This window comes from Haliotis rubra, unplaced genomic scaffold (genome assembly GCF_003918875.1).
Source record: "Haliotis rubra isolate DU_JTF1 unplaced genomic scaffold, ASM391887v1 Scf4, whole genome shotgun sequence".
In the NCBI taxonomy this organism is placed as follows: Eukaryota; Metazoa; Mollusca; class Gastropoda; order Lepetellida; family Haliotidae; genus Haliotis; species Haliotis rubra.
The window spans coordinates 6,964,730-7,036,818 of NW_025767079.1; the positions used below are offsets into that span (position 1 = coordinate 6,964,730).

Sequence of the window (72,089 nt, forward strand, 5' to 3'; positions counted from 1 at the left end):
TGCTTTTTGGAGGATATATTTATGCCATTATGATATACATGCTGATTTTACAAGATTAGCAAAAGTGTGTGTGTGTGTGCGTGCGTGTAGACACATATGTGTACGTATATACCTGATACGTAGGTACATACTCGGTATTTAGACTGTGTTAAAAAGCTGACTTTATTACACTGCTTCTACTTCCCCATTGTGTATATGCCGGTATTGCATTACTTTGTCTTGTACTTACATTGTGTATGTGGGTAGTTTACACTGATGTATCTATTACCTACAAAGTAACTATGACTGTATTGTTTTGTCTAGTACACACAAAGAGTCTGTGGCCATATTACATTATTTTGTCCAATTCGTACGAAGTGTATATGGATATGTTACATTGTTTTGTCCAATTCGTACGAAGTGTATACGGCTATATTACATTATTTTGTCCAATTCGTACGAAGTGTATATGGCTATGTTACATTATTTTGTCCAATTCGTACGAAGTGTATATGGCTATGTTACATTGTTTTGTCCAATTCGTACGAAGTGTATATGGCTATGTTACATTGTTTTGTCCAATTCGTACGAAGTGTATATGGCTATGTTACATTGTTTTGTCCAATTCGTACGAAGTGTATATGGCTATGTTACATTGTTTTGTCCAATTCGTACGAAGTGTATATGGCTATGTTACATTGTTTTGTCCAATTCGTACGAAGTGTATATGGCTATGTTACATTGTTTTGTCCAATTCGTACGAAGTGTATACGGCTATATTACATTGTTTTGTCCAATTCGTACGAAGTGTATATGGCTATGTTACATTGTTTTGTCCAATTCGTACGAAGTGTATATAGCTATGTTACATTGTTTTGTCCAATTCGTACGAAGTGTATACGGCTATATTACATTATTTTGTCCAATTCGTACGAAGTGTATATGGCTATGTTACATTGTTTTGTCCAATTCGTACGAAGTGTATACGGCTATGTTACATTGTTTTGTCCAATTCGTACGAAGTGTATATAGCTATGTTACATTGTTTTGTCCAATTCGTACGAAGTGTCTATGATTGTATTACATTGTTTTATCGAGTACACACAAAGAGTCTGTGGCCATATTAAATTATTTTGTCCAATTCGTACGAAGTGTATACGGCTATGTTACATTATTTTGTCCAATTCGCACGAAGTGTCTATGATTATATTACATTGTTTTATCGAGTACACACAAAGAGTCTATGGCCATATTACATTATTTTGTCCAATTCGTACGAAGTGTATACGGCTATATTACATTATTTTGTCCAATTCGTACGAAGTGTCTACGATTGTATTACATTGTTTTATCGAGAACACACACAGAGTCTATTGCCATATTACATTATTTTGTCCAATTCGTACGAAGTGTATACGGCTATATTACATTGTTTTGTCCAATTCGTAAGAGTGTTACATTGTTTTCTCTGGTACGTACAAAGTGTCTGTGACTGTATGGCACTGTTTTGTCTGACACGTACAAACTGTCCATGACTGCATTACTTTGTTTTGTCTATTACGTAAGCTGTATCGATGACTGTATTGTATTGTTTTGTCTAGAACGTAAGCTGTATCGATGACTGTATTGCATTGTTTTGTCTAATACGTAAGCTGTATCGATGACTGTATTGCATTGTTTTGTCTAGTACGTAAGCTGTATCGATGACTGTATTGCATTGTTTTCCCTATAACGCACAAAATGTTCATGACTGCATTCCATTACTTGTACGTACCTTGCGAATGTGAATATATTACATTATGTTATCCAGTATGTTCGTTGCCTTGTCTAGTGCGCCATTTCTATGTATATTACGCACATGTAACTTCAACGTAATTGTAACTTTATCAAGAATGAACATTTTGAATGCCAGTATAGCAGAACATTACCGTTTTCTCGAACACCTTGTATCTCCACTGATTTGCAGTGATCCAATCGGCACTATTTTGCCTTTTTTTCAAAAGTCTAGACTCCCTCAAAACAATCACTATATGTTATATATGGTTACATCGAATATTGATTTCACCACTAATCTGGGGGAACCAACTGCAAACCTCATGCAGATGAATTGCACGAGGTTCATGCATCAACTTGCTGAAAACCATGCGCAAATATGGTGCATGTGTACAGCTGCGTTTGGTGTAATGTTTTGTTACGAATTCGCCATTTTTCACTGATTTTTATCATTTATTGAACTCATGACAATAATCTTTTTAACGTTACGAATTTGTTTTACAATACATCAGTTCATGTGTAAACAATACCTTTAAACAATATGGAATGTTTTACAAAATTTAGCTTAGAACAGTTGACTGAAGTAAGTGGCTATATTATAACAAGTGAGTCTAAACTTTTGGAAGGAAGTATATTTCTGTTGGTAATCAAGACCGACACTTCATCCTTACCCATGGGTGGGTGCATTCTGTCAAAAGGTTAAGTCAAAGGGTGTTTATTGTACAAAAGGTCTCCGACCTATATACACTGGAGTTATAATATACATTATACATATGTTGCAATAAGTAGTAATTCGTGATCCAAACAGCGAATCGTGTCACGGGCAATACATTACCTTACAAGGAGTGGAATACGATGGATCTCTAAAACGTTATGTGAAATTGTTACGTTTAATAAGAGCATAATTTATACAGTACGACAACTTTATTATTACATGCTGGTAAGTTGATGAAATAAAGTAGTTTAAAAGCTAATGAAGGTGGTTTACACAGACAATATTCAGCTACAGTGGGTATATATTTCGTACGCAAATCTTTATAAAAGGACATACCAAAATTAATTTTATTTTCCACATCTATATTACACAGAGGGCACATTCTCTTGCATCGTTCAATATAAAACGTCTTCCTTCGTTTACCATTATGTTGATCAAGCCTAACCTAAAAAGTAATAGGTGGATATCTTAATTTCGTTGATGTTAAAATCGATAGATATTTCTCTGGCTGGAGTAATGAGTCATACCGTGAACTATTATCAATTACTGAATGCCATTCTTGATTGAACATATTAAGACTTCTTTCACGAAACTGAGTTAAAAACAAACTTGCATCAGGACGAACGGATTGCACTGTGTAAGTTTTTCTCATAAAGGGCGGATCAGGTTGTTTCAAAACGAATACTGGTTTACCGCAGTTCTGATCTATAGTAGAGGTTGCCGTAAACATTTGCAAATTTTCAAACTGCTCCACTTGTACATGTCTGCACTTTCGGGTTTTCATGGCCAAGCAGTATCTGTTGAATGGATTAGATTATGCTTGAGTGAGTGAGAGGTGCTTTTGGAATTCCGAGTTATCTAACACACTGAAATCAAGGGAAATAACCCAGGGATGTACACGGAATTTTCATCACTGTTGGTATATATGGTTTGTTTGTTGTTGGTCTGTCATTCATATCCGGGAAAATACCCCAAAACAAACCATGCAAGTCTACAATATATGGCAATTCCAGACTACCACATTTTCTGAAAATGAAGAACGTCTCATGGCTCCTTTTTATTATATCTTTTGAATATAATTTAGGTCATTTGTTCATATTGAGATGTTAGTGTAGTTTGTTATTTATCGTTGCACTCAGCAATATTCCAGCTATATGAAGGCTGTCTGTAAATAATCGAGTCTGGATCGGACAATCCAGTGATTGACATCATGACAGTCTACGCAATTGGGATACGATGACATGACCACCCAAACCGTTAGTCGCCTCTTACGACAAGCATGGGTTGCTGAAGACCAACTCTAACCCGGATCTTCACGGATATCACATAACTATATAAGCATATATAACTGCATACACATAACTGTAAGTCAGCGAGCCTGACCATCTGATTACCACAAGAATGAGTTTTCATCACAGCTTACCCGTGACGATCCGGGTTAGAATAATGATCTTCAGTTACCCATGCTTGTCGTAAGAGGCAACTAACGGGATCGAGTGGTCAGGCTCGCTGATTTGGTTGAGACATGTCATCGGTTCCCAATTGCGGTTCCCAGATCGATGCTCATGCTGTTGATCACTGGATTGTCTGGTCCAGACTCGCTTATTTACAGACCGCCGCCATATAGCTGAAATATTGCTGAGTGCGGCGTAAAACCAAATCTTACTCACTCATTTCATCACAGCTTATCCACTCAGTATTGTTTGTACTGCACACAGAGGCACCAACTCAAACGTCATCACTTTGACCCGTCGATAACAGACTATGGAACTCTACAATACAGACGCATCCACATTTTTCTTTCTAATGTATATTGTCTATCACCTCTGGTAATTTGGTAGGAAAATTCCGTCTACGTAACAACTTCTTGTTTAGGGGTAGCCCAGTGCTTAAAGCGTTCGACCGTCACGCCAAAACCCCGGGTTTTATTCCCTTCAGGGGTACAATGTGCGAGGTCCATTTCTGGTGTCCCCCGCCACCACATTGCTGGAATATTGTTTTAAGTGGCGAGTGAGTTATAATCACTCACTCACTCACTCGAGGCCAGCTTGTGTGCTAACGTTCAATAACGAAATTATCGGGTCATAATAAAGCCACTGAGTATTGCACATTGCACACTGAATATTGCTGAAAGTGGCGTATAATCATACTCACTCACTCATTCACTCACTCAAGGCCAGCTTGTGTCCTAACGTTGGGAAACGTAATTATCGGATCATATCAAAGCCACTGAGCTTTTTCACATTGGTTTGTGATCCGGGAATAATATACTTCGAACTTCAACAGTATAGATGGACATCCCGCTACTTATCCGTCTACATCCCTCTTCCTGTCATTATGCTTGCAAGTTAAGTTGCTTCTACATACCAGACATCGGCCCGAGAAGATCCGGGTTAGAACTTACCTTCAGCAACCCATGCTTGTCGTACGAGTGGACTAACGGGATCGGGTGGTCAGGCTCGCTGGCTTAGTTCACACATGTCATCGTATCCCAATTGCGTAGATCGATGCTCATGCTGTTGATCACTGGGTTGTCTGGTCCAGGCTCGATTATTTACAGACCGCCGCCATATAGCTGGAATATATCGATCGCTGTGTTAAACAGCAAACAAACAAAATGAATCATACCAGACACCACGCCATTGCAGTAATATAATTAAACACCAATGAATCCAAATGACACTCGGCAAAGCCAACAAACTGTTATACCGCCAGTGTGTTTACAGACGTGTCACAGCTGAGGACTTCCAGTTCTCGTGATTGTGAGCCAGAATAGCTGTCACAATCAATATAAATATGGACTTTGCATTAACACTTACTGTCAGGATTGCTCGGGTGCAACATATGTTCAGATTGTGATAAGAGAAGGTTCGGCTGAAGGATTGGCGGAAAGCAATTTTTGAGGTTGGTTGGTATTTCTTTATATTTTGGAATTGAAAACAGAGATAGCTAAATTTCATGCATTTTGTTTTTATGTATAGCTGTTTAAACAATATTTACCTTCCCAGATAAGAAAAGTTTTCCCAATATGTTATCTATTTATGCATGCAGGTAAAAATGTGACGTTAAATTTGTCATGAGGTGTTTGCCAAAGTGAAATGCACTCTGAATGCAAACATGAATTGCCTAAATGATGACCGATCCTGTTGCCAAACTATGTGCAGGGTAAACAAATTACGTATACAGAGCTTTGAATTTACACATTTACGAAGGCGGTAATGACGATAAGGATGGATGGCTTAGGTGCTGCTGGTGAGATAACTAATGTTTATCAATGATGCAAACCATTTTTCTGGCGATCTAAAATATTAAAAATATGGTTTTCTCTTTAAAATGACATGCGGTGATATAACATACGTACAGTTTAAAATTCTCTAAATAATTGCGACAAAACGCATTCCATAATCGTACAAATATAGGAGTTCCCAGTAAGAATCTGAGTATCTTAAGCTTGGGTTTATGAGTATCAAATAATGATCAGTGTCAAATAGTGATGATTGCAGTATGTCCGAGAAAGAGACCGTTACATATGGACACCGCGTCTCGTCGCCTGACACTGGGACTCAGCAGAGACCATATAATATCTGGTCTCTAGACTCAGCCAGTGTTTGATCTTCATAATGAAGTCACTGAGAACGATTGCTCTAACGGTGACACCGACCAACCCAAAGTAAAGAAGCCGACATGGGTTATGCGCAGGCATATCCTAAGGCCTCGGTGATCAGGCCAATATAAATATCACTACGCGTGTATGGCGAAATCACTTCCGGCGATGGTATGTCTTGAAAACAAAGGGTTGTGATTTCCCTTCACGGATATGAAATTCGGGTGTGACCAAAGTCATCTAAAACGACATCATCTCCATTACTTCCGACACGAAGGCGTGCCACCTTCCTTCGATGGTTGGTTCGTAAATGATGGTTTTGCATTGTCATCGCCACACCCGTGGTATACACTAGTGCTGGGAATTGGTTGAAATCTCATGATGATTGGTTCAATGCCAACGACCAATCATCGATAAACATTGGTTAGCGTCATTTTTAGATTTTCCTATTTAGGTTGTAGTTGCAGATAAGTATAAAGAAAAATATTTGGTTCTCTGTTGTTTTTTTGCTTATTCAGAAACTGCACAAATTACATTTGCAAATTTCATATCCAGTGGAAAATGATTCAGTTCCAGTGTAACATAAACTTCCAAGATTCTTCAAGAAATATTCAGTCAAGACTTTTCAGAAAGTGAGGTGAGCTTTCTAAGAATTAAACACGTTTTCCGGCCTTGACAACGTCCTAGATATGTTCCATCATCAAGTATTTCAAACTCTATTACAGTGGTTCCAAAATCGTTTGTGTTCGATTATGAGAAAATGTGATCGATTGCTTGGTCGTTTGGCCACTGCGACCAGTCTTCGATTTTTTCAATTAATCGGAACACCACTAGTATACATTCGTGGAAACACCAGAGGCCAGCATCATCTGGCTTTGAAAACAGGGTTGGCTGTTGAAGTTTTAAAGCAATAAATGCGATATACGGTCATAGTTGCTGGTAAAAGGTACCAGTAGCAATACACCTCAGTAGCAACTCTGGGACTACTGTTTCTTAGTGACTCTTAAGTTATGTGTATGTAGTTATATATATGCTTATATAGTTATGTGATATCCGCGAAGATCCGGATTACAACTGATCTTCAGTAACCCATGCTTGTCGGAAGAGGCGACAAAGAGATCGGGTGGTCAGACTCGCTGACTTGTTTGACACATCTCATCGTATCCCAGTTGCGTAGATCGATGCTCATATTGTAGATCACTAGATTCTGGTCCAGACTCAATTATTTACAGACCGCCGCCATATAGCTGGAATATTGCTGAGTGCGTCGTTAAACAACAAACCAACCAATCTGTTGCAAGTAAATTGGATGTTATTACATGCCAGTTGTAATAACATCTAAATAACCGTCTATTTGACGTAAATACCTTACATGGGCTATCACAATATTAACATACCTGTTTCTTATATTATCTGTACAGATATATGCCACAGCATAACATGGCTGTTGACAAGGCATGGTGTATGAGAACCTGAGAAAACGTTACTTCTTCCACATGATTGAATCCCCGTGCAGGATACATCTCATGGAACCATATTGAATAGTTACCATGCGATAATGCACAGTGAACAGAGGAAATATACCTATTTTCATGTTACATAACACAAGGCATTCATACTGAAAGAGGCGGTATGCGGGAATGAGGCTTCTAAGTATCCTCTGTTTAGAGCTTCTTCGGCCCTCACACATGTCATCAAGTTGCGTTATCCCATTGTTAAGCTAAGGCGTCATTATGTAACTGAATACTAGTCGAACCCTCCCCTCTCTCTCTCTCTCTCTCTCTCTCTCTCTCTCTCTCTCTCTCTCTCTCTCTGTATTCATTCTGTTTGTTATTAATTCCTTCCTTTTCAAATCTGAAATAAATTTATGAACATTATCTTAACGGTGCTCATTACCACCAGTGATACTGTCTTGTATAAAGATACTGTAAATCTCCAACTACTATCTTACTACGTAACGTGTGACACATAATTAACCTCTCTCTCTCTCTCTCTCTCTCTCTCTCTATCCTTCCACACGGATTGCAACCTCACAAACACACGCAAAGTTCAGTCAGCTGTTACGTGAAAAATACTAGTACACATCATATGAACATACTAACGGGAAGTATTCAAAAGAGGTGTGAAGGAAAGCCCAATGTAATGCAGGCCTTAGACATGTTCCACTTTAATTACGGGGGTAGTGGGGTACCTGATGGTTAAGGTATTCCCTCGTCATGCCAAAGACCCAGGTTCGATTCTCCTCATGGGTACAGTGTGTAAAAACCCATTTCTGGTGTTCCCCGCCGTGATATTGCTGTAATATTGCTAGAAGCGGCGTAAAACCATACTCACTCACATTCATGACGAGTATGGTTATAGCGCTCAAACAATCGGGAGATCCGAGATTTCAACCTTCGATCATAGATTCCTGGCGTGCCAAGGGCGGTAACTCTACACAAATAATTGCGGCAACTTAGACAACTAGCCCCCGTGTCCTCGTTAAGGTTAACGTGACGGTACATTTCTGCAATCTTGTCTAAATGTTTCATGTCGAGTGTATGCCAGTATGTTTTGTTATACAAAACAGCCCCCATAATTTCAATTCAACCACGGCACGATGTCATATACTCTTTGAGGGCATATATAAAAGCAAGACAAAAATGAAAGGTTTTGTAATTAATGGCCATAACGCTATTTTCGTACAAAGAAGCTATATACTGCCAGTGACATGTTTCAATATTTCAGCATATTTGCTTTCAAACCAACATTCCAACCGCAATCTGATCCGATCCCCATCGACCAATGAACCCATAAATCGTCAAACCCGCATATTTCTTATTTCATAAGAGGCCCTTCTCCTTCTCAATCATTGGCTATCTGTATTAATGCACCGTGTGTGTGTACACGGCCCTGTTTAGGCAGGGTGCGATATCGCAACGGTTTCCTCGCATGGCATTGATGTATTGCAATCTCTGCTACAACAGACTTGTTAAACAAAAGCAGCATTTTGAAACGCCCGATTAGCAAGAGCGTCTCTTCTTAAGTCTCCATTTTTATTACGTGTTTACCTGCCGTGTTTAATATATTACACAACAGGTAAAAGAAGCTACAAACGGTTGTTTGGGCTGTATTCGAGGTGTGTAGAATTTAAAACGAAGTTGGGTGGAATTGCAAACGAGTTAGAAAACTGTTCCTCTCCAAATGCATGCTGTCATGTAAAAGTGCATAGTCAAAGAAATCGATGCAAAGAGTTTAAGATTGACATATGGCTTTGTACTTGATTATTAGAAGCTTGAAACAGGAATACTCTACTTTTTAACTAAGATTAGAATAAACAACAAAACATCTATACAGACAAGCACAGGTGAACATTTCAACATCAGGTGCAATTTTTCACACTTTAAAAAGACAATATCACGTTCAGCATCTCTCCTGGAGCAGTGGTTAAGGTTGCCCTGGGTGGTCCGTTTGTCTCAGGCGCCAGAGTTTGCTGTACATGGTTGCGACCCTTTGGCGTGACGTAAACATCTGATCGGTGGTTCGAATCCCGATTTTCCCTGATTTACAAACAAACCAACAAATAGACAAGCGCATCTCCCAACTGATATTGAAAGCAAGGTCCCTCGAACCTCAGATTGAACGGACGAGCTCACTAGCCGATCAACTTCAGACAGTACATGAACAAGGAATTAAGAATACTCTCTATCACTCAAGGTCGTAAACTGCATTCACTAAACAGCAATCAGATAATGAAACCATGAGTTTTGTTCATTGTATATATCTAGCGGTTGTATTTCCATTGAAAATACTTGAAGTCACTGAAAGAACATAGAATTGTAAGGAATCCAAATGTCAAAAAGACAGAATTGAAAGGAATCGAAATGTCAAAAAGACAGAATTGAAAGGAATCCAGATGTCAAAAAGACAGAATTGAAAGGAATCCAAATGTCAAAAAGACAGAATTGAAAGGAATCCAGATGTCAAAAAGACAGAATTGAAAGGAATCCAGATGTCAAAAAGACAGAATTGAAAGGAATCGAAATGACAAAAAGACAGAATTGAAAGGAATCCAGATGTCAAAAAGACAGAATTGAAAGGAATCCAGATGTCAAAAAGACAGAATTGAAAGGAATCCAGATGTCAAAAAGACAGAATTGAAAGGAATCGAAATGTCAAAAAGACAGAATTGAAAGGAATCCAGATGTCAAAAAGACAGAATTGAAAGGAATCTAGATGTCAAAAGACAGAATTGAAAGGAATCTAGATGTCAAAAAGACAGAATTGAAAGGAATCCAGATGTCAAAAAGACAGAATTGAAAGGAATCCAGATGTCAAAAAGACAGAATTGAAAGGAATCCAGATGTCAAAAAGACAGAATTGAAAGGAATCCAGATGTCAAAAAGACAGAATTGAAGGGAATCCAGATGTCAAAAAGACAGAATTGAAAGGAATCTAGATGTCAAAAGCCTAAAATTATATGGAATCCAACTGTCAAAGGATAGAATTGAAAGGAATGGAAATGTCAAAAAGATGGAATTGTTAAAGACTCGAGATGTCGTCTGACTGATAAACGAATACTTTAACATTCCCGATGTCTATTGTTGGGTCAATTTGAATACTATTTCAGTAAACTTCAGAGGATAGCCTAACTTGGTTACGGTCATTTACCGCCTTAAAGCAAGACATACAGCACTTCCCAACGGTCCAGATTTCCAAAAAAAAATCTTATTGTGTATTTATTTATTTAGACCACTTCATTAGCATATACCAATATTTCTTGTCAAGAGAACATGGGAAACTAATGAAATATTTCATTTCACAATCTTTAATCTTCATTTTACAATCAGAAAGAATATTTTGAGCAATTATTACCTCTTAACTATATGACTGCACAGTGTAACGAAGAATGCTCACCTCACTTATGTAAATACAGATTACTTCATTAAAGAGCTCTTCATAATGCTTCAGCCAAAGGACTCTCCCAACAGTAGGAGCACTTGGACACACAGAATAAATATAACGGTTCTTTTACGGATGTCGTTCACGGGAACCAATTCGCTTTCAGCACACTTCACACGCGATGACGGGTAACCAGGGACTAAATTAGCCTGTCTGTTTTAGTTCAAACATCGGGCTAGTTCTCACGACCGCACACTAAATACCTGCTTCTATATGACCATATCATGTTGTTATCAAGCGAGAACCAACAACGCTGCAATCTGAGTGACATTCTTGTGAACGACATCGTCTAATGGAGGTCGATGTGCGTTTAAACATTTGCGTATTGCCTTTAATCTACGTGAATGGTTTGTGTAAAACTGGTCGAAAGATGCTAAATCGAAAAAAGAGACTCTCCATGACACGGATTGCGCAACTGAATGATAAAGTCATCTTTATTGCGTATGTTATCCTGTCGTAAAGAGGTTGTTGAAACATGCCCACATACCTCTTCAGTAATAAACTTGGCAGATAAGTTAAATATGTTCACCAAGCTCTTGAATTATTGTGGTTAATGGATAAAAACGTTAAGTAGAAAATCATTCGTTACCTGCAAACCTGATCTAATCGACTAGAGAATTCAACAAAGTTGGGTTTTTCGAATTTGTTCCTTTCTCACTAAATTCTTAAATAAATAAACCTTTATAATCTCAGTCAAGCTGTTGTGCACGGTGCCAAATGTATACTATTTGTAGGTTAATGTGTTTCAAACAGGTTAATATCGAACGTGCACTGCTTGAGGAAATGACGTTTAAGAAAAACAACGCGCACATCATCTGCTCACTGTTTAGAGGTAATCTGAGGGCAGAATTAAAAACAGCGGAAAATAAGTTATCGATCACGATCAGCCGAAAATGGCTACAGCATACAACGAGTGTTTAATGTAAGGAAGGTAACGGATACAGGATATACGTCCCACGCCGATGGTACTACCAAGCACCTTGTAGCTGATGTATCTTGTTGTAAAGGTGCATTTAGTAATAGAAAAACCCAGATGACAGATTTGGGCAGCAATATGGCCACCATCCCATTTAAAAAGACCTGTCACAGTTAAAGAAGTTGATGAACCTTTGCGTCGGGCCTCTGTGCGAGGGTGACCATTGACAGTGTATTGACACGACCATTACCTAAAATGTACCACCCAAGATTTGTCAATATTATGCTGTGTTATATAAAGGGTATTACTTTCATAATTAAAATTATTTCAGTGTTTGTATAGGAATTAATAGATTTGAATGTATTTAGTGACAAACACATCTTTATTAGTACGAATCTTTGTTTATATCAAGATTAATCATATCAATGAAAAATGACTTAATGTACACATAAATTGATCCCTCAATAGTTCGAGTCTCATTTACACCTTCAAAAACATAGTGTGTATGTTTTAATTTTCAATACCGTAGAACATAGTTCACATTATACGAAAAAAGAATATAAACTTTAATTTTCTACCCTGTGACACTATTGTAATGTTCTTGTTGGACATGAAGATCTGAAAATGAACATTATCTTCCAGATCACGGAGTAAGCGCACACTGACGCCGCTGGATTGATATAGTGGCCGCCTTCTCCAGCTCCACAGTGCACTTTACCTGAAAACCCATTCCACAGACATTTTCTACAGAGATCCCCAGGAATCGACACTCCCATATCATTTTACCGCGCGCTGCTCAATCAATCCTTAATTCACTTTGGACAGATTCTATAGCGTGGGACAATAATCACGTGATTACAAACACCTTGGAAACGTGGTTCGCTTCAATCTGACGTCACACGTTTCTCGGACTCGCGCTCTCATAGTTTTGGAATACTTAAATGTTGACTGCTGTATCCTTGGTGCCTCGAAAGTTGGTAAATTCTTCTTGGTACCGGATTTCTGAATAAAGATATGAAGATGAAGGAGAGGATGAGACGGGATTAAGTTTATGACTGAAAACTAAGCATGGTGTTTTGAAGACGGATACCGTTTGGATGGCAATGTAAGGTACGTTTATTATCTAAACGTTTTTCTTGGAGAATACCCCGAATGTAATAGAATCACGTTATGCCATGGCCATTATGCTAAACTGTTAGTGATCATCTCAGACACTATCAGTGTTAGTCTATTCCATATCACTCTGGTTCATGTTTATACATTTTTTTTGCAATACAAAACAACCGCGGTAATGCTTTTTGCAAAATTTGCACAAACAAAATGCGTCATCACCATGATTGTCCATGAACAATATTTCAATATGATTGATTTGTTTGTTGTTTAACGCCACACTCAGCAATATTCCAGCTATATGGCGGCAATCTGTAAATAATCGAGTCTGGCCCACGAAATCCTTTCAATATGAACTCCATATTTCGTTTACACATGTACATTCCACAACTCAGTGTTTGGTGTAGGTGAAAAAAACAGAAGTTAGATTTTGCCATTCGAGGATTTGTATTTGAAGTAAAGTTTGATGTACATAATTAATATCTTAGATATATTATATGAACAGTATATAAATATATACGTATACATACATACATACATACATACATACATACATACATACATACATACATACATACATACATACATACATACATACATACATACATACATACATACACATAGACCCATGAAGGTCCGTGTTAGAATGAGCCTTCAGTAACCCATGCTTGTCGTAAGAGGCGACTAACGGGATCGGGTGGTCAGGCTCGCTGACTTGGTTGACACATGTCATCGATTCCCAATTGCGCAGATCGATGCGCATGCTGTTGATCACTGGATTGTCTGGTCCAGACTCGATTATTTACAGACCGCCGCCATATAGCTGGAATATTGCTGAGTGCGGCGTAAAACTAAACTCACTCACTCACTCATCCATAGTATATTATCATCATTACAGAAAACAAACATGAAGATCAGGGTTAAAGTTGATCTTCAGCATCCTCTGCTCGTCGCAAGATGCGTCTAACAGGGTCGGTCGGTCAGGTTCTATGATGAGTAGGATGCACATCATTAACACTCATGATGTCAATCTCTGGATTGTCAGGTCCAAACACGATTGTTTACAGACTGCTGTTACATACTTGGAATAATGATGAATGCGGTGTTAAACAACAAACAATACATGTTGTCCAAATTTCCTGACATGTCTCAAATTTGCTGCTCTCATTGCTTTCGTTATTGACATTAATTCTCTGAAACCATTTAATCCCTCGCTAACCAAAAAAGTGATGACATGCATGTAAAAAAGGGATCATCATTTGAAAAAACATTCTATCATTAGGTTCTCATTAGTGGGTGGGTGTGACGGAGGCACTGAGTCACATACCTCGGTGTGATAATTACCATAGCAACCAGATATACAAACAGGTAATTTAGTCACCCAAGCAACGCGTCCCAGAGGATCTTAACGTGTGAAAAACAGAGAGAAGTAAAGTATCTTTTTATATATATTTTTTTCTAATGTGCAATTGACATCGGATTGCTCAGGGAACATATTGACGATATTATCAGGGATCGTGGTTGATCAACTTCTTCTGTGAGACAGGTAAACGCCATCACCGATCTTATTTGCATACATTCAAATTTTTGTTGTGTTGTTATATTATCACCATGAAATAATTGGTTGCGTTTCGTTTGTTTGCTTGCTTGTTGTTTAACGCCACGCTAAACGGCATCGCTCTGTACGTAATCGAGTCTGGACCAGACAACCAGTGATCAACAGCATGAACATCGATCTACGCAACTGGGAAACGATGGCATGTGTCAATCAAGTCAGCGAACGTGACTTCCCGATCCCGTTAGTCGCCTCTGACGACAAGCATGGGTTACTGAAGATCAATTCTAGCCCGGATCTTCACGAGCGTCCTTTCTTACTTATGCAATGTGATGTAAATCATCCGTGCACTGTTGGGTTTCATTGGGGCTTCCTGGCAGAAGTATGTGGAGAAGATGTTTTATATTCACTCCGACAGTGTTCTCCTAAATGGTATGAAGTGGTGCTCTGATTTATATTGCTGTGGTGTTTTCAGGTTGTGTAATGAATGTTCTGTGTGTGTACAAGAAATGGATTCTAAGTTACGGCGCTAACATCCGGGGTACATTTCAACGTATTCCTGATTTCAGCGAGATGCTCAGCTGATTCATCAGCAAAGACTATTGAAAAATGTTTTTGAAGGGTTCCATCCTTCTTATTTGGGTCCGCTATTAATACCAATTCTTGCTGTGTATTTCTTGGGGTGCATGGCAAACAATGATTGTTGGAATTCGTTTTTAGGGAGAATTCCCTACTCCCCCAGGAGAATGAAACACGAACTCATGAATGAATAACTAATAGTTTTCCCACGTATTTTGGGCGGAGGGGTAGCCTAGTGGATAAAGCGTTCGCTCGTTACGCCGCTGACCAGGTTCTATTCCCCAATGGGAAAAATATGTGAAGACCTTTCCAGAACCACTGTGATATTGATGGAATATTACTAAAACCACATTCATTCATATTTTGGACCCTTGAAGATCCGGGTTAGGGTTGGTCTTTGGCAACCCATGCTTGTCGTAAGAGGCGACTAACTTGATCGGGTGGTCAGGCTCGCTGACGTGGTTGACACATGTCATCGTATCCCAATTACGTAGATCGATGCTGCTGTTGTACTAGATTGTCTGGTCCAGATTCGATTATCTACAGACCGCCGCCATACAGCTGGAATATTGCTGAGTGCCGCGTAAAACTAAACTCACTCACTCACTCATCCATAGTATATTATCATCATTACAGAAACAAACATGAAGATCAGGGTTAAAGTTGATCTTCAGCATCCTCTGCTCGTCGCAAAGATGCGTCTAACAGGGTCGGTCGGTCAGGTTCTATGATGAGTAGGATGCACATCATTAACACTCATGATGTCAATCTCTGGATTGTCAGGTCCAAACACGATTGTTTACAGACTGCTGTTACATACTTGGAATAATGATGAATGCGGTGTTAAACAACAAACAATACATGTTGTCCAAATTTCCTGACATGTCTCAAATTTGCTGCTCTCATTGCTTTCGTTATTGACATTAATTCTCTGAAACCATTTAATCCCTCGCTAACCAAAAAAGTGATGACATGCATGTAAAAAAGGGATCATCATTTGAAAAAACATTCTATCATTAGGTTCTCATTAGTGGGTGGGTGTGACGGAGGCACTGAGTCACATACCTCGGTGTGATAATTACCATAGCAACCAGATATACAAACAGGTAATTTAGTCACCCAAGCAACGCGTCCCAGAGGATCTTAACGTGTGAAAAACAGAGAGAAGTAAAGTATCTTTTTATATATATTTTTTTCTAATGTGCAATTGACATCGGATTGCTCAGGGAACATATTGACGATATTATCAGGGATCGTGGTTGATCAACTTCTTCTGTGAGACAGGTAAACGCCATCACCGATCTTATTTGCATACATTCAAATTTTTGTTGTGTTGTTATATTATCACCATGAAATAATTGGTTGCGTTTCGTTTGTTTGCTTGCTTGTTGTTTAACGCCACGCTAAACGGCATCGCTCTGTACGTAATCGAGTCTGGACCAGACAACCAGTGATCAACAGCATGAACATCGATCTACGCAACTGGGAAACGATGGCATGTGTCAATCAAGTCAGCGAACGTGACTTCCCGATCCCGTTAGTCGCCTCTGACGACAAGCATGGGTTACTGAAGATCAATTCTAGCCCGGATCTTCACGAGCGTCCTTTCTTACTTATGCAATGTGATGTAAATCATCCGTGCACTGTTGGGTTTCATTGGGGCTTCCTGGCAGAAGTATGTGGAGAAGATGTTTTATATTCACTCCGACAGTGTTCTCCTAAATGGTATGAAGTGGTGCTCTGATTTATATTGCTGTGGTGTTTTCAGGTTGTGTAATGAATGTTCTGTGTGTGTACAAGAAATGGATTCTGGGTTACGGCGCTAACATCCGGGGTACATTTCAACGTATTCCTGATTTCAGCGAGATGCTCAGCTGATTCATCAGCAAAGACTATTGAAAAATGTTTTTGAAGGGTTCCATCCTTCTTATTTGGGTCCGCTATTAATACCAATTCTTGCTGTGTATTTCTTGGGGTGCATGGCAAACAATGATTGTTGGAATTCGTTTTTAGGGAGAATTCCCTACTCCCCCAGGAGAATGAAACACGAACTCATGAATGAATAACTAATAGTTTTCCCACGTATTTTGGGCGGAGGGGTAGCCTAGTGGATAAAGCGTTCGCTCGTTACGCCGCTGACCAGGTTCTATTCCCCAATGGGAAAAATATGTGAAGACCTTTCCAGAACCACTGTGATATTGATGGAATATTACTAAAACCACATTCATTCATATTTTGGACCCTTGAAGATCCGGGTTAGGGTTGGTCTTTGGCAACCCATGCTTGTCGTAAGAGGCGACTAACTTGATCGGGTGGTCAGGCTCGCTGCCGTGGTTCACACATATCATCGTATCCCAATTACGTAGATCGATGCTCATGTACTAGATTGTCTGGTCCAGATTCGATTATCTACAGACCGCAGCCATACAGCTGGAATATTGCTGAGTGCCGCGTAAAACTGCAAAGAAACACTAATATTTTGAGTTGAACTCCAGTGACAAAAGCAAAACACGTCACACATTTTGCATAATCTATTTGAGAAAGTACTGTCTTTATGACAATACAAAGTAGCTGTAATGTCGTGACTTAAAATCAGCCAATATCTCAATTATCAGGAAATGATAATTTCGAACGCCGAAGGAGATGCTGTCGCATGTTTGTTCTCCATAAACCAAGCATTGTTCAGAGGAATTTACCACATAAAGAACCCTCCGATTGACAGCCTTATACCTAAGGGGGGCGGTGGGGTAGCCTAGTGGTTAAAACGTTCGCTCGTCACGCCGGGTTCGAATCTCAAAATGGGTACAATGTGTAAAGCCCATTTCTTTGACGTCAGATATTTCGCCTATTTTGGGAGATATATTTTTCGGCTGAAACGAATTCGAGGGTGGTTGGTCCGTAGTACCCCGTGCGTGTAATGATGACAAGCTAGTTATTGCGTGTGCCCTGTGTTTGTAATGAGGATCGTGTGTAATGAAGATTTACCTTGCCCGATTATTCACAGGCCGCTGTGAGATTGCTGGAATGGTGTTGACTGCGGCATAAAACGACATTCACTCACCCCATTAGCAAATTCCAGAAGGAGAGACGTATTCAGTTGTCCATTGCTTTACATCCTGAATATATTTGAAAGTGACACGTGTAGTTTATGAGTCCCTGCGCTATTCCGTTTCGTTGAACTTGTTTTGCCAGTTGCACTTGCCGTAAGTCTCCAGAACCTGGCATCTAGTAATCTCATATCTTGCTCTGTCACCGAGGAGAAGGTTATATACCTCATTCCATTTATATAATTATTCAATCTAAATCCACACGTATACCTATAGACAACACGTCTTCTACATTAAACGTGTTGTACAGAAGTCCGTAATAACACATGTCCGGAATAACGACTATAACGAATATTGAGTGATACCACATTGTAAAACTGTAGCGTTTAAGGATTGCGTACTAACGATGCTCGGGGTAAAAGGTTTCCTGATCCTATTTCTGAGTGAGTGAGTCAGTGAGTGACTTAGAGAGTGAATGAGTCAGAGAGTTAGTGAGTCTATGAGTGAGTGAGTGAGTGAGTTGGGTGATAACCAGCGTTCGAAATTAACGTCGGTCTTTAGGCCCGAAGCCGACTGAAAATCACTCGAACCCACAGCTTTTGTTTTCTGCAGGTCCTTATGGACGACAGCTTTTTCATCCCCCAAAACTGAGAGTATTATTTTTCAGAAAATATAATTCAGTAATTTCTAATTTAAATTTCTAAATTAACCCAGGTTGTTAGTTGTCACATTTTTTGTTTGCTGGGAATTACTTATATTGAAGCTAAAATATAGGGCCTACATATTCTGATCAGGACCCACAACTTTTTTATGGATCTGGGTCCTTAGGACCTGCAGCTTTTCAGGGTTAAGGGCAAACACTGGTTATAATGCCGCTTGGAACGGTATTTTTACTGTTAAGTTACTATGTGTCTTGGTGTGAGGGGTAAGCCCGAATTTAGGTCTTAGATGTTTAAAACTTGAAATGCAAGAGATCGACTCTGATGCTGATAAACTTAGAAATATAATTAAAGCGAACCAAGACTCGTTCCCGCGATCATAAGGGAGGCAACTCTACACAGCTGTTAACGGCGCCATTGACGACTGAGCCACCCGTCCTGGTTTGAATTGGGTTCCCTCCTCACAGATGTTCAAGGTGTAGACAAGGTGACGTGGTTGATTGTACCCGAGAACGCTGCTCGCTGTATCATCACTGGATTGTGTGCTTCGCCGTCATATATCTTGAATATAACTTAATTATAACTGAAACAGCTAACAAACGAACATTCATTCGGAGTTTGATATCCTGGGCGTTTAAAACAATTTGCCTTGTTTAGTTCATTCATTAGAAATGAGTGAGTTTAGTTTTACGCCGCTTTCAGCAATACTCCAGCAATATCACTGCGGGGGACACCAGAAATGGGCTTCACACATTGTACCCATGTGGGGAATCGAACCCGGGTCTTCGGCGTGACGAGCAAACGCTTTAACCACTGGGCTACACCACCGCCCCGCATTAGAAATGAATGTTACACAGAGAAGACAAAGCATAGTATATCCCCATAATATTACCATTTTCAATGCCAAGAAAAAGTAATTCATTGCCGAGCGTGAAAGAGGAAGTTCCACTCGATGAAGACATCTGTCAGTGAACCATCTAGTTTAAGCCCCGATCCGAAATAGCAGTCCTGGAAGACTCATAAATTAGGAGCCAAGGTGTAATAATTGTATCAAGTTACGTACCAGCTTCTGATACGCTGGTGATAAACCACGTGTGATTAATACAGAGAGGAAGCACGTGCAAATTCCCGCCCTCAAGTAGTATTTTTTGCAGAGCGTAGGCAGCTAGATATTTTTTGTATGCTGAATTCTTTTCTCCATGTTATGGATGTCTGTGCAGCCATATGTTCACACTTAAAGCTGCTAGAAGGGTGGCATTAATATTCTTTATTTTTGTGACTAAATGTCGTTTTTAAGCTTTAAAATCAGCTTGAAAGCGTCGAAGTAAGAACGCCCAAACGTTGCTGTAAACCTTATAACCATCAAATAGATATTAAAAGGTGATATTTTCTTTCTTATTTAATGTTTCGCAAATTTCCGGCTTTATGCAAATGGTGAGGTTTCCTGTTTGCTGGATCTATAAAAAAGAGTAGGTTTATCGCTATTATGAATATGGCTATGTCCAGCTTAGGTGTGTTTGGTTATACGCCGTGTTCAGAAGCAGTTACGCACTATCGTGTTGCGCCCCCAAAATTGGTTTTATACATTTTATCGATCTGGGAAGTCGAACCCGGGCTTCGGTAAGACGAGCGAACAGCTTCACCTCTTGGCCAACCGACCGCTCCTAATTCAGATTTCATGTACCCGTGAAGATCCGGGTTAGAATTGGTTTTCAGTAACCCAAGAGGCAAGTAACGGGATCGGGTGGTCAGGCTTGCTGACAAATGTCATCGCATCACTATAGCGTACATCGATGCTCATGATGTTGATCACTGGATTTCCTGGCCCAGACCCTATTATTCACAGACCGCCGCCATACAGCTGGAATATTCCTGAGTGCGGCGTTAAACAACAAACTAACTAATAACTTGCCTCTGTATGCTTAGAGCATTCCACGACTGTGGTTGACACATGTCATCGATTCCCAATTGTGCAGATCGATGCTCATGCTGTTGATCACTGGATTGTCTTGTCCAGACTCGATTATTTACAGATCGCCGCCATATAGCTGGAACATTCCTGAGTGCGGCATTAAACAACGAACCAACCGACCAATACGATTTGAATGCCACGCCTTTCGACATATCATAGACACAAACCTCTAAAGGAACACTAATTCAAACAAACACTCCAGAGATATTAACACTCAATATTCTGCTTCATATCCGTTACCTACTGCCAATCTCTACATGAATCGTGACTTTTGACCCTCAGAATAAATCTCCCAGTACTCACTTGAGAACCTATGAAAACGTATTGACCTATTCGTTTCCCCATTACCAGCAGGGAGAACACGTCTAACCCACTTACTGCACATAAGTATAATTCAAAATGGTTTTCCGAAAGATACAGCTCCGAACAGCATCCCTTGAGAGGGCAGCTGGCACCAGGTCTCAGTAAGATGTAAACACAATGTTATTGCTACTCTAGTTCTTCTGTTCTTCTGGTCTATCTTTCGCCACAGTTGTTTAATGGTCGGCTTAGAAACATGGGCCTCTGTTTCAATTACGCCCACAGTGCTGTGGTCCCAGATGAAAGATGGTGTGCAGAGGTTCTGAGACGGCAGATTCAGTTAATAATCTGAATTCCTTGCAGACAGCAGACTACAGAATCTTAGTAAGCTGGTCTTGTTATGGCTGTCTGGATTTGATCGGGATGGGAGGTGTTCCGATCATTCTCCTGTCACAACTCAGGTGCCATGGATACGGGCTTTGTTTTTAACGTCAACTAGAGATGTGTTTATTTGTGTTTACAGGTTGGTCTGTCGGTGTTGAAAATGTTGGTTGTTGAAATGATGATGAACAGGAAATAATTCTGTTGACGTCAGTGAGTGAGTGATCATGAGTTAGTCAGTGAGTCACAGAGAATGGGCATTGAATGAATGAATGAATGAATGAATGAATGAACGAACGAACGAAAAAATGAACGAACGAACGAATGAATGAACGAATGAATGAATGAATGAATGATTGGTTTGGATGGCAGTGTGAGTAGATGAGTGAGAGAAGAATAGGCGGATGGCTGGTTTAGTGGATGGGTAAGTGATTGTGTAAGTGGATGGGTAAGTGATTGTGTAAGTGGATGGGTAAATGGTTGGGTAAGTGACTATGTAAGTGTTTGGGTGTGTGACTATGTAAGTGTTTGGGTAAGTGTTTGGGTGTGTGACTATGTAAGTGTTTGGGTAAGTGTTTGGGTGTGACTGTGTAAGTGTTTGGGTGTGTGACTGTAAGTGTTTGGGTAAGTGACTGTGTAAGTGTTTGGGTGTGTGACTGCGTAAGTGTTTGGGTAAGTGACTGTGTAAGTGTTTGGGTGTGTGACTGTGTAAGTGTTTGGGTGTGTGACTATGTAAGTGTTTGGGTAAGTGACTGTGTAAGTGTTTGGGTGTGTGACTGTGTAAGTGTTTGGGTGTGACTGTGTAAGTGTTCGGGTGTGTGACTATGTAAGTGTTTGGGTAAGTGACTGTGTAAGTGGTCGGGTGAATAAGTGAGAAAGTGAATGAGTGGATGATTGAATGGCAAGGTGAGTGAAGAATAGGTTGGTTCATTGGTTAGGTGGGTCGATCGGTAAGTGAGAGAGTAAGTAAATGAGAGGATGGTTGGTAAGGTGGTTGATTGACTGAGATAATCAGTGAGTTTGGCTGTGGGGGGATGGGTGTTAGGGTGGGTAAGTGAGTGTGTGCGTTGGTCATGTGTGCAGCGTTTTTCGTTGACGTTTCCCACATTAATATATACTGCTTAGGACTATACTTGGTACGAATCTGTGTTTTGTATCCAAGTCAGAGGAACAATGCATTGTCATTAATCTTTGGGTGCTTCCCGGGTTGATTAAGAACACCATGGCGTTTATAATAGATTATTGATTATTATAGATTGTATACTCCCCAGGGAGTTGAGATTGAAAATACCACGTGCCGTTGGGATTGACATCCAGTGATCGAGGGAAAAACAAAGCATCTGGGCTGGGTATCGGCGCTATACTAATGTTAGCATCATAAAAAAAATATAATAATAATAATCACTCGCAATCGCCTAAATGTGATTCTTAAGGAAAATATCAATGTGAAATGTCGACTTTCCAATGAATTCACGGAGACTGTCCAACTCCTTGTCAGTGGATGCCCTTCCTTGTCACAAACATCATATCTTAAACGACATGATGGCATGGCTCGTTGCTTTTACTACCGTCTCCGACATGCCTGTGGCTTTGACTCCGAGGTCCATCCATGGTACGACCCTGAACATGTCCAGGGCGTCATGGAAAATGATGCTTTCAAACTTCTCTGGAATAGGCCCATATACGGCCCAGAAGAATTCCAGCCAACAAACCTGATCTTGTCCTTTTTGATAAAGCCAATGAATTTATTTATATCATTGAATTTTCTGTCCCTTTTGACACCAATGTGATTGGCAAGATTCAGGAAAAGCATGATAAATATGCGGACCTCGCCTTTGAAATGTCTCGCTTGCATCCCAAGTACATTGTCGCCAGGCTCCCCATTGTTCTCGGTGCCCTTGGTTTGGTACCTCCTGATCTCTTGGCGCAGATCAGGAGAGTGCCCGGGTTCTCCACCGGGAGTACAGCCCTTCTGACACTCTGGGTAATGCAAAAGGCTGCAGTGTTGGGGAGCCTTCATATTCCCCGGAAAGTTCTTGGTGGGTTCGACTAGGCAGCGTTTCCTGGGAGAAGTCCCATTCGCTGTCTGGGCTGCGTGTAGAGGGGGCAAGGGCCCTGAGCTGATGATGAGCCTTACCAGCCTGACTGTGCCAGGATCACCCGAACCTTCTCTGCTGCATACTATCTTTAATCTGTAAAACATAATTATAATAATTATACAGTTACTTGGGAAGCAAGATGAAGCCAACAACATATGCATACAAATGATCTTTGATTCTACCCCACATTAAATAACACTGGCATTTTTCATATTGCACTTGATGAAGTACTGGTCAAAATTCTACCCTCGATCTTTTTTAAAAAACTGACATAAATGCCATGTACTGTATGTATTTAATGTAACCTGTATTGCACCCCAAAATATTGAATTATTGCCTGGTATTGCCTCGTACGCAGAACATAATTCAATGTTATTGCCCAACTCCCAAAAACGAACATAATCCTGACAAACTGTCTATAACTAAATATTGAAGTATAAAACACTCCCGATAAATTGACATTTACAGACGCCTGCAAAGTAATATGAAATCTCATCAGTACATTAATCTCATTTTGAGGCATATTCTGATTTCGTGATGTCATTGCGTTTGCCTTTTAAGTGGATCTTTCCATAGCAGTTACTCCAAAGATCAAATCAATCCACATTAAACGTTGTGCCCGCCCACCGATATCAGCAGTGTAGCGATCCCATTTTATCTGATGCAACGTTGAACTGTAGACCCGCCGCTGCCGGTTTTCAACGTTGCTAATGGATATGCAGACGAGGGTATTGCTGTTACCATGTTTCAGTGGGGGATGTACCTGGTGACTTCATATTATTATATCACGGTGTTGGTTCCAGAAAAGGCGCTTGCATCAGATTAGATACGTTCAGACTTCTTTTCCACAGCTTTCTAATTGGTTGCACTGAGTATTATATAAGATGACATGGTAATTCTGAGACGGTGCTCGAGCCATCAGTTCTGCAAGCGCCTGTGTCTCCCTCTGTAACGACGAACGCCGTCAGAGGCGCCACCGTCATTATGCGGGTAATTATTCACCTCTTGAGAAAAAAACATACTCCGGTCTATGACCACCTCCCAGTGGAATTTGAGTGCATAAAGACAAGGTTTCTATTCTTCATATTTTGACAGCGAGAACCCTCTCTACATTTTAATGACTCGGACCCTTGCGAAGTTTCACTGTTTCTGTAAGACATGATCGTTGTCCACTTTTTAGTTCGTTATATCATCATCATCATCATCATCATCATCATCATCATCATCATCATCATCCACCATCATCGTCATCATCGTCATCATCATCATCATCATCATAATCATTATCATCATCATCATCATCGTTACCATTATCATCGTCGTCACCATCATCATCATCGTCGTCGCCATCATTATCATCAGATTTAAATATAGTCTGTCTTCCCTGAACCACAATATTTTCCCTACTGCCCAGACCTCCCTGCAATGCTAAAGCCCTAAATGAAGCAAGTCTAGATTTCACCAGGTTCTCCCAACTCACCGGTTCTCCTTTTCAATTTAAATGGGTCTATTTGTTACCATCAAAGTTATATGTATTCAAGGACTAAGCGTTAGTCTTATTCAAATGCAGCAAAGAAGGTTCGGGTGACCCTGATACAGCCAGGCGGTGCCGAGATCCATAATTAATAAGCATTATTGGTAGTAGTAGTTGAGAGAAAAGCAATGGTGTCAATGCGTAATTTTTGCATTCGTTGTAGAATAACTGTCATTCCAGGATATAGTGAAGAATGTTTGTAGAAGATGTAACTACCACACAAGATAACAGTAAACTATGGTGCAGTCATTTTAGTTTTTACGAGCCAAGAATTTATCGCTTTGTGGAATGCTGGTATTAGGCCTCATAGTTCACCTTCCATTGGCCGTTGACAATATATCTAACTTTCTACTTGACCATATAGGTACAGTTATTTTTGTCTCTGTCTAAGGATAGGCTATGAAAGTCTGTGAATATATTTATAAGTTTGATAGAAAGTTCAATAAACAGAAAAGGAGTCCGAGTATAATGGGAGATCCTGAACCTGAGGAAATCTAAACTTGCTTCATTTAGGGCTTTACAGATCTTTTAAGATCTGGGTTTGCATTGGTCTTCAGTAACCCATGCTCATCGTAAGAGTCTCAACTAACGGGATCGGGTGGTCAGACACGCTGACTTAGTTGACACATGTCATCATGTCCCAATTGTGTAGATCGATGCTCATGATGTTGATCACTGGATTGTCTGGTTGACTCGATTATTTACAGACCATCGTCATATAGCTGGAATACTGCTTAGACTGGCGTTAAACAAAAAGCAAACAAACAAAGTTTAGCACGACAGAAAGGGCTAGGGGGGAGGGAATATAATGTGGTTCAGGGAATGTGAGAAGGACAAGCGATGCATGTATATATTCGTATATTAGTCTGACTGATGGGTCTTATCCGAAAGAATTTATTTTGTTCCTTGTGATAATATCGATATCTACATGCACCATGCAGTTTATGGCACAGTGACACTGCCGTTGTTTGTATAACCGATAACGAAATGGATTACCCTAATCACTATTCTGTTTTCAAAATATTTTTTATAGAGCCATAATATAACACAACTTGACAGGCCTATCTATGTGATGTTTGTATTTAATGTACGTATGCCGTCTGGTATATATTTTGAAAATTGGAAGTGCACGAGCAGAACAATTTTAAGATGTTTAATCAGTCAATCTCGTTTCTGATTCTCGTTGGAATTCGTCTTGTTTATCGTGCTTGGAAGTTAAGCATGAAACGGCAGATAGGTTGTCTCTTTGAACCGAAAACTGAATATTTCACTATTTAAAATATGCTGAAAACGGATTTCGGAAATGCATGATGTGTTTATTATATGTTAACTTATTTATAATATATTCAGAAGAATCGTCGGAATGGCAATATATGAATACTGTATGTGAAATCTACTTTCGTATGATATAAGACCTTGACAAGCATATAGAGTACAATCATGTTATGTGAAGAAAGTTTTTTAAGCTAGTTATATTATTTTATGTCATGTCATGTCATGTCATATTATATGAAAAGCGTATAGCCGTGCCAATAGTTTAAACATTTCTTCAGCTGTTTAGCTTTGGAATGAAAGACAGGGCGCAGTCAGATTATTACCGCATGGTATCAGCACTGTTGTTGTGAGGATCTGGAAGGCACTGGCACCGGAACTTGGATGTCATGACTCATCAATTATTGCGCTATCTCAGTTCAGATATGATGTGTCGACGTATTAGGTGCTTCTGACACTCAACCAATTCCAATGCATTTGCAATGTCTTCAGCAAATTTGTTGTAAATGATCAAACCAAATGACTATTTGAAATATATTGTATCAATAATTTTCATCTGTTTACATCAGCATTGACCATCGCTAAAACAATACTATCATAACATTTCAGATAACTATGGAGGTAGCCTTCAGGTTCCGGTGTTGCCCTTCACGGTTAAGTTGGGGTTCGATTCAACTTCGCTATGATGGTTAATACCAATTCTTGTGTCGGTATTGTTTCTTTGCATCAACAGAGTATTGTAAACGATGATATAAACCGAATACATTCAGGAACTATCATTTCCATTCATGCTTGTGTGGCTAGGTGCAGCCTCATTCATGTGAATCTTTATTGCACATTATATTGGTGCTGTTCCTCTAGACAAGTGGGTCAGTTTCATTATAACCATCTTAATGGGGAACTGTCAGAACATTACTCCGTTCTCTAAACATGAAATAATTACTGCACACTTTTGTGTTTTTTACACAGTTCGTGAGTCTAATATACAATAGAAGAGTACAGAGTGTATCGCGTACAAAACCTATGCCCTACACGTGCTGTGTGTCTGAAACAAATTATCTGATCTGATAAATTTAGATGTTATCCTCCTGACAGCTTCATTAGCCCTGCTTTGCATCATGTGTGTGGATCATGCTGTACAACAAGTAATGGCTTTACAACACATTAAAAAGATTAGAGAATCTAAGTGGAATTAAAGTCTAGGCAGACATCATATACTGAATGATCTGTGGTTAGCGTGAAGATTTTCCTTCCAGAAAAACCTGATGGAAGCAAGATCAGTATCAGTGGGTGATGGACAATCCAGATTCAAATGTGATTGGTTCCTTGTTAAAACATACTGTGTGGCCTAGAGGGCCCTGGAACCACTCATTATGTGTTTGTGTCAATCCCAGTAGACCCACAGAGGTATCACTGGCCACACGGGTTGGTGTGTTGAGTGGTCTCTCTTGAAGGCAGATGATCTGTAACAATCAATACTCATGTTCAGTTGTATCGTGACATATGGCAACATAATCAAATCTTTGATGGGCAACATAATGTTTATTACAACAAATATATATTTATGATGGTGCGAATTCATATATATGCATGTGACCTTGACAACCAGTAGTTTTCATATTATTATTTTTGGAAAGGCCAATTGAACTTTTTAGACTTTTAGCCCGACTTAGAGTGTTTTTTCTCGGGATGTCCATATAGGTTTTGTATTCATTTTCTATTTATATGAGTGAGTAGTCATGGCTATATATGACGCCATGCCACTGTAGTTTGAAGTTATTTGCCCTTATAGAGGATAGAGCGGAAGCTTGATGTTGAAAATAACACCGGCGGAAACGATAACCAAACATATTCCCCCGCCAACAGCTGTCAGTATCGTGTCTGGGCATGTATAACGAAGATCCCTTCTCCAGTATTCAGTAGATGTGCATAAAATATCCGTTTAATTGGTATGTTTCAGCCTCAAAACACATTCTAAGGCTTTGTTGAAGTTTAGCGTCAATTTGAAAGAAGCCGAGAAATATAGCCAATGATAAACGTCAAAGCTTGTTGCATTTTATGTATTTATTGTTTAGGAAATGAGAGGGACCGGAGGGCGTCTAAGTTCGTACTGCAGGGCTGAGCTTCTTGGGCTCGCTAGAGACTTGTGATTATGAGTTCGAATCCCGATCAGCAGCGATTATGTTTCTAGGTTCGTCGGCACCATACCAGTCTCCCTGGGTTTGTCCAAGGCCTGCACCGCTTTGGTCTTTCGTTCCACCTAACGCTGGTGACATCACTCACTCACTCACTCAAGGTTAGGGCTTTCGAGGCCCAAACATATGTTTCACCGTTTGATTTTCAAATTACTTGGTTATGTAAAGGTTCGTAGGTCGTAATATAGATATACACACGTGTGTGCGTGCGTGCGTGCGTGCGTGCGTGCGTGCGTGCGTGCACCATATTAGCAAATGTGATTTGTATAACATTTGTCACCTAAAAGTACGTCGGATGATACGATTAAATGACTTGAATAAAGATTGATACTTCTCTTCCCACAACGAACGAGCATGATGTTCTCAAAATTGAAATTCATGAACAGATGTGATGATCCTGAAAATTCCACATTTGCTACCGATACATCCGTGAAGCAAGTAATTGATCATAAACGTTAATAACATAAGTAAATAATGTGATCAATTGCATTGCCACTCTTTTCTCAAGGCAGGGAAGTAACCTCTCGCGTGTTTGCGTGCAGTACGATTACCAAAATATTCTTTGAATGCTTCAGCCGATTGAAATACGAACTCAGCCCAAGAGCAGCCGAACCTTGGCTGGAAACAAGGGGTGCACTTTATTTTCGAGTAAGGCCGTTGAGCAGAGGCACCAGAGTCTTTATTTCATGTTGGAAGAGATAAAGATATGTGGATGGAATCGTATCAGCTATAATACAGGGCCTAGATTTTCGAAGCTCTCTTAGCGCTAAGATAGTCGTAAGTTAATGTTAATGTATGGCACTTACGACTATCTTATTGCTAAGAGAACTTCGAAAATCTAGGCCCTGGCTCCATTTCACAGAGCGATCGTAGCAGGTGATCGTAACTCCCATTCTTTAACATAGACTCACGACAGTCGTAGCGCTACGATCGCTTTGTGAAACGGGCCTCAGGAAAGTGCCGTTATAAAGAAACACAAATTTCAGTTCGTTATACCTATCTCGTTATACGTAGTTTGCTATACGTAGTTCGTTACGCGTTGTTCGTTATACGTAGTTCCACTACGACAAGTAGCCGGGAGTTCGTTATATCCGTTATTCATTATTGGTGTGTTCGTTAAAAACGTAATTTGCTGTGTGTTCCAATATCGTATCGATGTTTTAGTTTGTTTGTTTTCTAAATCAGCAGCCTCTGTAAATTTAATTTCTGCTGCTGAAGCAATTTGTCATATATCAAGAAGGAGAATTAATTAATAAATGTTGGGCGCAAAATCATAGGTGTGTTATGTCATCCAGGTTGTTCAAATGAAGTACTTGCAAAACTCAGCACCTCATAAATATGCATCATATATTATCAAAAATGGGGGATATTCATTTTTGAAATGTGTCACTACAATTGATATTTTATATCTTGCACAAACTTCGCCTTGTGAAAGGAATACTGATTTTCTATATCCAGATACAAATACATGTATACAGGTTCCCAGATATTATCAGGAATGGAATCCCCCTACTTTGTCTCACCGTATGTGTAATGCGAAGCGCTTAAATGGCACAGAAGTCGGTGCTCAATGAGGTGTTTATGCATATGATTCTTGTCCAATGAAATCAGAAGATCTAAAATTTTTGATCTAAACATGAAAACATCACGTTAACATGGATGATATGCATTGGTACAAACGCTATAATGATACAGGGATATGGGAGACTCATTCTGAAGCACCCGTGAAGATCCGGGCTAGAATTGATCTTCAGTAACCCATGCTTATCGTAAGAGGCGACTAACGGGATCGGCAGGTCAGGCTCGCTGACTTGGCTGACACATGTCATCGTATCCCAAGTGCGTAGATCGATGCTCATGCACTAGATTGATCACTAGATTGTCTGGTCCAGACTCTATTATTTATAGACCGCCGCCATAGCTGGAATATTGCTGAGTGCAGGGGTAAAACTAAACTCACTCACTCATTCTGAAGCTTTAGTGAAAGTCGGGGTTGTCTTAAGTGATGCTTGTTCTTGGTAGAGAGCTGATGAGGAGACATTTTCCTTGTCTTTGAATCCCTCCAGTAATACCATACCTCCTCGATAAGAGGAGCATTAAGTATGATAATTGGACGAAATGGAATCTGGTCTTTCAGAAGCGGTTACGGAATTACCATGGGTAATGGCTCATCCCCGTCTTTAGAGTTTAACAAGCAGGTTATGCGCAATCGCCCATCCTATCTGGGTGTGTTTTAGCAATAATATTTTCGTCCGTGTACTAACATTTGGGATTATTTTCCGAGGGCGAAAGTAAAGGACAAATTAATGTTTTTCTTCCGAGAAGTAAATATGTATAGTTATTTTAGGAAGGAAAGCGCGATCATTATCTCTGCCAAACAAAACATATTCTGACGACGAGAACATCTTTAAGTGATTTTTGTTTTAGATGAATATGTTTAGAGACAGCTATTGAGCGCCTCTTTAAAAGATAAGGTTTCTGTCGCTTGTGCCGTCCGGCTGGATATTGCTGGGTAAGTGTGTCAACCCGAGCACATGTTGCGTGTGTCAACTCGTGGACCCGATTCGTCAACACGAGCACATGTTGCGTGTGTCAACTCGTGGATCTGATACATCAACCCGAGCACATGTTGTGTGTGTGTCAACTCGTGGACCTAATTCGTCAACACGAGCACATGTTGCGTGTGTCAACTCGTGGACCTGATTCGTCAACACGAGCACATGTTGCGTGTGTCAACTCGTGGACCTGATTTGTCAACACGAGCACATGTTGCGTGTGTCAATTCGTGGATCTGATTCGTCAACACGAGCACATGTTGCGTGTGTCAACTCGTGGACCTAATTCGTCAACACGAGCACATGTTGCGTGTGTCAATTCGTGGATCTGATTCGTCAACACGAGCACATGTTGCGTGTGTCAACTCGTGGACCTGATTCGTCAACACGAGCACATGTTGCGTGTGACAACTCGAGGACCTGATTCGTCAACACGAGCACATGTCGCGTGTGTCAACTCGAGGACCTGATACATCAGCACGAGCTAGAGGTCATTTGCTGAGGACCTGAGGTCTTGAGTTTGTCGTAACGGGATTGGATAATGTTTGTCATGACATATCGAATTCGTTGATCGATGCTTATGACATCAATCAGTGTATTATCGACTTTTTCAGAATACAAATCACATGATTTTGGTTCTAATTGCATTACCTTGCTATACCCAGTCTTGGTAACGTTTAAAGTACTTTTGCACCACTGTATTGAATACAGTGCACGGAATGAACTTACAAGACGCATGCTGTGACATCAGGGTTAACATGAATCGATATCTATTTCACAAGTCTATTTGATGTTATCTTGTGTACAGTCGAGCCACCTTCATGCAACTGCGCCTGGCACTAAGCTTTCAGATTTTGTCGACAAACAGTTCCTCTGTAATTTCAATTAATTTTCTTGTACAAATACGCCTGTTGCTGTCATCATCCGAATTTGATTGCTCGTACCTTGGAGAAAAAACTACCAACGCGCGCAAAATATCGCATAGCTGAGTTTCACAGAAACGAACACAGTAACTGATGTTTTTATAATGAATTATTCCAACACTTTTATTCTGAACGAATTACCTTATTCGGTGTTATGGTTTGTTGCACCATTATGTTTTGAACCCCTTCCTATAGCACAAGAAAACAAAAAACAGGTGCATCTCGTTGATGTCAACATAAAAACATAAATAAAAATAATTTCAAAATTATTGTCTTCATAATCGTCCTCAGACCCTGATATGGAATGATGGTAAAATATGAAGCGAGACTCAGACTTTTGTGTCGTTTTAAAAACCATTTTCACAAAAAAAGCATAGAATAAAGAGTGAAATCGTTATGAGAAAGTGATATACTACAACAACTTCAGTTAGACAAAACAGTTATGTTCCTTTGAATATGATGTCGATGTGATCATGTCCATCATCTCAAACGAACCACATTATTCAGCAAGTTGATATTAAATGGAGAAGTATTGTAATATTCACAACACACGGTCCTCACAGACTGACTGAAGCTTCAACACCAGTGCTATGTCACGGTGACGACAAACGCCATACGGCAGCTGTTAACTGACGACTGACCAGTACAACGTGTTGATCACATTTCCATGTGTCAGTTTTTCTTGGGTTTGAGGTCTGTTCCCTGCCTTCGTTGTTTTTACAAAACATCGTTGACGTTTGTTTAAAGTGAATGTGTAAGGTTTACGCCGCTTTCAGAAATATTCCAGCAAAATCACCATGGTAGACACCACAAATAGGATTCACACGTTATACCCATGTGAAGAATCGAACCTAGGTTTTAAACATGACAAGGTGAACGCTTTGTCCACTTGGCTACCCCACCCCCGGTAAAGGTTTAAGACTGCATCACTTAAGATTGTCCTCACACAAGCCCTGTTAAAAATTAATAACAGATGTGTTGAAAATACGATTGTCTTGAATTGAAAGCTCATTCTATGCCTCCTTTAATCGTCGTTTTTCGGTTGCGTCGAATCTCGGATAACTCGAATAATATAGAGAGGTCTCTTTAACTTCGACACAACTATTTCAAAGAAATGTTAAACCCGCTCTCGATTTCAGTTTTCAAGGGTTTAAGTGGAAGTTCGTTTTATTTCAAGGTACCACATCTGCGATGCACCATTCCTTATGCAGTTTACAAACTAACACGACAGGTATGCAATGCAGGTGTTTTTCTGCCTACCGCCGAGGGCAGTTTATTTTGGACCTGTTTTAACGCCGCTGCAATCATAAATTATCTCTTGACATCACTTTCAGACTGAAGGTGGGTCACGTTTTTTTCAAATTCTTTTATTAAACTAGATTATGAGGAAATGTATTGAATACCTGTCTATCAGCCTGAGATAAGCACCTGTCCATGATCGAGTCTCGTTAACGAAGTTCAGAAAAGACTTCGTGCGATACATCTACAGCTATCAGTCTCTACATCTCTGGGGATTCTGCAGTTGCTTATGAAAACAAGGTTTTATTTTGTCTAGGATTGTCTGGAGATCACAAGCATATTGCTGATTAAACAAAGATTCACCTGTTTAGTGCAGTCTCGAGTGGTACAAGACTATCTCAAAACTGATCAAAGGAACTGCTACAAGGTTCGTTTTTGTCTTGGTTCGAGGAAATGCTCCCGGTTCATCACCACCATCATCATCATCATCATCATCATCATCATCATCAACAACAACAATAGATGCTGTGCTGTGCTGTGTGATCAAAATTGCAAACTAGACTAATTAGAATATAAAATATATAAAATACTGCTTGTTATTAATTCCTTCCTTTTCAAGTCTGAAATCTAATTTATGAACATTATTTTAACTGTGTTCATTGCCACATGTGATACTGTTTTGTATGATGATTCTGTATGTCTGTATCTACTGACTTACCTACTACTTAACGTGTGACACATAAATAAACTCTCTCTCTCTCTCCCCTCCCGCTCTCTCTCCACTCTCTCCCCCCCTCCCCCTCTCTCTCTCTCTCCCCTCCCCTCTCACTCCCTCTCTCTCTCCCCAATCTCCCACTCCCTCCGTCTCTCTCTCTGCAGCTTTTTCTCTCTGTCATGTGCTAGACAGCCTGTAGCATGGATAATTGTCTCGTTCAACAGGCAAACAAGAGAATCTCAACACATATTACGTCATAAACAGTACATGATACCTCTGAGACTACCCGCGTTTTGGTATTATTCGGTGTTAATATTTCTATTCATATAAGTTGATATTTCTATTCATATAAGTTAATATTTCTATCTATATAAGTTGATATTTCTATTCATATAAGTTAATATTTCTATTCATATAAGTTAATATTTCTATTTATATAAGTTGATATTTCTATTCGTTTTACCGAGTTTTTTCATTTGTCGGTTGGTATGAGGTGAGGTTGGTTGAAATGAAATGGGGGTACACTGCACTTACATAACGACCTGCGTGTGTTTCTGGTCGGTTCATGTACGTGACGGGGGAGTGCATGCAGTTCGTGTTCGTTTCAAGTTAATAACAATTATTGTATACAAGAAAACTCGTCATTTGGGGAGGGGGGAGCTTTGTGTACTAGGATACATGTTCGTTTCAAGTTAATAACAATTATTGTATAGAATAAACAGTCGTTATTTGGGGAGAGGGCGTGGGGAGCTTCGTGTACTACACATGCCAGCTCTTATACTCTTATACAGTGTTTAAATATGCAGCATATGGTTCTTAGATCCTCGGTAGTATGTATTTTGCCTCTTCACTGAAATACTTGTCATGAACCCTCATGACAGACAACGTATGTGAATCATATCAAATCACAAAAAAAGTCCTCTTCAGTGCCATGAAAAAGATAATGCACTCATAGAGACCGACCATTTGATATACTGGTTTATGTGAATGTTGTTAAATTAGTATTTTCCGAAAATGCTAAAATGAAAACTTAAAAAATTGGCATCATGGGAAATGTGTCGTAGGTCCAAAATAAGTTGCTAAGGAAAGCTGGTGACATTTACTTCAGCGACAACAATTGTACTCCTTCGGTCAGTGCTTCCCCTTACCAACCTCTGTATCCGTTGACTTTTCATGTGGTACCATGTTGTAAAGTTCTGAAGTAAAGTGGCGTTGGGATAGCCTAGTGGTTAACGCGTTTGCTCATCACGCCGAAGACCCGTGTTCGATTCCCCACATGGGTACAATGTTTGAAGCCCAATTCTGGTGTCCCCCCGCCGTGATGTTGCTGGAGTGTTGCTAAAAGTAGAGTAAAACTAAACTCATGCACCCTGATGTAAGGTAAACATTTCAGCAGAGTACCAAAGAAACCAAAAAGGTGATTTTGATTGCTCTTTTCTTCTCTTCTGACTGACTGACTGAGTTTGGTTTTACGCCGTTTTTAGCAATATTCCAGTAACATCACGGCGGGGAACACCAGAAATGGGCTTCACACATTGTACCCATGTGGGGATTCGAACCCGGGTTTTCGGCGTGACGAGCCAACGCTTTAACCATTAGGCTACCCCACCGCCCCTCTTCTCTTCTGAGGGCGGTAGGGTAGCCTTGTGGTTAAAGCGTTCACTCATCCCCGGGCTCGGTTCCCAACACGGGTGCAATGTGTGAAGCCCATTTCTGGTGTCCCCGCCGTGATATTGCTGGAATATTGCTAAAAGCGGCATAAAACCATACTCACTCACTCTTCTCTTCTGACGCATTTATACGTTACACAATTGGGGTAGAGACGTGGGGATTAAAATGAACCGGGCGCAGCGCACCGTTTCTTAAAAGTATTCTTTCGTCAGTTCCCTTAAACGAAAATGGTTATAAATTCCGAAATGGTTATAATTTGCAAATTCCATTCTTGGTGTGCGTTGGGACGTCAAGTCCCACTCCCTCACTAACCAACCTACTCCCCCGCCAATTGACGTCATAATACCAGAAATATGGAATTGGACTGCACGCTTATCATGTAGAAGGGACATAGCTGCATCAATGGGCGGTGTAATTGTATGCCTCAAGTAGCTCGTCTTGCACCATATCCGACATGAGTTGCACGCATGTTTACCGTTAAAGAGTGTTGGTTGAAGTAGAGGGATTTAAACAAAACGTCACGTAGTTAATCAAATCTCGAGGCCACATACAGGTACTCCATCACTCCCAAAACGCTCAAATGATCTTCTTGTTCTCTGTTCAAGTCAGCTCAAATACGTACATTACGTCAACTTTGATGGATCGAGACGGATTACATACATTCTTGAACGTGTATAAATTACCCGTGTTCTTCATTTAACTCATTCCCCGGTCGCTCCGATCATCCGATGATGTTGTTGCGTGACAGCATCCTTTGCATCTGTTGCTTCATTATATTGATCAGGCTCCTCATATATCATTCTGGCGTCTTCTTGTATCACTCTATAAGTCTTCATTGCCATCGTGTTTGTGCCATATCGTTTCTGGATGTGAACACTACATTGCAGTTTCTTACAGGCGTATGTTGCCGAAATGCTACATGAATTTATTTTAAAACCTGCGGTTTGATTTACGGCTACACTGGAATGTATGGAACGAAGACTCAGAATGTGAAGGATGGGGATCTGTCTGGGGCAGGTTTCCACGAATCCAGATAGGTATGCCATAGCAACATATCTGAAATCACATCACGATAGCGGGGCTGAAATTCCTTGTGGAATGTACCCGTGAAGATGCGGGTTAGAATTGGTCTTCAGTAACCAGGGACGTAGCTTCCATTATAAAAGAGCCCCGGCTTACACATGATTTTTGCTAAAAAGGTTGTGTAAAACCCTCAATACTATCTAAATATAAAGATTTGCAACCAATCTGGCTTACACAAAGAATTGGCTTGCTACGCGCCTGGTAACCCATACTTGTCATAAGAGGCGACTAACGGGATCAGGTGATCAGACTCACTGACTTGGTTGACACATGTCATCGTGTCCCAATTGCGTAGATCGTTGTTCATGCTGTTGATCACCGGATTGTCTGGTCCAGACTCGATAATTTATAGACCGCGCCTTATAGCTGGAATATTGGTGAGTGCGGCGTTGATCAACATCCAAACCAAACCCTTGCGGAATGAGGGGCATTTTTGGCCCGCTTATATGAAATTTGCGGTCATACTGTAGCCGGTTAAACTAATGGATAGTCTTCAGTCATTGGTTGGAATCGAACCCGTGCTTTCTGCTTACGAGAGAATCCTTTTACCAATCGGCTACCAACCACGTGTGATCCTTTACAGAACAAGTACTTGAAATTTAGTTTCAAAATCCGACCATTTCGTTACATTTGAAGATATGTGGAAGGATATGATGTGTCTTCTGTGCTGTACAGAAGATGTGCTTTCTATGCACTTTATTATAGCTAAACTGGGAGATTATTAAAAGTAAAAGATAATTAAATGATAATATTTTAATAGATAACATGACCGTAAAAAATCCTGGTAAGAATCGATCTTCAGCAATCCTTGCTTGTCATGAGAGGCGACTAACGGGATCAACTGGTGAGGCCCGATGGTTGACAAATTACGTCGTATCCCAGTTGCTCGTGGTCGTGGCTTCTCTGAGCAATAGCCCACCCCCGTCCAGACTCGATTATGTACAGATCGCCGTGTGCTCTTTTAAACAGATTCACTATGCATGTAATATCTATCTCCCATGATTACCGGAGTCTTAATGGCTGACGCCCATTCTATTATTTTCAATGCGGCCCGTAAACGTAATGTAAGGCCCATTTCTTATATTCACCACTCAAAATGTTGAACCTTTGGCATTGTATCTCGTATTGACAGTGTTAGCCGCCATTCACGGGATATTACGATATTTTCCGAAAGAAAAGATCAAAGGGGAATACCTACGTTTTCGGCCGCCTTTTTTTTGTGCCTAACTGTGGTATTCGTAACGATTCGGACCAAATCATGCATGTATAAGACCTGCATGCAATATAATTAGGTGTGCGGTAAGATACAATCATTTTCTTGATGTATAATATAGGGGTCCATCACAAGGAGATTCACACATTCCCCTTCTTTTCCAATACCAATGGAATCTCTTTTCCTCCACCCGTTGTACCTTCTTTATAACTGGTTTGGGGCTTAGTCTCTTCTACACTATCGACCCACATTTCTTGGTGATCAATCTCTTGTTATGGGGCCGTACTGACACAATCCGGAGATTAGTTCCACTTTATAGCGCCAGGTAGTGTCAGTTTGACCTCAGCGTGCTTTACACTCCAGGCTAGACAGGCTCCAGTTGAAATTTCCGCCTTAAACGTATTAATCTGAGACTTTCAAGAGTGCATGGTCGACGCTTAGGCAATCCTTAGATATGTGGGTAGTTAACACTACGATCCTTCTTCCTAAATAGAAATAAGACTGGAAGCGTGCAGCTATTAAGCGGATATGTTGCATACCGTTGTAAATAGATAATGGGATGATTTAATTTAAGGGGAGGACACCTGGACTGTTTTATTATATGATTCTTTCAATTTCTCATTGTGTAGTTTCAACTGACTAATTACACTGTAATGAAGGAAAATGGGTATGGTGCATCTTCCCACACTGGAAACACTGCTGGTAGAACCATATCTTCATGGTTTTATAAATCTATTTACTGCACTTTTCAGCACATTCTGTCATTCCCCACTTGTTTATCGAGTTAGGAAAATAATTATGATAGTCATCATAATCCGTAACAGAACTGTGTATAATAGAATTATCACAGATTATTACGATTTTATAATTTAAGAGTATTAACTCCCGTATTAAACATATCTTTTTAAGTAAAATTGTTCTATTTGTTTCGAGTGATATATTTCCAATTGACTGACTGTCATTCTAATATGTTCCTGGAAATCTGCCTCAACGTGTGTATGAGTGAGTGAGTGAGTTTAGTTTTACACCGCTTTTAGCAATACTCCAGCAATGTCACGTGGGGAAACACTAGAAATGGGCTCAACGTGTGTATAAGTATTGGGTGCACACTGACTGACTCAAGTAAACACATATTTAAGATGTTTTGACAAGGAGCAGCATTCGGATAAAAAAGTGACACATTAAGCACATATGTTGTGAACAGTTATCTCTTTACCTTAAATACAAGATTTTATTTTTACGAAAAGTCAATGACATCCAAGATTTCTGACACTTTTCAACCAAAAGCAAATATGCCAAAATCTGGCACGTACACACTTCTTCTCTGTATTTCACGATTAATTCAAAATTTGTGCAATAGCAAGTGCGGGTAATAGCTTGAAGGAACGCGATAGTGTGTGGAGGCTTGACAGGAGGTGATAGGAGAAGCATAGCAGATATGAACAGTTTTCTTATTGTACTGGTGGTTTAATGTCTCTCAAATAAATAACACTTCTAAGGGAACAATATATGGTCTCTGGGAGGGGGTCTGCTGTGTTCAGACCTTTTTCTGTAATTCAATATTACCAAATTCTTGCGTGGAAAACTCGGGTGCATAAATTAGACACTTTTATCAGAAGCATATCGTATTTGTCGAAGGGGAAACGTCAGAGTTCTCTTTTTACCACCTGAAAACTGGTAGTATTTATGTCTGTGAGGGCAGTGTGGTGTGTACAGAGACCACACTGGTATATATTGAGAGCAATGGGGTATGGGAGGAACCAGTCAGCACATGATACAGGCGTTGGATCGGGAAGGGGATTTACAGGGAATAAGAACTTCATTGATATCTAATATCGCATTAGTGGCGTGTTTGTCTAAGGCTGCCAAACTGCAAGGTAAACTGATTTTTTGCTGACTGTAAACTGAGGCCAAATACTGTATTCATTCTCTAAAGGAGCATGGTAAGTACAGGTAAACAAACACCCTTTCCACCAGATCTCAAACACCAGACAAACACTTCCCTCAGATACCCCCACTTCAGGCAAACCCTTCACTCAGATGCAAAACACCAAACAAGCTCTTCCCTCAGATACCCCCACTTCAGGCAAACCCTTCACTCAGATGCAAAACACCAAACAAGCTCTTCCCTCAGATACCCCCACTTCAGGCAAACCCTTCACTCAGATGCAAAACTCCAAACAAGCTCTTCCCTCAGATACCCCCACTTCAGGCAAACCCTTCACTCAGATGCAAAACACCAAACAAGCTCTTCCCTCAGATACCCCACTTCAGGCAAACCCTTCACTCAGATGCAAAACACCAAACAAGCTCTTCCCTCAGATACCCCTTCACTCAGATGCAAAACACCAAACAAGCTCAGGCAAAACCCTTCACTCAGATGCAAAACTCCAAACAAGCTTTCCCTCAGATACCCCCACTTCAGGGCAAACCCTTCACTCAGATGCTCTTTCCCTCAGATACTCCAAAGGCAAACAAAACTCCCTCAGATACCCCACTTCAGGCAAACCCTTCACTCAGATGCAAAACTCCAAACAAGCTCTTCCCTCAGATACCCCACTTCAGGCAAACCTTCACTCAGATGCAAAACCCAAACAAGCTCTTCCCTCAGATACCCCACTTCAGGCAACCCTTCACTCAGATGCAAAACACCAAACAAGCTCTTCCCTCAGATACCCCACTTCAGGCAAACCCTTTACTCAGATGCAAAACTCCAAACAAGCTCTTCCCTCAGATACCCCCACTTCAGGCAAACCCTTCACTCAGATGCAAAACTCCAAACAAGCTCTTCCCTCAGATACCCCCACTTCAGGCAAACCCTTCACTCAGATGCAAAACACCAAACAAGCTCTTCCCTCAGATACCCCCACTTCAGGCAAACCCTTTACTCAGATGCAAAACTCCAAACAAGCTCTTCCCTCAGATACCCCCACTTCAGGCAAACCCTTCACTCAAATGCAAAACACCAAACAAGCTCTTCCCTCAGATACCCCCACTTCAGGCAAACCCTTCACTCAGATGCAAAACACCAAACAAGCTCTTCCCTCAGATACCCCCACTTCAGGCAAACCCTTCACTCAGCTGCAAAACTCCAAACAAGCTCTTCCCCCAGATACCCCCACTTCAGGCAAACCCTTCACTCAGATGCAAAACACCAAACAAGCTCAAACGTACCCCTGTCACATATCCTAAACAAACTCTTCCATCCCAGACACTCCTCCCCTAGATCCCGAACAACAAACTCTTCCCCGATACACCCACGCTCCAAGTTTACTCTTCCCAATAGTACACACTAACTCTCACGTTGGATCTTTGCACCGCAGTAGGCAACGTTTCCGATGGCAGCGCTACTTCATAAAACCGCAGACATGTTCAATATAATTGCCCCATTACAAGATAATTAAAACAGACTAATAACCGCATGTTTCCTAATGATCAGAACGACTGGAAGGATTTTAAAGGAGAATTCAACAATCTGTGTATTCAGCTGATGTGCTGTAAGATGAAAAAGAAACTGTAATATTTTTAATATGTACTCCGATATTTACAACGTTGGCATCCGGCCTCACTTAAGCAAGGCGGTTGTAGTTATAATTCCATAGCTTAACGTTTAATTAGCAAGTTATGGCATTTGCATATTTAACGTTTTTCTCCAGTAACATGAAATGTATTCTGACACTAATTAGCTGATGAGATATAGTGGAAAGCGACTGAGTCCTATCCACCTACACAAAAATCAACACGATTTAACGTGATGAAATATCAATCTGAGATAATCAAATAAAGCATTATTTAGTTCCATGTCCAGAGTTTCACGATTCCACTGTACTAATTCCCCCTGATATTGCTGGAATAAAATCCATATTCACTCACTCACTCACTCAATCACTCAATCAGAACCCATACACCCACTGACCCTCTCACTCACTCAATCACTTAAGACCATAGACAGACATACAGTCATATTTATTCAATAATGTGGGCCTAACGGCCTATAATACAATTGAAAGATACAATATTTTACAATGCCGCGTGCTATTTTCATGTATAATGTTTAAACAGATGTTTCCAAAACAGAGCAACTGATTTAACAACATTAGAATCTTTAGAGTGTAATACTTTTATCACGCTTTGTTCACATTGAGGCATGGTATTCAGCTGTGGCAAGTATTTTTGCCGAATTTCATTATATTTTGTACATTGCATAAAAACATGGTATTCATCTTCAATCGCTCCAAGATTTATACAGATACAACTAGTTATACCACTGTCTTTATGTCTCCTGTAAGTAACAATTCTAAAATTATGTAGGGATAAAATATAACATTCAGGCTCCAAAACTGCTTTCAGCTTACAGTAGTGCGTTAAATAATGCGAGTTGCAAATAGAATCATGCCAGGTTTGTTTGTACATGTCAATTAATCTTTCTCTAAACTTCAGTATAAACAAATTTGCATCACCAACATTTTGTAATATCCACAAATGAGAAACCTGTTCTAAACAAGATTGTTCTAATGTTGGACACCCAATTACATTTTCGATTTTCGTCTAAACTTTTAAGTAATACAACACATTGATATGGATACAGATTTACATTCATTTGCAACAACTTAATCCAATACTTAATACATCGTATTTGAGTTAATATCAACATATCATACCTACCAGTCTTACCAAGTATAGCCTTGTTGGGGGCAAACTGTCCCACCCTTAAATATCGTTTAAAGTATGTAGTTTGCACTTGCTCTATTAATAATAATAATAAGTCATCTTCTATAGCGCACAGTTTCCAAACACCAAGTGATTGCTCGCGGCGCTTAATCAGAATCTGATTCTTATTACCCCGGATAACCCAAGCTGCCTGTTAGGCGCTAGAAGGTTATAGTCACATTACTTTATCCCACCGGGTACCCATTTTCTGCTGGGTGAACAGAGGCAATTTGAACAAACTCCCTTGCCTAAGGTGAGACCACATGCATCACATGTGCTTCGTTGTGGGGCAGGACTGAAGTCCTAGAAACTCTCAAGAGTCAGGCTGCCAAACACGGTCACCCATTCAAGGATTGTCCGAGCTCGACATGATGATGATAATTATTGCCCCAAATTTCACTGGCGTACAATAAAAAACAGGAGCAATTTTCTTATCATACTCACTCACTCACTATCCTAAGTGATGGCATTTTGAAATCGATCAACGCAATTGGGATACGATGACCTGAATCAAACGAGGCACCCGATCCCTCATGTGGGTTGCTGAAGATCAATTGTAACCCGGATATTCACAGGTACTACCCGTTGTATGTGGAGGTCAGTCTCACACTGTCCAATTAAACAAGTATGTTTTGTTTGTTTGTTTGTTTTACTTGTTCAGCAATATTCAATCGGTCTGTAAATAATCGAATCTGAACCAGACAACCTAGTGATTAACATCATAAACATCGATCTACGAATCTGGGATCATCCACCAAGTCAGCCTGTTAGTCCCCTCTTCGGAAAACAAATATGAACACCCTTGGATATTTATTTGTCGAAAACATATCTGTATCGAAAATGCAATTCTTTGCGAGACATGCAATAAAACGCTAACTTTTTATGAAGGTAATTCCTGTTTACTCACTCCCACAAAAACAATGGCGCGTTTCATCGGCTTTATTTTACAGCTTCCGAACTCAAATATCATCTATATTTGTATATTATCTTGGTTTTATTGACGGAAGCACTAGGGATTCCTCGTGATGCCAAACTGCAGCGCACGTTGTTACTTACTGATTGTTTAAACATCTGGCACTTACATCAACTCACTTGTTCTGCTCACATGTTTTTGAAGTTGGACAAGTCCCAGATACTCGAGAGTCTGTTGGTTACATAGAACAATCCAGAACGAGGGATCGGGACCAAAACGCAAATAATGAAAGTGGCATGATGTGTAGGCAAGGCACTCCAACCACTGAGAACATCACCTGTCTGTATCGCGGGGGTTCTCAGATAAATCTTAAACTTTGGTCTACCGTCAGAAACACTTTAACCCTCCCTTATGTTACTTACACGCAAATGTAGCTCTTTGGTTGTTTGCTAAAAAATATGATATATTGTAAAGTGAACTGACCTAATAATGAGACATGAGAAATGAACTAAACTGAAAAACTGAATTATCTAAACATGTATGTCTTTGCTTATGAATTATTTTATATATACTCATGCCAAAAATGGTTGTCACCCCCTTCAATTTTTTTTATTGGAGAGAGGGTGGGGTTGGGGTGGGGGGTGACAACCATTACTGGCATGAGTATGTTTTTATATATTTATGGGTTTGATCGTTAATATGCTAGCATATAATAATTCAAATAATGATAAGATAAATATACTAATTTGGATGATTAAGAAAACAAACTACTGGCCGATGTCCAAGATCTATAATGTGAAGTAAGTACGTCTCGATGTAAATCTCATTGAATTTACGCCCTCATTGTTTGTGAAAGAATCTGCTAATGATGTGTGCCATGTCGAGGTGTCTATTATGAATGGGGTGTGTTTGGGTGACGGGTTCTGTTGCTAGGAACCTGTTCTAATTTTCGTTACCTGCGTTGAGAGCAGGTAGCAAAAATACAATATATGAAATGGAATAAATTTGATTATTTTTTCTTTGTTTGTAATATAAGTATTTATTTGCATACAGGTAATTATATATTATATAAAGAAAAGCATGCATAGGGAATGGTAGCGAAAGATATTCATATTTGGAGACCAACCAGTATGTTTGTGCTTCGTTGGAATAAGTTCATAAGTGTTATGTCCATTAAAGACACATTATTTGTGTATAATTTTGGATGGAGATAAAAGGACAAAATGGTTGACGACCAAGACAGAACTCCCGATGTATCGTATGACTGCTGAAATACGTAAGAGAAACAGAGGAGACCTTCATCGTTGTGATGATAGTGGGTGATCGATACTTGATAATGGGTGATCGATACTTTATAGTGGGTTACTTGGTAATGAAAATATTAGGCATAGAAACGTTATCAATTTCGACATTAGAAATTTTGTTTTCTTTATTAATAATTCATAACCTCAAAATTCGTATTTTTTAACCTGCCGTATTGTTCGCGTTTATTTACTGTAAGCCAGAAATTCAAAATGGCTACTTTTACTAAGCATGTATATCTACATAAATATTTTTCATGAAATTGAAGTTTCTTTTGCCAGTCAAGATCGCTATATCACTGTACGTACATTTTCCAATGGTGAATTTAATAACATATTTTACATTGATTGTCGGAAAGGGTTCGACGCATGCGCAGTGGAAACAATCAATCACTGAATGCTTCTGACGTGGATCTGTATTGATCAGATGACCTTCACATTCCTGTAGGTGAGGAAGTGATCTTCTTCCTCCCATCTGCTGATGCTATGATCAATGAACACAGCTGTGCATGTGGCATGTTCGCCAGAGTTACACTACGCCTATTTCAAGGGCTGTTGAACGCACACCATAACAAAGAACAGGTGCGGGATAATGAATACGATAGTTCTCCATTGAGATTTGGGAGCTGCGGTCATGGCGGTGGAGGGTGTTGAGCACGTGAAGGTTTCGGTGATTTATGGTCAGTTGGAACCAGCAGATCCTGCGGCAATGTGCACGATAAAGGTGCACGGATATATTCATTTCAAATGACAAGAAAGTTTTTTTGTGTGTTTCCTGAAACGTGTTAGGAAAATATTCTTGCTGATGACCCTTGAAATTCCCTTTGGTGTGTTTTGAGAAAATCCAGGCATTACAAATATTACATTACAACATATTATTCACGTTTCTTGTTATTCAGACAGGGATCGGATTAGCTTGGTAATAACGGATTAATATTTACATTCATTACTGGAACGCGTTCATCTCACTGTTCATGTAGATGCGTTTTACCAAAACACACCCAGCTATTCCTCAATCTTTCGAAGGTCTTGCGATAGAAGCTTGTTCTCCCTGTGGATAGAGAGAGTGTTTATAAAAGGCACATTAGGCAATATTCATAATATTCAAAATATAACATGTACAATAAAGCCTGTCTGGAAACAGATTCTGTTAACAGCAAAAGACAAAATGTCGGTAAAAAGCATATGAATGGGTTACTGAAGGTCAGACATGACTCCATGTGTTCGCACAAGCGATTGAAAAGATAAGTAATGGTCTCAGCCATTACACATAATCACCCTGATAATCCAACCCCTGCTGTGTTGGCCTCCATATAATCCAATCCCCTTTCTGTTGACTTCTGCATAATATAACCCAACCCCTGCTGTGTTGACCTCCAGATAATGCAAACCCCATTGTGATGGCCTCCAGATAATCCAAACACCATTGTGATGGCCTCCAGATACTCCAATCCCCATTGTGATGGCCTCCAGATAATCCGATCCAAACTGTGTTGACCTCCAGATAATCCAAACCCCATTGTGATGGCCTCCAGATAATCAAATCCCCATTGTGACGGCCTCCAGATAATCCGATCCCAATTGTGATGACCTCCAGATAATCCAATCCCCATTGTGATGGCCTCCAGATAATCCGATCCAAACTGTGTTGACCTCCAGATAATCCAAACCCCATTGTGATGGCCTCCAGATAATCCAATCCCCATTGTGACGGCCTCCAGATAATCCGATCCCAATTGTGATGACCTCCAGATAATCAAAACCCCATTGTGATGGCCTCCAGATAATCCGATCCCAATTGTGATGACCTCCAGATAATCCAAACCCCACTGTGTTGACCTCCAGATAATCCAAACCCCATTGTGATGGCCTCCAGATATTCCGATCCCAATTGTGATGGCCTCCAGTTAATCTAATTCGCATTGTGTTGACCTCCAGATAATCCAATTCCCATCGTGTTGGCCTCCAGCGTTAAGACTCAGTTATTGGGTACCTACTCTGTTCCCGGACTCACCACAAGGATTATGTTGGACATATCGGCACTGATGACGACAACTGACCACGAACGTCCGAATTGACTCTTTGAACGGCAATTAGCAGTGGTACACATAAAGTCGAGAATTTATGGATGTCAACATCTTTATTTTGAGGAACACGACTTTTCGGAGTATTTTCTTACACCTTCAAAATGAGTTGACATTGGTAAATTCTCGCCTTCCTAAATGACGTTATCCATAGATAAAATGCAAATTCAACATCTATTCCTTGCATAGTTCAAGCCAATAACATTCCATTCCATTTAGATGCCTCTCTGAAAGCATGCAAGTACACGCGGTGATAAACCTAATCTTCCCTTCAGTCACATCGTTGTCATCGTGCGGTCGCAACTATCGGCTTTATCAAGAGAAGCACATTTCCCCATGTCATACAATGACATTAATAGCGCCTTACGTGCAGGAATGAATGAGAGGACTATCAACTCAGAGGACTGATAACTATATCACGATCATAATAAACCCTTGTTTCGTTATGAGTTTCGTGAGAGGAAACATTCTCTGCTCCGACTACGAAGACAGGGACTATTTTTTAATTTTGAATTATTACGTGTGTCAAGGCACTGATTTCCTTGACGTGATTACAGAAGAAATCTTTAAACACCAAAGGGGCTGAACGTAAATATTTTCCAAAATTAGAAAATATCTTTCCAGATGCAGTGGTATGATTTGCAGAAGATGAAGCACACTCTTAGTGATGTTGAGAATGATGACGTTGTATTTTCTCCTGTTATGTGTGCTTCTTATTTATCCGTCACGTCAGAATGTTTAATCGTTCCATTTTAAAGAACATTAGTGTGAAAGTTAAGTTACCATGTTAACAGAGCGATCTCTGGAAACGTAATTAACTCCATGAAAACAGTGATGTAACGAATTTGAACGAATCCACCTGTCCTTATGTGCGTGAGTTAAAAATTGTTGGCTCAAGGGTTACTTTACATTAGTACATGGTGAACTGACGTAAAAGCACAGAGTAATGAGCGTCGGTTTTATTGCTGAGCAAAAACAGAGCAGTCCTTACAGCAGACATGGGTACTGGAGGCGTAGTCAGGAGTTCTGACTTCACAGATAGTAAGGAATGTAAACAAATAGTGCCTGTAAGTCTCGCGAGGAGCTACTTCCGGTACTAAGCTGGTTCCCGGCTCCGTTTGCGCGCGCCAACTTGCGATATGCGAGATAAAGCCCAGCTTACTTCCGGTGCCATATATCCGGTGACAAGCGTATATTCAAGAAACCAGTTCTTGTTCCAAAGTGCGCAACCCCAAAATATGACTTTACCAGACCGGACCAAATGTACAAGCATGCTTGGCTGTCACAGCTGTTGACAGTCGTAATAGTTGGCTAATTTGGGGATGGTTAGATCGGAAATTTGCTATTCCTGCAAGGATTATCGGTTCCTTACTGTCAACTGACAACCATGAGACCAAGGTATTAAACGTTGTTTGAAACCGGAAGTACTAAGGTCTCGCGAAGTGCCGTGACCTATAGCTAATGGAAAGAAGAACTGATTTAAAGTGGACAGTATAAAGGGTACCGACGTTTTAGAAGATAGTGAGGAATACTGACGTGTGAAGACTGTGAAGAGTACTGACGTTTTTGGTGATTGTAAAGGGTATTGGCGTTTTGGGAAATTGAGAAAAGTCATCACGTTGTAGGGGATTTTAACGAACACGGGCGTTGAAGGAGATAATTTGGAGTGCTGGCATTGAAGGAGATTGTAAGGAGTGCTGGCTTTGTAGGAGAATGATAGGAGAGTTGGCTTTGTCGGAGATTTCAAGGAGTGCTGGCTTTGAAGGAGATTGAAATGAGTGCTGGCTTTGAAGGAGATTGTAATGAGTGCTGGCTTTGGAGGAGATTGTAATGAGTGCTTGCGTTGCAGAGTATTGTAATGAGTGCTGGCTTTGAAGGAGATTATAATGAGTGCTGGCTTTGGAGGGGATTGTAATGAGTGCTGGCGTTGCAGGGTATTGTAATGAGTGCTGGCTTTGTCGGAGATTGTAAGGAGTGCTGACGTTGAAGGAGGTTGTAAGGAGTGCTGGCGTTTTAGGAGATTGTAATGAGTGCTGGCTTTGTAGGAGATTGTAATGAGTGCTGGCTTTGAAGGAGATTGTAATGAGTGCCGGCTTTGAAGGAGGTAGTATGGAGGGCTGATTTTCCAGGAGATTGTAATGAGTGCTGGCTTTGAAGGAGATTGTAATGAGTGCTGGCTTTGAAGGAGATTGTAATGAGTGCTGGCTTTGTAGGAGATTGTAAGGAGTGCTGGCTTTGAAGGAGATTGTGCTGACTTGAGTGAGTGAGTGAGTGTGGTGTTACGCCGCTCTTAGGAATATTCTAGCAATATCACGGCGGGGAACGCCAGAAATGGACTTCACAGATTGTACCCATTTGAGGAATCGAACCCTGGTCTTCGGTGTGACGAGCGAACGCTTTAACCACTAGGCTACCCCCACCGCCCCGTGGGAAATTGTAAGTAGTGTTGACGTTATAAAAGGTTGTAAGGAGATTGTTTATGAGGACAGTAAGGGCAACAAATTTTGGTATCAAATAATACATGGTCTGTCGGCGCGGTGCATGATACCTTCGCCCAGTATGTATACACTTAGGTCTTGCTACAGTTATCAACAATTATTGACATGTCCCTTTAGATTTACATGTAATGTACATGAGTGAGTGGATGAGTGAGTTGAAGTGAAAGCCACTTTAGAAGATAATGCAGTTATATATGGGTCTGTTGGCGTGATGTGTGGACAAAGAAAGCCCGAAGTGATGCAGGTATCAAACCTTTGCCACTTTGTTCAAGCCCAATAGTACGGGTATGGTGCTTACATGCATAGAAACATAAGCAGGTCGAACGGTTGAAAGATCGAGAGAAAACTGCTCGGACCAAGCAATCTATGAGTTCTCAATTGAACTCAAACAAGATCCACATTTTGGCTTCTCACACTTTCAGCTTCCCGAGACCTGAACACAATATAATCGGGTTAGCATGTAAAACCCAGGAGAGGATTAGGGACATGTAGAATAACTTAATTCAGTAGCAAATAACGCTTAGTGGTGTATCAACGTGACCTTGACCTTCACAACATTTGCCCTCAAACAGCATCACTGGGATATGTTAAGAGGTTATTACATGACAGTGTTCCTTTCGCCAGCCATATCAGCCTCCGGCCCTCGGGCTGATATGACTGGCGAAACGGAAACTGTCATATCATAGCCTTTTCATCATATACCACTTCAAGGGACGTAACACTAAAGTAAACTAGGCTCCGTCCATTGAAGTTTTGAACCTTTGCGTGCATTCATTCCGCACCAGTTTAGTAGCCGGGCAATACGACTGATGTGGCTGATAAGTATTTTCAGCCCGGGTGGTTAATATAGGCATATGCCGAAAGCCAGTATTGCATGTGCAAAATGGTCCATATTCTTCATAGGTATATGATAAGTATAACCACTTTCACATGTAAGTGTTCAGCAATAGCCAGTTATCATATTAGATGTAGTTTGTTTCCCAGAATGAATGAAGATTGTTCATTTCGAAACTATTTCACAAGGGAACTCTATCCAGTTCAGATTGTTGAACTCGCTCAAAAACTAAGGTATTGAGTGTAATCTGTATTCTAATATGGACATCACGAAAATGTCGTTTCACCAGAAAACATAACCTTTGGCTAACGAGTGTATTACAAAAGTAGATTCTCTCATTTTCTTTATTAGGTTTCAGGGATATATTTAGTTGTAATGATTCCGACACACCTTTAGACTGAAACGAGTTGGAAGTATTTCCATCTATCATACTTTTGTAAGATGAAGCACTTGTCCTCCATTAGATCGCTCTCACACCGATGTCAGGTGGAGTTCAAGATTCTGCGACGCTCACGTTTCGGATGCTGATTTCGTTCAGTGTTTTGTTTTCAAGACCAGTGTTTTGTTGCAGGGTGCTGATGACGTTGTGACGGAGCTGACATGAGCTGCTTCTCAGTATTCCGCGCCATCACTGTACGTCTGCTCTTCTCAAGTCACGGAGCCATTTCAATATGGCGGTTGTACGTGGTGACGAAGGACCAGCGTTTTTGGTACCTTGCGTGTGCGCTTGGTCTGCTTCTACTGGAAATGACCGTCACCCTCGGCAAGAAGGGAGGCAAGGAGTGGAAATGGTAAGTTCAGTATATATCAATATTGTCATATCCTGTTATTTGTGAACTGTGTTGTCCTTCAATGACTCATTTTCTATTTAGTACGTGCACGTGTGACTTAATGTTTATGCTAACAGCGTAACAAAAATGAGCTGTAACGCGAAAAAAAAATTCCCCAAAAGTAGCCGTGCGTACATCTGACTGCCCTACAGAACCAATTTTTGTTCTTAGGACAAAACAATGTCGTTGTGTTTTTGTATGATACATGTATACAATTATTCTTTGTGAGCCCTGTTTTAATAATTTTTATATTGCCATCTTATTCGCCTTGATTTCAAACCTTGACTTGTGATAAAATTGTATTATTGATGAAGGCGGCGTTACAACGGACCAACTCACTCTCTCGCTTCTCCAGGTTCTGCCCGAGTGTTCTCATCTATCTGATGTGTGTGGTTCCTGCCATCTGGTTCCTGGAACTGAACGAGATGGAGAGGCGGATCCAGTTCCTAGCAGCAAACAACGGCACCATCATGCCGCAGAATGAGTCCATGGAAGAGATGAGCACTACCCTTGGCAGTGCATTTGGTGTGAGTACAAGACTGGGTTCACAGCATGCTTTCCGCAGCAACACTTGGAGGAAACACTTTGTTTTGTACCTACTAGGCTCTCACGATTCTCGAAGTAAACGCAGTTATAATATTATTAAAACATATGTGCACATCTAAATGCGTTTGTAGCGCCTTCTGAAACCGAGAAAAGATTTTTCGAAAGAAGTATTAAATCACGACAAACACACACACGCATGTCTAAAGAAAACACCCGTGCACCAATACATATACACACATATCCACTCACACGGACACACACCCACACACACACACACAGACACAGACACACACTAAGTAGCAAGCAATCACACACACGCGTGCGCACATACCACACAGACACACACGCAGACACTGACACATGGGTAAACATAATGATGGCCCTTCTGGCTGTTGTGCAAAACAATGCACATGTGAACTGATGCTCCGAGATTACCCCCACTTCATCTCCCAATACTTCTAAACAGTAAAGTGATAGGTTTGTAAAGACAGCGATTTCAAACTGAACTTTACATGTATCATTAGCGCCTCGATTCTCTTGACAAACGCTGTACGTCTTTCAAGGGGTCCATCCAAAATGCATGGAGAAGTTTCTTGATCTACCAACGAAGGATACTTCTTATTTTATATATATGACATGTACTTTGATATGTTTTAGTATCTTTTCCAAATACTAATTCTGAAAATGTAAATCAAATGATGGTATTCTTAATTCTATTTACCTTTTAATTAATCAAACATTTTTTCAAAAAATTGTATAAACAATCAACTTTCTTTTGTTTAGGTGCAATAGGTATATTTCAAGCAATTTTTCCATGTGGTTGCAAGTAGCGTTTCCAGAAGGGTCATTTTACCTTCAACGGTAATTTTCCTATCCAGACACGCTGATGCAGGGAGATATTCCTATAACAGCACTTGATGGTGCTCTGGCTGTCAAAGATACACTTAAAATCCCCTTTACAAAAGAGAAGTAACTAAACACGGCGATTAGGGTAAATGTGAGCAATGTTAAACGTGATGGAGTCTGGCAGAGAACAGTTCTGACGTGGTGGTTATGAAGCCGGATGCGTGTTATACCCCTCTTCGGGACAAGGTAGTGATGTACGTGTCTTAAACGGGCACTTAAACGGGCACTTAAACAGCCATAAAGCGATACTGTGTACACACATAACGACGGGAAATATATTCTATGTATAGAGCTGCCTTGACCGTTAGCAGCATGGCGTGTCTGAAACCATATGTGAATGAGTATGGTTTTAAGGTATTTTTAATTCCAGTAATACATCTGCAGCTGACAGCAGAAACGGGCTTCACACATCGTGGGAATAAATCCGAACCTTTGGTGTGACGAGCAAACGCATAAACCACTGGACCACCCAACCTCCTAGAATATACATGTTTGACATCGTTTTTAAATCGTCTTTTTGCCAATGGGTAGTATAGCGGTTAAAGCGTTGGCTCGTCACGCGGAACACCCGGGTTCGATTCCCCACATGGGTACAATGTGTGAAGCCGATTTCTGGTGTCCCCCCGTGATATTGCTGGAATATTGCTGAAAACGGCGTAAAACCATGCTCACATAAATCGTCTAGGATCCGTTTTTGTATGTGTGGCTCCGATGCATTGGAAATCGAATGCCCGAGCTGACGTCATAAACATATGACGTCATCTCCTTTATGAGGTGATCTTTTAAGAACATTGCCTCGGAGAAAACTACAGTTACATGCCAAAAGAATCAATGGTTCCTCACTCACCTAATTACGTCAGTGCAATGATGATGACTATCAGCTCTGAAGTAAAGTGTAAAGTGAAAACAAATTCAACCTGGCATTCACAAAGGAGGATGCCTTTATTTTTATATGTTTCGTTATGAAACCTTTATTATTGTTAATATGTGGTCTGGTAATCATTCCTAGATAGTATCAGCTTGGCATTTACTGGTGGAATCAACTTCCGTGCTAAAAGCAGGTGTCTCGTGTAAAGTTCTTATGTATAAATATATGTTTCCGTTTATGATGTACACTAGTATGTGTATGTGCCTGTGCATTGTTTCTATTAATATATATTATACACTTTACTAGTTCTGGCATATATAATTATTTACAACTAGTCCTTGTAATAACTTTACTAGTTATCGTCTCTATAATTCTACACATCTTGAGCACTTATTGTCTATATAATTCCACACAACGTCGCTGGTTCTCGCATATACAATTCGGCACAACTTCACTAGTTCCGTAAAAGACATCACAAGTTATCGTCCATATCACTCTACATAATTCCTCTAATTCCGTCTGTATAATTCTTTACAACCTCACTAGTTCTCGTATACACAATTAAACACAGCTTCACTATCTCTTGAACATTCAGTTGTAAACAACTTCTCTAGTTCTCGAATATATAGACAAAAATGATACACAACTTCACAAGTTGTCGTATGTACAATTATAAAACGCCTCCCTAGTTTTCATGTAAATAAATATGAAAAGCTTCACTCATTCTCGTGTACAAAATTATAACAAGCTTCACTACTTGTTATTGTCTGTTGTTTCTTTTATTTCGCTAACACCTGATGTCATCAATATTTCATAGTGATTCATAAACACATGCCCTGTCATCGTATTGCATGGTGACAATCACTGGTTTGTCTGGTCTGGACTCGATAATTTTACAAACAATATTGGACATCTGTAATATAGACTTGCACAAGTCTCTAAGGTAAAAGTTCATAGTCTAAATAATAATTTCTTGAAAAATAACAAATAACACACTGGGGTCGTGTACTGTCGGCTTATCTAGACTTGCCTCTTTGGAGGAATGTATTACTCTACATCCATGGGCTCAGCATTCAGAACAGCGTAAAACTAAACTCACTCACTCACTACACCCCAGAACATCTGCATATGAGTCAGTTTTATAAAAAGACCTGACGTCTTATCTGCAACACCTGGCAGAGTCAGACAGTGTTAGACAGTGTTAGCTGCAACAGCTGCATCAGTTCATCCCACGCCATGGGATGCCATGTTATCTTGACAGACACTACAACTTTTTTGTAGCTCATTAATTTGCCGCTGGAGGCCAGGGGATTGCTTGTCCACAGCACAACTGAAGCGCTACATGCTTGTTCCGGGTTTTTCAACAGAAAAATCAAATCTGCGCTTGGTATTGTACAGGGATCTCTTCCCATTCCCTCTGAATTATTATGTTTGTTTGAAACTCGATTAGATAAATTATTTCATGCTTAAATATGTTCACTGTCAGCTCCTTGACATTGAAGTGACAGACTGTGCCGGCATGTGACATATACTGACCCAATCGCATCTCAGTGGCAGTGCACAGGCAGAAGAAAATATTGAAACCAAGATACATTCCAAAAGAAGCACAAGCATAACTGAATAATGAATATTGTACGAACAAACGGGAAATCTCCTGCACCAGTCCACTAAAGTATGGAATATGTCTAACTGAATATATTTCACCCTTCAGTACCTCACATTAGGTGAAACGGTACGCTCTTACCAAGGTACTGTACGTATTGCGGTACAAGGCCTTCGGTTCGGTCCATTTCGGTTAAGTATATGAGATATGATCATAATGCAGAAAATTGAATTGACAAGAACCAAACCTTACAGAATTGCATAGATTTTGACAAAATGATTCGAATTCTAGTCATTTTAGAAAAAGTTTGAAAAAGTTAATAAAATACGGTACGAAAATCGAAAATACCGATTTTTTGCGTTGCATCACGGTATACCGAACAGAAGGCAAAATACCTCGGTTCCATGAATACCGCGGTATACCGTTTAACCCCTATCTCACATCAGTAAATTGCCTGACGAAGTGACCAGCTCGGAAACTACCTGCTTCCAATGACATCCCAACATTATTATTTTATCGTTCTTCTCATCCGCATATAATGATATGAACACTATTTCTTCCGCAGTGAATGGCAGCAACACAGTGAGTCAGACAATGCTTCGTATTGTTTTACATCGTCCACAGTCCATCAGGTCAATAAACTGACATAAACACCGCAAGAACATCAATTCCCTTTTAACCACCTACAATTACAACACCGGGAAATATTGCAAGGTTTATAAATATCATATTCTTCATGCATAAATGATATACAATTTTCCCTCATAACACAAACACATTAATAACCATAACAGATGGCCATTAACGTGTTCCCCTCAGCGGGGAACGAAATGGGTAAATGACGTTAATATGAAGTTCAAAGATGGGCATCAGAGAATCCAAAGCCATAAAGTTATAGGGCAACTCAGTTACTGCATGAAATATTGCTTAAACAGTGACAGTTGTCGTAATCAAGATCTAGTGGCACGTTAGCGTGCGATGAAGTCATCGTGGTATGCGAGATTCGATATAAACAGAATAGGATAGAGTGAAAAAATCCAGCCCGCCTCGCATTTTTCATTTGTTCAAAGAAGCTAAGTGTGAATAGGTGTGCTTCGTGGATAGGTTCATCGCAAAAATAACGAGATAAGGCCTCTGTGATTTGCATTATCTCAGCAGCAGATAGAGGTTAATGAGACTTTAAGGCGTCGGCCAAAAATTAGGACGTTGAAATTTGAGACGACAACTGTAATGTTTTTGTTTTATTTTCATGTTTTATGGGGTGATGTAGTGCGCGACTTCAAGATAAGGGTTGTATTCTTTTGGTACCTCCGTACATTTAGAGGATTTTATTGATCGTTTTTTTTATATTAGAATAGTTTCTCTAAGAAGGGAAATACTTCATTCGTCATGTTTGGAAACAAGTGCAAATTGGGTTGGCACAAGGTCTGGTACTACCTGTGTCATCTTTGATGAAACCTGTGGGATTTAAGGCCCCTGCAAACTATGCTGACAGGTTTTGGAGAAACGTTGTGTTATACAAAAAACAAGAAGTTGCCATCCATATACTCGTCTTATATATTCACCAACTTCTAAATGCCTCTCAAGAATTTCAGTCAGGTTTGGAGAGTTGGCTAGGGGTGGCCAGACTTGGAGATTTGGTTTCATGCATGACGTCATTCCCCAACGTCGCCGTTCGCTGCTCATAATATCAATCACATGATTTTTCAGGGATTTTTCAAACAAACACACGTTCTTAGAAATTCAATAACGTTCATATAACATTTCATTTCACGAATTAATAACGCCATGAGGCCTTTGTAATGAGTGTGGACAGCAATAATTATTGTTCCCAACTGCAGCAACAGATGGATTGAACGATCTTCCACTGGAACATCTACCATCTCTACATCTTTCACTGTCTTCCTCCTCCTCCTCCTCGAAATCGTAACATTATTTTTAACTAACTCGCATCTCTGTTCCTTACAGTTCAGGTTCGAGATCCGCATCCCCATCCTGATGACGTCGGACGAGTGGATCAGGACCCTAGAGCAGCTTCTGCTGCTGATCCTCATCCTAGGACGGTGGATCCTGCCCAAAGGGAAGCTGACTCACGACCAGCTGTCGCAGCTGCTCCTCGTGTACATAGGCACAGCTGCTGACATCGTCGAGTTCTTTGATGCTTTTAAAGAGGAAGTGGTGTGTATTTACCCTTCGTGCGGTTTGCATATTAACTGTATAAACACACTCAATGAACCACGAGTCACTGTGTTAGTTTTGACTCATGTAATTAATCAATCTTGGACCTCCTTGAAACACAGGTTACTACGAGGGAGTATTGTGTTTCGCAGGTTTTAGTAATGTTACAACAATATGACGGCGGATAACACCGGAAATGGGCTTGATATTCATGGAACATAGGTGTCCTATTATGCAAGTGACTTTGTTCGAAAATTGTTCAGTCAGTCAGTCAGTCAGTTCGGGTAACACATTTTTCTGCAAACTTCTATTTTGTTTTTCAATAATTCAGAACCATGAAAGCACTTGTTAGTTGCTCCTGCCCACAGAACGATATGGGCTCATTCGTATATCGGAACCGATTTTGTAAAAATTAAACCATTTGTATCGACAAACTTGTATTTCCACAATTATGTGTAATGTTGAACTGTTTCTATTTCAGGTGCGCTACAACAAACTCCTGTGTATGATAATTCTTGGGATCTGGACTTTGAGTTTGCTTCAGTTCACGTTAGTTCTCACAGCGTCGAGAGTTCGGCGAGATCAGTCTGGGCTGGCCACAGAACATCCCCCAGTGAAGAAGGTGGGTTGTTGTTCCGCCGACGTGTATGGCATTGTGATCTCAATCCTCCTCCAAGATGTTCCCTTCCTGGTTCTCAGGATGCTGCTCATTTTCCGCTACGGTGTCCTTAGCTACACGAACATGTTCTTCACGTCCAAAAACACTATTGTGATTGTACTTCTGATATACCGTCTGGTCGTGGTTCAGGTTGAGAAATCACAGAATGGTCGTATCAAGAGGCTCAAACAACATCGGTACCCTTACGACTTTCAGAGCAAGCGTTTGGTTGATTCTATGTCATTGACCGACAGCATCAGCACATCCTGCAGCAGTTACTATGACAGCAAATCCAGACTGGTTGGGAGCTCCAGCATTCACAGCAATGGCTGGTTGGATACTCCAAGGTCTCAGCTGAGACGGAAAGAAAAGCAACGGTTAGCAAGAACCTACACTCTGGAAGATTTGAACACGGATATTTAGCCTTCAGTGAAACACCGATACCGGGACACTGATAATCAGGGAGCCCCGAATGGTTGATATCGGGAGCATCTGTCTAAAACAGCCTACCGCAGATTCGTTGACACGGGAATGTGTTACTCCGAACGATTTGTTCTGGAAGGAGATGCCCAGTATTAACGGGGTCGCTGTGATTTTTATCTTTGTGTTGTGTTCATTATGAGACATTTCATCGTGGTTGTTCTCCCGGAAATTTGAAGATATCGTATTTTTTACCATTATTCTGTTACAGGAATCTGACTGAGCTACTCCTTCGTGCTTGGAAATCATTTGGCATTGTCCAAATACCATCGTCCAATTCAACTGCCTATGAATATGTATATGTTAATATTTGTTTGTTGGAAGAGGGATCAGTTCATCTGATTCTGACACCCCGGTCAATAATAGGCTACGGGTACCAATCGGATGTTTCTTCGGACGGCTTAAGAGAATCAACTGAAAGAGGATAATGGAATTCTACAAATCTGATGCTGTGTTTGTTCCAAGTTTGGCATATCGGATTATATGTACCCAAAGACTATTGTTCCTGGAAGACTATTGCATGGCTTCTGTGTGTCTGTATTTCTGCTTGAGTCTCTCTAGATGGCCCGGATGGCAACTAGCGTATGAGGATAGGACAAGTTTGCCCTATACGTGATACACGTCAGACCATTCACTGCACAGTAGAAGTACATTGTTTACAAGTATTGGTGTAGGACTGACCCTTCTCATGTATTATCAGAGATGTTTAAGGACAGCCGTTATAAATATGTGCAAACATGTCTGAAGAGAGGCTGAGTCTCATCCTCCTTTCAGTAGTCTTTTTCACTAGTTTTGTAAGTGAAAACCCGGTTGTTGACATGACATGATAATTAATTGTTTTCAGATGTAAGGACGATTTAACATTTAAAATACCTCTCCTTGCACATCTTAAAAACTGATGTGTTTTCGAAATGGTTCACTTCCCAAATCTTCAATGACATTTGTTCCAGTAAACTATATCAAAATGAAACCTGGATTGTTTCTATTCAAATGAAAATGATAAGTTGTGATTGCACGGTTATTTTGAGATTGTTCTCAAACCATTCGCTTGATTCTGTTGTTGTGATAGACTTTACTTGTACGTGTATTGTGGGTCTGTTATCGTTTTGTCTGGAGTCATTGTTCAGGTGCCATATCATCATAATATCATGGGCATCATGTTTGTACCATGCGTATACAATGTGTGTACCATGCTTGTACCTACATTCTTGTGTGTGTGCATCACGCATTGTGTGTACATGACGCATTATGTGTCTGCCTACACATTATGCGTGTACATGACGCATTATGTGTCTGCCTACGCATTATACGTGTACATCACGCATTATGTGTGTATATCACGCGTTATGTGTGTCCATCACGCATTGAGTGTCTACCAACGCATTATGTGTGTACATCATGCATTGTGTGTGTACATCAAGCATCACGTGTGTCCATCACGCATTGTGTGTATACCAACGCATTATGTGTGTACATCACGCATTATGTGTGTCTACCTACCCGTTATGTGTGTATATCACGCATTACGTGTGTGGTTCACGCGTTGTGTGTACGTCACGCAGTTTGTGTGTACATCAAACATCACATGTGTCCCTCACGCATTGTGAGTGAAACATCAATCCTCATATATGTACATAATGCATCATGTATCCTGACATGGATTATGTGTGCATGATCATACATGTACCATGCGTATCATATCTGTTTGTACCGTTGTGCAGTTGTGTCTTCAGGGTTGTCATTACCGTATTCCTTCTGTGTATAACTCGTTGCTTACATCATTCCCCAACTTGCGACACTGCTACTACTGATACTGCTACTACCTTTGGTAGTTTTATTTTATATTTGTATGAATGGTGAGCAAATTTATCTCTCGGAAAATTGAAATGCTTCGTGAGATTATTTGTATAATTTGAACAGTTTTCTGTGTGTCATAACTTTTAGAATACTTATGAAAACGTGTCCCAGAATATTTCATAAAATAACACACACATACTATTTGGTATTGTGTCATACGTGTCCTTACATTTGCAGGGAAAATATTTTAGAAATAAAACTTCAATTAACGGATTATGTTTCATGCTATACGTCTTGTTTTTCATTTCTGAAGATAACACACAGATTAGAATATACAACCCCCAGCCCATGTCGGTCCATATTCGCAGCATGATAGTCTTCATAATGCAGGCCAGATCTTACATTTGTATGATCCCAAAGTCAAAAAATCCAGTAGGTAAAGGCCAAGGTCAGAAGACTGTACTGACCCCTTAAGTATGTCCACCATTGCCCAGAAGAGAGTGAGTGAGTATGGTTTTACGCCGCTTTTAGCAATAATCCAGCAATATCACGGCGGGGGACACCAGAAATTGACATTGTACCTATGTGGAGAATCGAACCCGGGTTTTCGGCGTGACGAGTAGTTAACCACAAGGCTACCCAAACGTACCCCACTGCCCTGAATCTGATAGCCATAACGTTTGTTAAGGTTTTGCATGACTTAAAATGTCATAGCATTAGGGTATTCATCGTCGTATATCTACCATGTGATAAAGATAAATATAACCAAGCGAACGGCAATACAGTAACATTATTTTACAGTGATGTTGCATTTCCTATTCAATCCAATTCCATCCTTTAAGGGATACATCTATTGCTTTTATGATGTCTGACAACATGTATACAATGTTTGTGACTTCTAGGTCACATACCAAAGACCTTATTAAAATATTTACGTGTACATGTTTGGAAAATATTCCCACAACACCAGGTGTCTACTTTCTTCTGTACGTCAGTATATTTTGGGGGTCCAAGCACATTCCGATTCTAAAGGGGTGATCAGTCGAGCTTGATTTCTTATTAACCGTTGTATACCAATCAGTTTGATTCAATGCCATTGCTCCAGCTATATCACATACGACACGGCACGGAAGATCAGTTTCAGACAATGAGCCTATGTTGAGAATATAACCCGTGTCATCGGTGGTGTGAGCGAGCACCACAACCTCCAGGCTACCCCACCGTCCCAGGTTCCTGATAGCAACGTATTCCAGGTACGCCGAGATCACTTTCAGATCTCTGATCCCATCCTGTTGTTGTCAATCACCACGGAGCCCTTGTCTGCGCTATCTGTGGCATCAGTGCTGGGAGATGTTCTTTCACCCCCTGTTTTCAATTATTGCACTTGTGAAACACGTACCGTTTGTTATTCTAATGAAACAAACACTTTATCTCAGTGCAATGAGAAGGCTCATAGCCTATGAAAGGGACTGTTGAATTGAAGAGTGGGATGTTTATTGTACAATGCAATTGTGCTAAGTACACAAAATACTTAAGAGTTGGTATTTTATCACTGAAACACGCAGACACGCGTATGAGAAGCACCATTTGCTTTCTTGTGCATCGCTACACACTCAACATTGAGGCTACATATTTCAACCCGTGAAGATCCGGGTTAGAACTGGTCTTCAGCAACCCATGCTTATCGTAGGAGGCGACTAACGGGATCGGGTGGTCAGGCACGCTGACTTGGTTGACACATGTCATCGTATCCCAACGGCGTAGATCAATGCTCATTCTGTTGATCACTGGATTGTCTGGTCCAGACTCGATTATTCACAAACTGCCGCCATATAGCTGGAATATTGCTTAGAGTGGCGTTAAACAACAACGTTCAGCGGCGTAAAACTAAACTCACTCACTCACTCACATATTTTAACCATCTGTCTAGTTACACTTGAATGGGGTCGGAGGGGTAGTCCAGTGGTTAAGTGTTCGTTCGTCACGCCGAAGACGCGGGTTCGATTCCCACATGGGTACAATATATTGCTGGTATATTGCTAAAAGCGCCGTAACACTAAACTCACTACACTTTAATGGTCGATAAGCACACGTGTAAGTATTCTGTTAAAGAAAAAGTCGCTGGTGACTCTGAGGGAGGCAAATCAGGTTTGGGTCGGGTGGGTGTTTTCTGACTGGGCTCACCATCCGACTGCAGAGAACGCTATCGATCTTGCGCAGATCGATGCTCATAAGAACAATCACTACGTTATCAACTGAGGCTTTAAACAACAAGCAAAATTTGTTCATGCCCCACTCTTCGTCTCCGAATACGCCGTGATAATGTTGAATTCATGCTCACAATAAGCACATGGAACACACGTTTTAGCTGTCTTTACAGAATACATTTAGTTGGCACAGCTCACACATCTACAGATTGCCACGGGTGGCACGGTGAACCGAAACATTCATATTTGACGTTAGTTGAGTCTCCTAGTCCAACTAGGATCCGGTTACATCGGTTCGAATCCCGTATTGATATCTGTAAGGAAACTTTCTTTAAGCACCTCAGATTCTAGATTAATCTTTTCCCTCAATTTCCTAGTTAGTAGTAACCATAACAACGCGATAACCGCCATGTTGGAATATTGGAGGTATTGAAAACTATCGATTCTATTCAAGTCATGATATAAATATGAAAAGACAAGGAAATTTCCTGCATTTTTCTCCATGGAAGTTCTACTTGCGTGTTAGTTAGAGTCTACTTTCCATCTGTCTTAATTTAAATGGGCGGTGGGGTAGCGTGCTGGTTAAAGCGTCCGCTCGTCACGCCGAAGACCCGGGTTCGATTCCCCACTTGGTACAATGTGTAAAGCCCATGTCTGGTGTCCCCTGCCGTCATATTCCTGGAATATTGCTAAAAGCGGCGTAAAACTAAACTCACTCATTCACACTTCATTTGAATGGCCCACAAGAGACTATCCTTTATTCAACACTGAAATATCAAAGGTCATATATATATCAACATTGCAAATGAAATATTTTCATCGACCCGGATTCTTCTCTTTATTTATTCTCCATTTATTGCACTGGGCCTATTCGTAAATTATGAAAATATCAAAGAATTAAAGAAAACGGTTCGTTGTATATTCGTCCTCGTTTCAATCCGATGTGTATTTTCAAAATAGGTTTCCATAAACTGCGGTGTGTTAATAATACTTTGAAAATTCTAATACATGTCCTGGAATTCTTCTGTTTTTCAAAGTCTCAGACTGGAACCTATTTCCGGTTACATCATAAATACTTATCTTTCTCATACACGCACAAAAATGCGAGAGAAAGAGAGATATGTATAGGAATCCGTAGCATCACATCGAAACTTTCCAATGTTACGTATTTTTGTGGTTTACACGAATGTATTAAATTGCTAATAACTTTGGAAAAAAAGAAAAAGTTCTAAGCAGATTATTCAGCTATGTCTGCTGTGAGGGTAAATATCAAGGTTGTGTCTTGTTGGCTGGTATTCCGTCTCGCCCGTATTGACATTTCTGTGTGAGCAATAAACATATTTCATATAACATTCCATGTAACCCCCAACCCGATGCGGCTATATCCATCGTGCCAAAGAGTTCAAAACTGATATGAATGCGTGCATGGATTTTTAAAATATCAACAAAAATGGCTGCATACATCTTTTCCTTAACACTTTTTAATTAATTAGATGAAAGTTAAGAGACGCGCGCTTGGTACCAACAAATTAAATCTTGCTCATCGGGATAGAAACTGGGCGAGGACCCTTCTTTAGTGTTTGTTTGAGCATTAATTACAGAGCCAGATCTCTAAAATGTTTCATTTTACCTAGATGAAAGGGACGTAATACTGTAGTCAGTGCGGTTTATTCTGCTTGGCATGCCTTAATGCAATAGCGAAAAATATTTCCGTTAATTAGTGCCGGGTTATTGCAAAGACTTAGACAAGCACGTTCTTGTCGTAAAAATCATCTAAGTAGACAGTTTTTATGTGTGAAACTATCAGAGAAGTAATTAATTGAAGACTTGACAGTTCTGGCGTATCATACTGGCAAATTGCACTTTAATCACTAATTGAATTTATGAGAGGGCGTCGATTATCTGACATGAAAGGCACCGCATTCTGAAATAGATTACGTGTTGACATCAACATGCACGTGTTATTATGAAATTGACAAGGGATGTCTGAAATATGGCCCAGTGCAACAGCCTTGGAGCTGGATAATGAACAACAGGTTCTATGTATAGACGTCGAGTCATTATTAGAGACAGTGGACGCAAATAGCAAGTAAATGAAAACAAAGTTTAGAGCCTGTACCCTCTTACGCTTGTTTTATGGGTGATGCATCAAATTTCAACGTCGTTTCTCGTCAGTGATGCAGCATGAAATTGGGAACGTTTTATGAATACAAGAGCATATCTAATCGATTCTAAGCAATTCTACTCGGACACTTATTCTGTCCTGAAATGGGTTGAGGACTCAACAGGGAGGAAACTGGTCTAATGTATCGCTTATCGCTGTGTGAATTGCCTCCCTTTGGCGTGCCAGAATTCACTGATAGTAGAATCCATCGTTCGCTCTGAATATGATCCGTGTTCACCATATTATCGTGGATTCACCAAACTGATAAACGTTTTACGATCTGGGTTAATGTGGGATTCCTCCGACAAATGGAGCGGTGGGGTAGCCTAGTGGTTAAAGCGTTCGCTCGTCACGCCGAAGACCCGGGTTCGATTCCCCACATGGGTACAATGTGTGATGCCCATTTCTGGTGTTATACCCCCCGTGATATTGCTGGATTTATTGCTAAAAGAGGCGTAAAACCAAACTCACTCGCTCCTCCGACAAAATGCTGTCTCGTCCTAATGTATAGTTCAACCTGTGCATAAACTCTATTCGCTCCTCGCTATACAATAACGATTGCTTAACTGTTGACAGATTTAGGGGAAAGGTGTCACCTTGACGTCTTCCATACTGTCACTTTGATGGGTTATTGTAAGCAATGACATCAACACAAGTTAACCCTACGAATTACCACAAAGTGAAATGGGGTATACATCATCGCCTGGCATCCATTATCGGATATCATGAGATCGCTGACTAAGTTTAATTTTGTTACTTTAAAAAAATCATTCATTGTATTTCTCGACTGATGGTTAGTCAAGGTACCATTTACACTGCATGCATTAATTTCAGCGAAATCGTGAGTGATCATACGAACTCCCCAATATTTCCTTCAAGCCTCGTCATATATTCGCTATTGACACCTGCAAAACAATGTTAGTTCACAGAGAAAGGATGCAGATATCATAAAAGCCATACACTGACTCGATAAAAAGTCAACATAATTTTTTTGCGATAGAAATATGAAGACCGCGGGAAGCTCAACGGTGACACACCAAACTGTTCCATACATCAAAAGTATCCGGCAACAGCTGCCATGTTATTCCAAAGTGTTACGATTATGGACATTATTTAAATATATAGTAAAACCAGCAGCTGAAATAACACGATTTTGGAGTATATTATTCCTCATGTAGCAATGGTTTCAAATGCAATTTATTCCGACCATTCCGTTCCAGCTGATGTACATCAGGGACGGATCCAGAGTGGGGGTGCGCACTCCTCCCCATTCTCCCCCTAACCTTTGGACTTCATGATCTATGTGTACCCCCAACCCCCCACCCCCACCTGAATCCTGGATCAGCCCCTGTACATACATACTCATGCTGTTGCTCACTGAATTGTCGGGTCCACACTCGATTGTTTACAGAATGCCGCCAAATAGCAGGAATATTGCTGAGTGCAGCGTAAAACCACTCACCACTCAAGCGAGGTGCTTCTAAATGAATCTATTCAGTCCCGACTGCGTGCGTGGTTGCCATGAGCTAAAATAGTACGTTGACGATGATGATGATGATTTGAACATTTTACGTGCGCTTTCTTACGTGACGCGTATTTTACTATTGGCAATTGTCCCCGTTTGTATCAGCCCTTTGAGGAACGATGCCGCAATTTAACATCTCATTACAATGTTGATAACGTTATAACGGAACATACATAAGCGGTTCAACATCATATTTGGTTGGCACATCTCCGATCAGTTTAATCAACTGCGTCATACCGAAAGACACATGCCATATTCTGTGTCAATCAAATATAAAAACAACCGACTAAGAACGATGATGTAGTGTTCCCCCTAGGCACATTTAGGAGGGCGCCGCGCCCTGCCCTTTGATTTTTGCTCCCTGCCATTTTCGCCTCAATCCCAGTTTTCTTTTTCAACTGTGCTTGATTTTACAACAACCCATGTGTATTTTCCGGATTTTATCAAGGACGGAGTTCTCTCCCTTTCTAGGGGAGACGCAAAATTGTTTTGATAATGGCATTTAAACCATGGCGAAGTCAAAGGAGTTTAATTCGCCTTACGAATCACAATGCCTACCAAGGAAAGAATCAAGAGTTAACTCGCACGCATTATCATATAGCCATCTAGCAAGGCGCTCATAAAATCTCTTACTTTCACCTTCCATTCAAATTTGCATCCCGCAAACGTCATGGAGGACTGATACAGATGGCTGTTCAGCCTGAACTACCTATGGCCTTTGTATATTCATCCATATTTGTCAAAGTTATCATCCAAGAAACCAGTGATAACCAGGTACTGAACTTTATCTGTGAATGAGTGTTTGAACGTGTGGACATTTTGTCGGTACTTCTATAATTGAGGTATGAGTGAGTGAGTGAGTTTAGTTTTACGCCGCTCTCAGCAATATTCCTGCCTGCTATATGGCGGCGGTCTGTAAATAATCGAATCTGGACCAGACAATCCAGTGATCAACAGCATGGGGATCGATCTGCGCATTTGGGATACGATGACATGGGTCAGCGAGCCTGACCACCGGATCCCGTTAGTCGCCAAGCATGGGTTACTGAATACCAATTCTAACCCGTATCTTTACGGGTCTCAGCGAATGTAGAGGGCTTCATGGAAAATGACAGTCGCAAAATTCGTTGGAATACGCCTATGTAAAACCTCAGGCATAGAAGGTGAGAATTGATGGATGACAGCTTCATTATTATGGTGAACACTACGTATTGGAGCATATTCTTACACCTTCATCAGGTGAATAAATAACCAGGAAGTGATGAGATAACAATGGTAAGCACTTAGTAGTTAATTGTCCCTGATTGGTACTTCCAATGAACAAACAGAGGCTTGGAATTAATCCAGTTATAAATAGTCCCATAATGTGATCAAGTACTGATAGGTAATGGACAAAGAGACTGGATAATAGCACTGATGTGGTATTGAATCCAGGACAGGTAATTATATTGTTATGTCCCAAGCACTTGGCAGGAATGTAGCCTGGTCTATTCTTGGTTTATTCAACAAGAGACGTAGACCATCGGCCCATGACACAGCAGTTGTACAACAGCCACATTACTTAGTGCCTACTTTAACAGACTTGTCCTCAATTGCATAGACTTCTCAACATACATAGCCAACTTTCTTATTGGGTCACCGTTATCACTGGTCACGGTTGATTGTTGGTTGGAACTCCTGGCGTCTGTGACTTCCTTTGACGCCAGCTGTTGATGGTGGTAGACAGGACTTTAGTGGCTTCAGACATGATGGCGTGATCTTGGTTCTTGTGGATGTGTTCATAAATGGCGGATTTCAGGTCGAGTTTGTTGTTCGATGTTGTGTTCTGTGTGTCTGGTGTTGAAGGGTTCTGAGGGGTTTCAAAGATTTATTTGCCGTGAATACACAATGCCATTTAGAAAGTGATCAAAAGTACTAGAATCTGTACTTTACTGAGGAAGTGTAATCCCAAGGATAACATTTGTTACGTTTGACCACTTTCTAAATGACATTGTGAATTCATAGCTTTCGGCCGTGGGAGCCGCGCCAAGTTACACTCATCAGAAGGGTACACAAAATCCGTAGTCTAGACTACCAGTTGTCCCGCTTCCATTTTTGTGGAAGCCGCGATGGCTGAGATGGTTAGACGGCTGACTTTGTGTGCTGGCGATTAGGTGCCTGAGTCTGAGGGTAGTGGGTTCGAATCCCGGATGGGACTCAACCCAACAAAAATGCTAGAATCTGTACTTTACTGAGGAAGTGTAATCCCAAACATAAGATTTATGTGTCGCCATAATAGCAGGAGATCGGGTTTTTGTATCCTTTGGGGCAAACCGAAACATTAACCAATTCAGACAAGACGCCACAGACTGCCTCTGTTTAATGAAGTCGTAAAATGATTCACAATTCATCTGGTCCAATGCATGGTTACACCTGTTATGTGTTCTTTGCGCTTATTCAGTGTATTTTGGTAACGCACAATGTGATTGATATAGTATTAAGTCCGTACCAGACCGCCAAACGTTTCTAGCGACCGAGCCTCGTTTTGAGAATTCCACGATTTCCAGATTTCAGTTTGTCAGAGCACGCTGTACGACAGAGCACGCTGCACGACGTGTTTGCACGGATTAGAAGGGGCATAGTGTTGGAATATACAAGTGCTTAGATGTATTAAATAATACTGATTAATATCTATATATCCAGTTTAATGAATTGGTCTAGAAAATCTGGACTGGTTATTGTACTAAGTTGCACAATAGGACGGAACCCAGTCAGCAGGAAACGAGACTGTTGTGTAATCAATGTTTTGACTTGTGGGGCTTGAGCTGCTGGTGACGCTGGTTTTGGCGTGCAGGAAGGTCTTGACGGTTCTGCTGCTGGAGAAGGCAACATCTAATTTCTCTTTCTTGTTCACAAGGCAGGGTAACAACGGAGTGTAGTGAAGCTTTCCTCCATATGGTTCAGTTCGGTGCGATAGGCGCCAGGATGGCAAATCGCGTTGGCACGTCGGGTGAGGGTGGCGATGATGGCCTGTTTTATCTGGGATGGTGGCAGGAGTTGTTATGGATGTCGTTATTGTTGTTGTTTCACATGTACTTATATATCCATTTGCTTCATATTCTTCATTCACCTGATGAAGGAGTGAGTGTATACTCCGAAACGTCGTGATCCTTAGAATAAAGAAGTTGACATTCATAATTTCTCACCTTTTCTGTGTATCATTTCTAATGCCATTAGAAGACTTTTAGCCTGTGACATATCCATGCCAACAAACGTGGCCTTGTCATTTTTTACAGATCTAATTAAACCATTTATGTCATTCTTTTTTCAGTCCCTCAGACCTCATTCGTCAACCTGAATGGCATCCTGGAGGATTATGAAGGTTTAATGCTGATGATCCAGGGAATTTAGGTCTAGGCGTGGTGCCATATGTGGATTAACGGAGTTAACTGCAGCTTCTCCCATTTCCTGTTGCCTTGAGTATACTGTTAGTAAGGACGGTACGAATCATAAAAATAGTCATTCTTTCTTGTTTGATGCAATAAAGTGCCCTCAGTGTTAAGAATGTATTGTTATTTCAAAAGTTAAAATTTAATGGTTGTGGTGGATGGTATGATAGTGTATTGTTTCGGTGTTTGTTTGTTAAGCAAGCGTCCGTTCCATCATGTAATAATAGTCCATATATCCTGCGTATTGCTCCATGCTCAATGCTCGAAGCGCCCAAACAATTATTATTCTCCCGGGTAACTCAAGCTGCCTGCCAGGCGCTAGAGGGTTATAGTCATATGACTTTATTCTACCGGGTACCCATTTTTTGCTGGGTGAACAGAGGCAATTCACTTGCCTAAGGTGAGACGACACGTACCAGAGTGCTTCGTTGTGGGGCAGGACTGAAGAACAAGAAACTCTCAGGTGTCAAGCTGCCAAACACGGTCACCCATCTAACGACTCTCTGCGCCTAGATGCAACCAAAAAATTAAACATAATTAAAACACAATTATCATGTATTCATGACATATAATATACATTGCCGATTATGAAAAAAACAAATAAACAAAATTATAAGCGTACAATCGCAAATCAAAAGTGCAATATTTTGTACTTGGGTTTACCCGGGATACCGAACCAAGTCAGAGGGGGGTGCTCTTAAGTATAACGAAGTCTTTCATTGGCTGGGTCATTTGCCGATAGGCTCAGGGCTCTTTGTGCGTATAGAGATGATGGGCTTTGTAAATACATGCTCATTTTTTGTGTAAAGCATTTTGCAAACAACAGACACCATAACATGTCATGTGTACAAGTATCACACCTGCCTGTCTGTGTAATTACATAATGTGACAGAGACAGAACTCATGATCAGGTGCACGAGCCATAACTCAATGCGTTTTGTTTATGGGTATAGCCTGATAGGTGTTAAGTTCAAATTGCATGTGGTCAGTGATCGAAGTTGTGTATTGCATATTGTCATTAGCAGGTCTACTCCCATTTGTGAGAACTCCCAGTTGTGAGACTCCCAGTTATGAGACAGTGGAGTAGGTAATTAACAACGAAAACACACCATACTCCTCTATAGCATGGATTCACCCTAGCTAATTACTGATTTGCTATGTAACTGAATCTTGTGGAGGTAACCTAATGAAACTTTATAAGATAAATTGATTAACATACTCAGGTAAATGTCTTTAATAATTAAACACTTTGTGTAGGTAACTTCGTGATCAAAGAGAAATCAATTTACCTACTCAGATTTACTCCGTCCCCCCTACTACAAGCTATAGTTTAAGAAATAACTCTGAAATAACTCTGAAATTTACAGTCGAAATGCCCCTTATGCCAAACCCTTTCTACCCGACACAATAAATTTATGGAATGCCCTACCAAATTCCAAAGAGTCATGCAGTCTCAAAGAATTTTAAAACCTAATTACAAAAAACCGAAAACAAGGTTTATATTGATCTTAATTATGGCTCTTGTTTTTGTCAAATCGTTCACTGCTGCCTAAGGCTCGGATATAGCGACCCAAACGCCGATAGGTATAACAGACATTTAAAGAACCACTAAACTTTGTTTTTTGTTACTCTTTTAACCATTACATATGAAAGATTTGTGGTTAGTCTTATGCGGAACACCAAATTTATTCTTTAAAAACTTGTGGTTAATTAATACCGAGCGATTAAAAGTGGCCAAAAAAGTCGCCTGCTTCCCTCTCGCCCGCCAACGAAACCACATACAGGTTACGTAACTCTGTCGCCAGAGCACTGCAGTGACGTCATATGAGGAACGATTTTCAGTTAGTTGTATAGAAAATGTGTAGCACGCTCATCATTTTGATGATTTCTCGACATCAACGACGACATGCCGAATCGTTGCTTTGTCGTCAATTGCTCCTAGGGGTCGGGCGATGGTGTCCCCATGCACAGATTTCCACAGGACCCCGCAGTTCGTGCTAAATGGGTTATGTTTGTGAGTGCGAAGCGAGCGTTGTGGAAGCCTGAAACGATATCTTACTTGTGTTCAGATCGCTTCACGGAAGTTAAAGAATCAAAAATACTTACTAGTTGTAGTAAAATATGCATATGATTGATGACCATAAAGATTTTCTATGACACAACTTGTAACATAACGATTTCTTCCTCGGAAGTGAGGTTGTGGTCGAAGTAACAATAATATTGTAAGTAGTATTATATTGACACCCACCTCGCAGCCACGAGAGAAATTGTTATGATATACGCTATGTCATGCAAATTCCTATTGGCCATCAATAAAATACATATTTTACTACCAGTAGAAAGTAGTTTTGATTTTGTAACTCGGTGAAAACAAACCTAAATGCCATTTATCCTCAGACTGGCGGATGTTCCCGACAGGGCGCCGCCATTTTTAAAAATAAAAAAATCTGTTAGAATTAATGAGATTATAGTTTGTTTTCATCAAGTTAGAAAATCAAGACTACTTTCTACTCGTTGTTAAATATGTA

General features: G+C 40.4%; 1 protein-coding gene across 1 annotated transcript; it reads left to right on the top strand.

Annotated features, from left to right (window-relative positions):
- The first annotated feature begins 12,685 nt into the window (after positions 1–12,685).
- LOC124287286 (transmembrane protein 26-like) lies at positions 12,686–60,523 on the top strand. Its single transcript, XM_046723785.1, has 5 exons — positions 12,686–13,038; positions 50,943–51,162; positions 51,557–51,728; positions 57,093–57,302; positions 57,784–60,523. Exons 2-5 carry the CDS (start codon positions 50,972–50,974, stop codon positions 58,381–58,383), a joined length of 1,173 nt encoding a protein of 390 aa, XP_046579741.1. The 5' UTR covers positions 12,686–13,038; positions 50,943–50,971; the 3' UTR covers positions 58,384–60,523.
- Positions 60,524–72,089: the final 11,566 nt, after the last annotated feature.

Coding starts and splice junctions, on each gene's coding strand:
- LOC124287286 (XM_046723785.1), top strand. CDS start 50,972: ATGAGCTGCTTCTCAGTATTCCGCGCCATCACTGTACGTCTGCTCTTC. Junction 51,729..57,092: donor CCCTTGGCAGTGCATTTGGT/GTGAGTACAAGA, acceptor TGTTCCTTACAG/TTCAGGTTCGAGATCCGCAT. Junction 57,303..57,783: donor ATGCTTTTAAAGAGGAAGTG/GTGTGTATTTAC, acceptor TTTCTATTTCAG/GTGCGCTACAACAAACTCCT.